The sequence below is a fragment of the Aethalodelphis obliquidens genome, unplaced genomic scaffold (genome assembly GCF_003676395.1).
Source record: "Aethalodelphis obliquidens isolate GAN/ISIS:26980383/991018 unplaced genomic scaffold, ASM367639v1 scaffold5, whole genome shotgun sequence".
NCBI classification, from domain to species: domain Eukaryota; kingdom Metazoa; phylum Chordata; class Mammalia; order Artiodactyla; family Delphinidae; genus Aethalodelphis; species Aethalodelphis obliquidens.
The window spans coordinates 27,982,566-28,054,654 of record NW_020837949.1 but is presented as its reverse complement, the minus strand read 5'-3'; the positions used below and the strand labels follow the sequence as shown (position 1 = coordinate 28,054,654).

At 41.2% G+C, this 72,089-nt stretch overlaps 2 protein-coding genes across 6 annotated transcripts in view; both read right to left on the bottom strand.

The window, feature by feature from the left end:
* Positions 1-31,863: 31,863 nt before the first annotated feature.
* FEZF1 (FEZ family zinc finger 1) lies at positions 31,864-35,078 on the bottom strand. Of its 2 annotated transcripts, XM_027101311.1 has the most exons (5): positions 34,460-34,955; positions 34,088-34,309; positions 33,731-33,865; positions 33,345-33,477; positions 31,867-32,906 (listed from the first exon to the last, which is right to left on the bottom strand). In XM_027101311.1, exons 1-5 carry the CDS (start codon positions 34,886-34,888, stop codon positions 32,569-32,571), a joined length of 1,257 nt encoding a protein of 418 aa, XP_026957112.1. In that variant the 5' UTR covers positions 34,889-34,955; the 3' UTR covers positions 31,867-32,568. The 2 variants fall into 2 exon arrangements, with proteins under 2 accessions (XP_026957111.1, XP_026957112.1); XM_027101310.1 differs by having other exon boundaries at positions 31,864-32,906; positions 34,088-35,078.
* Positions 35,079-50,454: 15,376 nt separating this feature from the next.
* The window catches only part of CADPS2 (calcium dependent secretion activator 2), a 483,666-nt gene continuing 462,031 nt past the window's right edge, over positions 50,455-72,089 (bottom strand). For 2 of the 4 annotated variants that reach the window (XM_027102072.1, XM_027102073.1), the window contains 2 exons: positions 56,924-57,028; positions 51,139-51,418 (listed from right to left, as the gene is read on the bottom strand). In XM_027102072.1, coding sequence (XP_026957873.1) covers positions 51,245-51,418; positions 56,924-57,028 — 279 coding nt within the window. In that variant the 3' untranslated portion in view covers positions 51,139-51,244. Of the gene's footprint in view, positions 51,419-56,923; positions 57,029-72,089 lie in introns of all 4 variants that reach the window. The other 2 variants (XM_027102071.1, XM_027102070.1) reach the window with 2 other exon arrangements.

Genomic DNA, 72,089 nt, shown 5'->3' with positions numbered 1-72,089 from the left:
GCCCTAGGTGTAGTTCGGCGTCTGCACTCTTCAGATTGTATCCTCGAAACATTTGCTTTATTTGTTTGCACTTTGCCCCCAGCCCCACCCCATGTTGTCAGCTTCTTGGAAGCAGGAAATCCAGTGTGTATTCCTCTGTGATCCCTAGGGAACCGGTGATCTTCTCTGAACAGTGGGTAATCAATAAGGACTCGTTAGCCTAATTTGTTTGCCACTCCTGTTTGCCAACAGCTCACAGCTACACCGCATTGCTTGATACAGTGCTTCAGTGAATCCCTTAGGAGTCCTTATAACAGTGTCACATAATGGAAAAAGGAGGGAACAGAGGATTCTAATACCTGGATTTTGGTCCCAGTTTGCTGCTGACTTAGGTGTTGTGGAAAATGCTCAGAAAACTTCCCTTCTTTGGGCTTTCAGATTCTTTGATATCCTCCCACAGAGAACCTTTAATGTCACCTTTTTAAAGAGGCCTCTCCTAACTTAGTTAAAATTATAGCCACTACCAACTCCAACCCAGAAACCCTCTCCCTCGTCCTTCCTTTATTTTTCTCCATAAGACTTAACACCATTTCACATATTAACTTATTTTTTTACTATCTCTTCTCACTAGAATGTAATCTCCATGAAATCAGGGACTTTTGCCTCTTTTAACAAAAGTATTTCCAACGTTTGGAACAATGCATGGTGATGTAGGCACTCAATGAATATTTGTTAGCAAGCAATATATAACTACATTCTACTCATGGAATGAGGAGATGGAATTAATAGATTGGGACTGGACTAGGGTCCATTGCTCTTTGTGGGCTCTTTTCCCAGAAGATAGGACATATATTGCAACAAGGGAAGAGAACATATAATATTTGCAAATTTCTTATTACAAGTCCCTCTTTGTTTAGAAATTATGCAAACCCAGTCTTTGTGTTTCTTCTGGACAATAGGGAGAAACTTTCCCTCTAGCATTCCGTTTAATAGAAACTATCAAGAAAAAATGAGTGATGACTAGATTCCAGGTTATGTAAAGCATTTGCTGGAATTTGGCATCCCAGAGAAAGTTAACAAAAGGGGGTCATAATCACTCCTTCAGGAGATAGCACTTCAACACATCAGAGACTAAGTTGGAAGTTTCAAGAACCTCTTGTAGTCTATCCCCAATCCTGAGAAGATAATGTCATCTCATGGCCCAGAATCTTTCAATAATTGCAGAATCCCACCTTTAGGCAAAAAACCGGAAGTAGGAGTGAAACATCTCAGTATTGCTTAGTATTCTATTTGACAGGAAATAAATGGATTGAAAAGCTCTTTAGTATGTTCTGTCTCTTGGTGTCCTGCAATTTTCCATTTTATTGTCATTTTAAAGAGTTAGAGAATAATGTAGCCCAGAGAGAGAAGTGCTGTGAGAAAGAGGCTTGCAAATTCTGGCAAGTATACTTCATAATAATTCTTCCAATCCTTCCCCAAAGGGTCCTATAGTTAGTTACTTGGGTAATTGCTTACTGGGGAGAGGGAATGCACAGTTTGGTTTGTTGTCGTTTTGCTTTTTTCTAGGACTCTTGGACAAATGGTCTGGGTTGAAATTGATATTCAGGAACTTGAAGTACCATTAGAGCCCAATTGCTAGAGTGGAAAAATATGGGAACCAAGTAATAAATGGTGTTCTGGCCTAGATTTGACTCATGGTAGGTCCACTGAACCCACTTCGATCATGGACTTACCCAGTGCCTCAATGTACATATTGAGTACTTAGTATTTGGGCAGAATTAATACAATAATCCCTTGACATGTGGGATAAGAGCCCCTGCAGTGAAGAAGACCAGGTGGAAACTTCTGAATCTTCCCTTACTCTCGCTGAGATAGTGAACAAAAAGCAAGAGACTTCCACTTGCAGTTAGAATACAGAAAGTAACAAGAGATTGTTCCAACCCTACTGCCAACAAGTTGAAAAAGCTAACCTCCCCACAAAAAAAATAAACATTAAATCACAGCTTTATTTAACAACCAGAGAGCTGAGGACACAAAGAAACCAAAGTAAACTGAAAAACATGAAGTGATGAGAGGCTTCCATCTCTTGCAAGGCAGTGGGAAGAGGAGGAATGCACCCTTGGTAGTGGTAAGGGGAAACCAACTGACCTTTAACAAGCTTCTGGAAGCAGCACCTGGGGATTGGAACCCTGAGAAGCCCAAGCCAAGAGAGAGCGCCTACTCGAACTTTCCTACAGGTTTTCATGGAGTGCAGAGGGAAGATACACAAAAGACTGGTTACAGGGCAGGAGAGCCAAGAGAAATACCCCCTGAAGTGCTCTCCAACCGGAAAAGCTGGTAACTAGGCTTTGGAGCACAAAGATCTCAGATCTTTGGCAAATTTCAGCACAGCTCAAAAACCAAGCACTGCTGAAGAAAAGTCCTGATGTTTCCCCCAAAATATTTAAACCAGAGGTGAATCGAATTTAACTAAAGCTGCAACAAAGTTGAGATTCAGTTCAATTATAGATTAGATTACCTTAGTGTCCCATACCAGTAGCCTGCCAGAAAAAAAAAAGGCTTATAGTATTATTTACTTCAATCTCTATTATTCTCTTACATGTAATGTCTGGCCATACAATTAAACTGTGTAAGACACAGAAAGAAGCAAGAAAAAGACATCTGCAGCCAAGAAAGGAAAACCATGAATAGAAGCAGATTAAGAGATATTGCAGAAAATACCCCATCATTAGAAGATAGTGATTTTAAAGTAATTATGAAGAATGTTAAAAAGAGGTAGTATAAAAGATGGACAACATGTATACATGAATTAATAGATGGAGAATTTTAGAAGAGAGATAGAAACTAAAAAGAAGTTAAATAAAATTGCTAGAAATGAAAAATATGAAATCAAAAATTCAAGAAATGTTCAACTATGCTTCAATAAAAATAAATTGAATTAAAATTTTTTAAAAATAATTCAAGTGATAGCCTTAACAGTACACTGGGTACTGCAGAGGAAAAATAAGTAAACTTGAAGATAAATCAATAAAAATTATTCACATTGAAATGAAAGAAAGGTGAAAAATGAAACAGAAACCTTAAATGTCTGGAACAAAACACATCATATACAGAGGAAAACCGGTATGGATTATGGCTCACTTCTCATCAGAAACAGCAAAAAAGCTAGTGGAATAGGCAAAAAAAAAAATGAAAAAGAAACTTTAAAATGCTGTAAGAAAAAAATTCCTAACCTAGAATCCCTTTTCCAGCAAAATTGTCCTTCAAAAATGAAGATGGGGACTTCCCTGGTGGCACAGTGGTTGGGAGCCTGTCTGCCAATTCAGGGGACACGGGTTCGGGCCCTGGTCTGGGAGGATCCCGCATGCCGCGGAGCATCTAGGCCCGTGCGTCACACTGCTGAGCCTGCGCTCTAGAGCCTGCGAGCCACAACTGCTGAGCCCGTGCTCCTTGAAGAGAGAAGCCACCGCAATAAGTCCACGTACTGCAACGAAGAGTATCCCCGGCTCGCTGCAGCTGGAGAAAGCCTACCCTGTACACAGCAATGAATACTCAATGCAGCCAAAAATAAATAAATAAATAAATTTTTTTTTTTTAAAAAAATGAAGATGAAATAAGGATATTCTCATTAGTGACAACCTGAGAGATTTTGTCTCCAGAAGACCATTAGAAACACTAAAAGAAGTTTCTCAGGCTGAAGAAAAAGACTGTCAAATGGAACATTGGATATGAGGAAGTGAAAAAACCCATATATATATATATATATATATATATATATATATATATATATATAATTTATTTAAAAGACTATTGATTATGAAAAACAATCACATTGATAATGTAGGGGTTATAGAATATACAGAAGTAAAATATAAAAGAATAAGAGAACAGGTGTCAGGAGAAGGAATAAAAACACTTGTTTTAAGATTATTACACTTTTTCATGAGATAATAGAATATTATTTGAAGGCACATTGTGATGAGATAAAACAAACAGAGATATAGCTTAAAACATAATCTAGGAGATAAAATAGGATACTTAAAACATACTCACTTCATCAACAATAAGGCAGCAACGCAGGTGGGAATAAAATACACATAGTAAAATGAAGGGGGAAAAGTAGACAAATCCACTTGTTAGAGATTTTAACGGGTTTTTCTCAATATTTGGTAGAAAAGGTAACCCCACCCAATCACTAAAGATATAGAACTTTTGAATGACATTATCAACCAACTTTAATTAACATTGAGAGAAAACCACAAAGTTTCATAACTTGGTGTATAAGAACAATTGCCAAAATAAATGACATACTGGACCATAAAACAAGTCAATAATTTAAAATGATAAAAATAAAGCAAAGTATGTTCTCCAACCATGATGGTTTTGATTAAAACATGCCTAGTAAAAACAAGGCATCTAGAAAATCCCTAATATTTGGAAATATAGCAACACACTTCTAAATAACCCATGAGTCCAATGAGGAAAAGTTACTAAAAAAATTGGAAAATATTTGTACTGAAAGATCATGAAAAGATAATGAAATGTTAGCATTCAAAATTTGTGAGATAGAGCAAAAAAAAGTAGTGTTTTGAGAAAAATGTACTGGTCTAAATGCCTATATTAGAAAAGAAAGTGTAAAATAAATTATTTAAGCTTCCACCATAAGAAGTTATTTTTTAAGTAGAGCAAATAAAATCCAAAAGAATGGAAGAAACAATAAAAAGAATGGAAATCAATATAACAGCAAATAGGCAAACAATAGAGAAAAATCAACAAAATTTTTCAAAAGTTGAAAAGTTCAATTGAATTTATAATCCTCTAGCAAGACTAATCAAAAAAACAGAAGAGACAAATTACTAATATCAATGTAGAAGGGGACCACACTACAGATGCTACAAATATTAAAACAATAATAAATGAATGTTATGAACAACTTCAATGCCAACAAATTTGGCAAATAAAGGAAAAGAACAAATTCCTTGAAAAATACAACTTTCCAAAATGGACAGAAGAGAAATCAAAAAGTCAAGTAGCCTTCTATCTATTAAGGAAAGTGTAATTGTAACCAAAATATTGTAACAAACAACTGCAGGTCCAGATAGCTTCACCAGTGAATTCTATTAAACATTTAAGGAAAAAATAATTCTAATCTCACACAAACTGTTGATATTTCAGAAAATAGAAGAGAAGGGAACACTTCCTAAATCAGTTTAACAGGTTAGATTTGAAAGGACATTAACAAGGTATAAAAGCTACAGGATAATATCCTTTGGGAACATGGGCAAAAAATAATCTTAACAAATTTTTAGCAAATCAAATTCAGCAGTGCATATATAGGATAATACCACATGATCATGTGGGATTTAACTCAAAAATTTAAGATTGGCTTAACATTTTTCTATCAATCTATGTAATTCACCTTATTAACAACATAAAGGAGAAAATCATATTATCATCTTAATAGATGGAGAGAAACTATTTGACATCATAGTAGATGGAAAAAATGTATTAATGATAAAAACTATTAAGCACACTATAAAAAGAAGGAAATTTCCTTTTGATAAAGGACATCCATGAAATACTATATCTAACATTATACATAATGTGAAACACTAAACTCTTTTTCACTTATATTTGGAACATTGCAAGGAAGTCTGATCTCACTTCTTCCAGTCAACTTTGTAATATAAGTCCTAGCCAATGTTACAAAGCAAGAAAAAGAAATATAAAAGACTTATTAGAAAGGAAGAAGCATAATCAACACTACTCTCAAACAACATGCAAATACACATAGAAAACCTAATTAAATCTCTCCCAAAGTACTAATAAAACCACTAATAAAATAAAATACTAATAAATAATACTACTAATAAAAATACCAGTACTAATGAATTTATTAATTTGGTTGAATACAAAGTCAGTATGCAAAAATCAGTTGTAATCCAAAACACTGTAAAATTACATTTAAAAAAATATAACTTGTAAGTCCATCATAAACACCGTATAACTAGGAATAAATCCAACAAATGATACATAATACATCAACATTGGAAACTACAAAGCATTGCTGAAAGAAACTAAAGAAGACATATACAAATGAAAAGACATACCCCATTCATGGATTAAAAGACTCAATATCATAAATATTTCCCATCTCTCCAAATGCAGTGCAATCCCAGTCAAAATTCCAGGAAGGATTTTTACAAAAATGTACAAGTTGATTCTAAAATGTATATGAAAATACAAAGGACCTAGAACATCCAAAGCAATATCGAAAAAGAAGGACAAAGTAAAGGACTTTCTCTGCCTGACTTAAAGTCTTCATAGCTACAAAAATAAGACAGTTATTAAACATTGAATTGGCCTAAGCATCAATGAATAGATCAGTGAAGCAGAATAGAGAGTCCAGAAATAGATCAACACACATATGGTCAATTCAATGGGAAAAGGAAAGTCTTCTTAACAAATGACTCCAGAACTGGAAAAACATATGGAAAAAAACAGACCTCTACGCTTGTGCAACCATACACAAAAATTAATTCCAGCTAGATCATAGACCTAAATGTGAAACTAGATCCATAATGTTTTAGCAGAAAATATAGGCATATATCTTCATGACTTTGTGGTAGTAAGTTTTTTTATATCACAAAAAACATTAATCATGTAAGAAAAAAAGATAATTTAGATTTTATTAAAAGAAAAAGTTCTGCTCATCAAAGGCACCTTTAGAAATGAATAGTCAGCCCACAGATTGGGGAAAATATTCACAGTATATGCTTAAAAAAGAACTCATGGGGCTTCCCTGGTGGCGCAGTGGTTGAGAATCTGCCTGCTAATGCAAGGGACACGGGTTCGAGCCCTGGTCTGGGAGGATCCCACATGCTGCAGAGCAACTAGGCCTGTGAGCCACAACTACTGAGCCTGCACGTCTGGAGCCTGTGCTCCACAACAGGAAAGGCCGCGATAGTGAGAGGCCCGTGCACCGCGATGAAGAGTGGCCCCTGCTTGCCACAACTAGAGAAAGCCCTCGCACAGAAACGAAGACCCAACACAGCAAAAATAAATTAATTAATTAATAAACTCCTACCCCCAACATCTTCTTAAAAAAAAAAAAAAAGAACTCATGGCTGCAATATCTTTTTAATAACTACTACAAAACAACAATAAAAAGAAAAACAACCCTGTTTTTTAATGGGCAAAAGACTTGAACAGACACTTAATAAGAGAAAATGTAGGTATAGCTGATATCATATGTAAAGATGCTCAAAATCATTAATCATCAGGAAAATGCAAATTAAAACCACAATGGGGTGCCATTTCACACCTGTTAAGAGTGGCTAAAAGTCAAAAAGTATGCCAGTACCAAATAAGGTCGTGGAGCAATTGATCCTCCCATATAGTCCCAGTGGGAGTGAAAAATTAGTATAACCTCCTTGGAGAATTGTTTGCAAAGTTTCCTAAAAGAGGTATAGACCATCTGGACATCCCTTGTGACATAACATTGGCCGTGATACCAATGTTATCGTGCTAATTGAAACAGATGAGCAAAAGAAGCTAATATGTTGAAGGCTTTGGTAAAGTACCTGTGTTCCAGAGGGTTTAAAATAAACCTGATGAAGACTCAGAAGTCAAACACATCAGTAAAAAACTTTTTAGGATTTTAACGGTCTGAGGTATGCCAGGATTATCCCATATTAGGTTCTGGAGACAGCACAGTTCACACTTGCAAATACTGCTCCAACCCATTTACTGAGTGACATGGAAGGCTGATTTTAATGAGATCCAGAGAAGTAAAGGGCTCTGGGGCAGGATTAGGCTGTGGGACAAGCAGCCCTGTCACTTGGGCTGTGTAACCCAGCAGACCCTATGATATTAAAGGAATCTGTGATGAAAAAGACGTTGCGTGGATTTATGGCAAGTTCCTGTAGGAGAATCATAACGTTAGACAAGTAAGGTTCTGGAGTGAGACCATGGCATCTGCAGCAGAGAATTAGCCATAATAAGATGGACGTGGTACATTGGAGATCGGTCCTGAGCAGGACAAAGAGGCACAGTAAGCTGCATGAGCCCAGACTCCAGTGACATACATTAGTATTGCAATGATGCCTCCTGCTGAGCTCACACCCGAAGGGAGTGCTGCCTGAGGCCCAGAGGACAGAGGTGAAAAAAGGCCAAGCTGCATTCACAGGTGAGTTGGCTCAGTATATATATATGTGCAAGACAAAAACTGGCTGCAGTTTCACTATCTCCTCACTCAGAGGGAGAGGAGGTGTCTGAAAGAAAATAGTGACAGGAAAATCCTCCCCAAAGGCAGTCTTGGATGTGGGCTGCCCCTGGGGAAGCGGTATTCAAAGGCTTAGCCCCTCGCCTCGGTTCAGGACATGTCTGAAGTATTATCCCAGCTTCATAGCACAGTGTGGGGTCCGGTCAGGCTTCTCTGAGGCTGCACTACAGTCCAACTTCTCCCTCTGCCCAGCCCTGCTTCCCTCAACTCTTTATAGAGGTTATGCCCAAAAACACATCTCAATTATCTCCAGTTCAGCCTGTTTCCCAGGAAACCCAACTTGCAAACAATGAATAAAAAGAACCAGTGAAATAAATCAGGATTAACATTTCTACATTTAGAAAGTTTGTGGGAGGCATGGAGGGATGTTATTTCTGCTTGGAAATTCAAGTTATCAATTTTGATACTTGTTTTTTTAGTTCTCTTATTTCTGATGGTGGAGACATACACCTTGGCTAGAGCTATACCAGAATATAGACTTGGACTGCCACACCGCTACCCGAAAGCAGAGGGCGCTTTTGCCTGGAACATGTGAGAACAAATTATTTTCTCGTTACTTTTCTGCAGCAAGGGGAGTGTAGCTCCCAAAAGGCTAATGCTTGCTGGTGGAATTGAGAGTTCTCTAGAGCTCTATCTATCTATACATAAATATATATAAAGGCAAGGTGGGTAATTAATGTCCAGTACTGGGGGAAAAGACACATACTACAGTATAGGAACAGCCATGCTTAGAGTATGTTACTCAAAGGGCAAAATATGTATTTCTTTCCTCTTTTCCTTTGTCACATTTTTTTGATTGGGCATCGGGTGCACAGAACTGCACTAACCATAATCCTAAATTCAGAACAGGCTTCCATCATCTATATATAAAAGGCTCTCTTTTATTTGTTTGTTGTTCATTTGTTGGTTTGAATAACGTAATAAACAATTGTGAAATCACCACCCAAGAGAAAATTTAAACGATGACAATATGATCCTCCTTGGGATCCAAACAATTCTCCTTGGGTGAGGATCTCATGGGACAATAACATTCACATGAGAGCCTCACCCATCCTCTCCCCCTGCGTCTCACCTTGAAACTTGAGTTCACGTTGTCTTGCTTTCCTTTTGATATAATTATATTACACTTAACTCTGTTTCTTAATAGCATATACTTTTGTTTGGTCGTTTTTAAATTTATAAAAAAGGGTCTCAAACCAATTTTACTGTATTATATTTCACAATGAAAAGGATTATTTAAAGGTATCGTGCAAGATGTAATCTCTGGAGACTTTTCATTTAAAATTATATTCCTAAAATTCACCCATAGTGTCATATGTAGCTATGTTCATTCGTCGTGTTTACTGAATCTTTTCTATCTTCAAGATCCATTTCTGGAAATTCATCTATAGACATCACCTTTTTTTCTTATCTTTTCCTTAAAAAACATTAAAACCTTTTTTTCTTTATTTCCTCTCTCCTCTTCCACAACATTCTCGTTTACTTTACTGTGTATCTCATACATGCCTTGCTTCTTCCTTTTCCAACATAGTTTCAAGGAACCCTGGCATCTCTTGTTTAGTTTCAGGAAGAGGGGTGTTTGTTTTCCTAGAAAACCAGAACAGAGAAATTCAAAATGCCTTTAATATAATGCCACATTTGAATACCCCCTGTGCCTACACATCCACCTTGTTCTTGTGGGTCCCTTAAGCCTACCTGAGGCCTTACAACAGTTGAGCTGTTTGTCAAGATTCATTTGGTTGGGCATAAAGAAATCTCCTGCGGTACTGAAAAAACATCCCTCAAAGAATAAAGGACCAAGCTGTTGGGCATAATGAAAATCAAGTATTAAACCTAAGCCATACAGGCACTTCACACACCTGGAACAACAGCCTGATGGTTTGGAGAGACAATGGCAGAAAATGAATCTCATGTGTATTCCAGATGGTTCTGAAGGCTCACAGACAAAAAGCATTCATTCTACCCGCTTTTCAGAGCAACTCCAATGAAAATGTCCTCCTACTCTCAGCTAAATTCGAAAAGTTAAGTGGTTAAATAAATGCCTGAGATGGGACAGGTTATCCTTATCCTTCCAACTTGCATATGAATGTGAAGTCGTCTTGCAAGAAGAAATGACAAACACCCAAACGACTGTGATCACACTGACTTCTTCCTAGTGGACATGATGACCGACAGAACGTACAGATCACCACACTGAGATGAATACAGATGAGAGTTTAACACATGCTGAGACCCACAGCGCTGGACAGGCCAGGGTGGGGACAGAGATCCCTCGCTCTGAGGAGTAGCAACAGTGGATGGTGCAGCCACATTTCTGCAGAGACAGAAAGAACGCAGTTCCGCCATTCACAACAGCTTTTAAAAGAGCAAATATTTTCTATTCGGTCTAAAGAAAATTATGTTTGTGAGAATAGAAAATTGTGTGGATGCAAATTCTCCAACCTGGTAATTATCTCCGATCCATTTCAATAAGCAAAGGTTTGGGGGAATTATTCACATCTGAATCATTTTCACTGCTTTTTATTTGCAGAATAGATTGGAACTCTATGAATAAGAGACCCTCAACTCCTATTAACATTTTTGCGTACAACTGAGGCTCTCCGGAAATGAAAAGACAAACATCAGTAAATCAATAAAAGAAAACATTATTTTATTTCACCTTGGGCTCAGCCACCCACTGCCTAGCTTCTCTCCATCCTTGGAAATTTTTCTTTTGAGCTGACCCAGCTGGAATGCAGACAGGCGGTGAGGAGGAGGGAGTGGGCATTGCAGCTGAAGGGAGCTGCTTGAGCAAAGGTGAGACTTCACCCAAAGGGAAAAGATGAAGTGACTCCTTTGGTTGGATTGAAGGGTTCACGTGGGAAAGTGGTTGTAGAGGAGGCACTTTGTGGAGGAATTTTAATGTCTGGATAATTGGAAGCCGCAGAGGCCACTGGGGTGAGTGTGTGTGTGTGTGTGTGTGTGTGTGTGTGTGTGTGTAGGGAAGGAGTGCTGTCCAAGGAGTTCGGCTAATAAGGGATAGCCATAAGTGGCAATAGACCATTAGAGCACCGTAATGAAGACGGAAGGACTTGTGTCAGACCTACCACAGCTGAAATATTGGCTTGGCTACCTCCTAACTCTGCCACCTTGGGCAAGTTACTTATCTAAGGCCAAGGTACCGCCTCTCCAAAATGGGGGTGATATTAACAATTCCTAATCCATGGGTTGTTTGAGAGGGTTAAACAGAATCATCTCTATAAAGTACTGGACACATTGTAAGACGAAGTATAAATATTAGACATTATCATTTTTATCATCTTCATTATTATTTCAGGAAAATTAATTCTCTATATGAGATGAGTAGAGATATCCATCCACTACTGCGCATGGCTCTGATGGAAAGAACCCCATTCTCAGCAATACTATAAAGTAACTAAGATAGAGGCTGTTTTCATTTTGAACAGCCTTTAAAAATCTACATTTCTTGGAACAAGCCGTTATAAATTCCTTATTTAAAATATCCTTAGGGCAAAGCGAATTTTACCTCTTTAAATTGCAAAGAATAAACACAGGTGGACTTCAACTTAAGTTTCTCCGTAAACTATTTGTGGGAAAAACTTGGCCCAAGTCTAGAAAAAATAAATAACTTACATGTTAAAGGCAAGTCCGTGCAGAGGACATACAGGAATGGCTGCATCAGCCAGGGAATCACCTCCCTCAGGGAGGAGCAGGGAGCTACAGATTGTAGCAGATGGGGATTATGTTTTCTTTGTTTGGCTTTAAGGGTTTGAGGCACAAGAACACGATGGAGTTACTCAATTGCAGAGTTAGGCAATTCCATACCCACCTACTGCCTCCAGTTTTCTTTTTATTAAAGGAATGAGGAAATTCAAAGGAACAGCCATGATTATTTTCTAAACAGGCGACTTAAAAGTCAAGACTTTTGTTACCTATTTAAGTGGGTGGCTGTGTGAGGTACAGGAAAGCTTACTGACATAAGGATGGGGTAAGTGAGATCAGATTCCACCTCCTAATTTAGGGACACTATGCACTACCTCATTTACAAGAAAAGGAAAGGGTTTGAATTAGATGGTCCAAAGGTTTCTCCCAGTTCTCAAATTCTGATTCTACATTAGCCACATTTTACATAGCAGTGTCTCCTAACTCCTCCAAATCAGATATGACCTTTCCCTGCATTAAAAACCTGTAAGATTTCCCCCTCTTTTAGAATACTTGCTGTGCTCCACCTTGGATTATAGGTAAGGGTGTACCTGTTTATGTCCCCCTAATTGACTATAACATCCGTTAAGGCAGGAGACATTTTTTTTTTTTTTTTTGCTGTACACAGGTCTCTCCCGCTGCAGAGCACAGGCTCCGGACGCGCAGGCTCAGCGGCCATGGCTCACGGGCCCAGCCGCTCTGCGGCATGCGGGATCCTCCCAGACCGGGGCACGAACCCGTGTCCCCTGCATCGGCAGGCGGACTCTCAACCACTGCGCCACCAGGGAAGCCCCAGGAGACATTTTTATTCATATCTGCATAATCCAAAAATGGATAGAAAGAATTATACACCACAGCCAAGAGGGACTTATTCCAAGTATCTAAGGCTAATTCAACATTTAAAAATCAATTAATCGGGCTTCCTTGGTGGTGCGGTGGTTAAGAATTCACCTGCCAATGCAGGGGACATGGGTTCGAGCCCTGGTCCAGGAAGATCCCACATGCCGTGGAGCAACTAAGCCCGTGCGCCACAACTACTGAGCCTGGGCTCTAGAGCCTGTGCACCACAACAAAGAGCAGCCCCTGCTCGCCGCAACTAAAGAAAGCCTGCGTGCAGCAACGAAGACCCAACAGTCAAAACTAAAATAAATTTTAAAATAAATAAATAAATTTTAAAAAATCAATTATTGTAATCCACCATATCAATAGCCTAAAAGAGAAAAATCATATGATCATAACAATTAATGCAGAAGGAGCTTTTGACAGTATCCAACTCTCATCAGTGACAAAAGCTCTCAGCAAACTAGGAACAAAGGAGAACTTCCTGAACTTGACAAGTACTATCTTCAATAAATCTATAGCTAACATCAAGCTTACCGATGAGCAACTGCATGCTTTACCCCCTAAAATTGGAATCAAGGCAAGGATGTTCTGTTTTACCACATTGTTCTTCAACATTGTTCTAGAAGTTCTAGCTAATGCACGAAGACAAGAAAAAGAAATAAAAAGGCATACAGATTGGGACTTCCCTAGTGGCACAGTGGGTAAGAATCTGCCTGCCGATGCAGGGAACACAGGTTCCAGCCCTGGTCCAGGAAGATCCCACATTCCACGGAGCAACTAAGCCTGTGTGCCACAACTACTGAAGCCTGCGTGCCTAGAACCCATGCTCCGCAACAAGAGAAGCCACCACAATGAGAAGCCTGTGCACCACAACGAAGAGTAGCCCCTGCTCACCACAACTAGAGAAAGCCTGTGCACAGCAATGAAGACCCAACCAAAAATAAATAAAATAAAATAAAATAATTTTTAAGGCATACAGATCAGAAAAGAAGACATAAAACTACCTTTAGTGAGAGATGGCATGATTTTTATATAGAATTCGCCCGAAAATCTATGAAGAACTTCTGGAACTAAAAGGCTGATATAGCAAGGTGGCAGGATACAAGGTCAATGAGCAAAAGGAAAAAAATTTTTATATACCAGTAATGAACAATTGCAACCTGAATTTTTTTCTTTTTCTTTTTTTTTTTGTGGCTGCACCACGCAACCTGCATGGTCTTAGTCTCCTGACCAGGGATCGAACCTACAGTGGAAGTGTGGAGTCTTAACCACTGGAAGTCCAGTGAAGTCCCAGGGAAGTCCCCTGTAATCTTAATTTTTTTAATCTTATTTACAATAACACTAAAATATATACTTTGGTATATATCTAGCATAATTTATACAGAATATATGTGGAAAACTATAAAACACTGATGAAAGAAATCTAAATAAATGGAGAGATAGTTTGCCTGAAAACCAATAAATGTTTGCCAGGGGCTCAAGGGAAAAGTGGGTTGAATATGTGAGGCACAGGAGATTTGGGGGGATGGCGAAATAATTCTGCATGGTACGATAATGGTGGATATATGATACCATGCATTTGTCAAAACCATGAAAGTTTATAGCACAAAGAGTAAACCTTAATGTGTGCAAATTTTAAAATTTCACTCAGAAGATCTTGGAATCCCAGGAAGGAAAGCAGACTGTCAAGAGGATCTAACTGTATTACAAATGTATGATACAACATCAACCTCACTGAGTGGGATGGGATGGGATACAAAATGCTAACTTAAGTAATGTTGGAAATAAGTGGACATGGTATGACACAAGAACTGTACACAGGCACTGTACTCCAGCTGATGAAACCTTTTCCCATGAGTGTACAGGTTACCAATGCAGAAACCACTATACATGAACAAATAAATAAATGGATAGTGGATGGTGGGAACAAGATTTCTCATTATTGGAGTGAGAAATTACAGATAAGAAAGAAGGGAGGGCTAGAAAGATCCATGTTGATTTTGACTCAAGTTAGAGACATCAATATGAACTCATGTTTAGCTTAATATAAATACATATAGAAATATTTATAAGTACATATATATACACCAGTTAGTATACACACACCTATCCCTGCTCTGACAGCTTAGAGGGCCGAGAAGCAATGACAGCTTAGTAGCAAAGAGCACATCTAGTGCCTAGATCTTGATTTCTTTTTTTTTTTTTTAATTTCTTTTGATGTGGACCATTTTTAAAGTCTTCACTGAATTTGTTACAATATTGCTTCTGGTTTATGTTTTGGTTTTTTGGCCGCGAGGCATGTGGGGTCTTAACTCCCTGACCAGGGATCAAACCCACACCCCCTGCATTGGAAGGCAAAACCTTAACCACTGGACCACCAGGGAAGTCCCCTAGATCTTGATTTCTTATATCATTCTCCAAAAAAAGGAATGAGAGATCCTTAGGAAAATGGTTGATTCCAGGACTAGGGCAAGAAATGTATAGGATGAGCTTGAACATCTTGCAGTGCCAGCATGTAAGGAAGTACTCAAACACTCACATATACACGCACACACACATACACACACACACACACACACTGACAATGCTGGGATTATGTGTCAAAGGGACACACGAGCCAACTGAAAGAGCTCTCAATGGCCAAAGCTGGAAAACTTTGAGCAAAACAATAAAGTAGTATTTTATTATAACTCAAAGTATAAAATAAACATCCATCAGTCCATACTGATGTACATAAATGATTAAATAAATAAATGGATGGGGAAAAAAATCTCTCGTGCAGAAAAATTCGAAATAATTTATGTAGACACTTTGCCTTAAGGGGGGTAGAACTCCCCTACTGAGATTGAAACCAGGTGTATATAGTGGCATAAATCCACTCAGTTTTGTGGTTTTCTCCAACAGCACTTTAGCAAACTGTGTAATAAGAGAGAAAACAGGTATATGAATTGATTCAAGATTGAGGCTTGAAGCTGGGGTGCAGTAAAAATAGAAGGAGACTAGTATGCTGAAAATGCTTGCAAGCGGGTGGCTGACGTCATGCACTGTAAAGTGTAGTCTAACCGGGGAAGGAGGCGAGGCTGTGAGAATGGCAATGACCTGGATGAAACAGAAGGAGGTCTCCGAGAAGGGTATTGAAGAGCAGCTGGCGATGGAATTGATGAATGGCTTGAAAGATGACGATGACTTTGTGTAAGTGCAAAATTGACCAGGGAGACTTGCATTTTGACTATGGCAAGGGGTGAGGCGTGACAGGACGGCAGGATTGAATGGTCTTAAGGCTAAGTTTTTAAGCAGGCCTGAAGGAAGCCTTGAGGGGTGTCAGCCTCTGTACTCCCCTTATCCTGGAACCCCACAAAGCACGTTGTGTCTGTTTAGTGTCACAAATAAAAGGATGGTGAGAGACTACTTGGCTGCTTTTGAAAAGCTGAAAAAGAAAAAAAAAAAAAAAAAAAAAAAAAAAAGCTGAAATTGGAAACTTCCTATTGTTCATCCACCTCTGAGGAACTGGTTCTTTCTCAAAAGCATTGTCGATGTCCTTCATTGACTATGAGTCTGAGCTTCTTTTTCCCCCAGCTTTGTTGAGGTATGATTGACAAATAAAATTATATGCATTTAGGTTGTACAACGTGATGTTTTGATAAACGTATACATCGTGAAATGATCTCCACAATCAAGCTAATTCACATATCCATCACCTTATGTAGTTACTGTTTTTGTGTGTGGCGAGAACACTTGAGATCTACTCAGCAAATTTCAAGCATGTGATACATTATTATTAGCTATAATCATCATGCTATACGTTATGTCTGCAGAACTTATTCATCCCATAACTGAAAGTTTGTACCCTTTGACCAACATTTCTCTTTTCCACCCACTTTATAGCCCTTGGTAACCAACATTCTCCTCTCTGTTACTATGAGTTCAACTTTTTTTTTTAGATTCCACATATAAATGATACTATACAGTATTTGTCGTTTCTTGGCTGGCTTATTTCACTTAGCATGTTGTCCTCCAGTTTCATCCATGCTGTTGCAAATGACAGAATTTCCTGCTTTTAGGGCTGAGTAATATTCCATTCTGTGATATAAATATATATATATATATAATCTTCTTTACCCATTCATTCATTGATGCACACTTAAGTTGTTTCCATATCTTGGCTATTGTGAATAATGTGGCAATGAACATAGGAGTGCAAATATTTTTTTGAGATAGTAATTGCATTTCCTTTACATATATACCCAGAAGTGGGATTGCTGGATCATATGGTAGTTCTGTTTTTAATTTTTTGAGGAACCCCTGTACTGGTGTGTTATCTTGTTTGTCTTCGTGTTGAAGAGGCTTAGAGAACACCAGCGTGGAGATTATAGAGCAAATGAGAGAGGATGCGGCGGACGTTTTAGGTGTAATTATTTCACCTTTGACCTGTTGGAGAAAGGTCTTAAGAATGACAAAAAAAAATTGTCTGAATCTTCCAGAATGTGGGAATAGAGAGTTCAGAAGTCCCGCTCCACAGCAAAACGATAGCTTAACTGGTAAAATAAGGATTTGTTTTCCCTCCCTCATATGGTAATAATTGTTACAATTTGCAGATGAAGAGCCTCTCCACCACCCCGCCGCCCAAACTAACAGTATCATCAATTTTCTGTCCTACTTGGCTATACATTTACAACCAGTTTATCTTGGAAATTTCATCAGTGAGTAAAGTTACATGGCTCAATGTTATATGTTACAAGATAGCTTGAGATTTTTTTTTTTTTTTTTGAGATGAGTATTTGGTTACAACTGCCTTAAAATTTCTGCAGGCTAAATTCATTGCAGCCCTGTCCTATAACATAGAAAATTCGATTTGATGACTCATTGTAAGTAAGAGCAGAGTCAATATTAATGTCTTACAGGACTCTTGGCCCTGTATAAAGGTATCCCTTGGGCCTCATCTATGGTATTGTGGTGTAGCAATCTATTCCAGCACATTACCTAGCCTAATTCCTCAATTTTCATAATAGGATTTTTAAATTTTTATTTATTTTTATTTTTGACTGTGTTGGGTCTTCGCTGCTGCGCACAAGAATTTCTCCAGTTCTGGCGAGCGCGGACCACTCCTCGCTGCAGTGCGCGGGCCTCTCATTGCAGTGGCCTCTCCTGTTGTGGAGCACGGACTCTAGGTGCGCGGGCTTCAGCAGTTGTGGCACGCGGGCCCAGTAGCTATGGCCCACAGGCTCTAGAGCGCAGGCTCAGCAGCTGTGGCGCACGGGCCTAGTCGCTCCATGGCATGTGGGATCTTCCCCGACCAGGGCTCGAACCCGCGTCCCCTGCATTGACAGGCAGACTCCCAACCACTGCGCCACCAGGGAAGCCCCATAATAGGATTTTAATCCTATCTTCCATCTCTATTGATTTTTAAAACATTGTTCATTGATTTAGTTAGCAATGTACATTACGGGTTCTATTACCTTAATTCACTGATGCTCAAAATTTTTTAAATCTCCATTAGGGGAAACACAATATTCATGAAAAAGTACCTGAAATACAGTCTAGCTATACCTGCAGAATCTCCATGTTTAGGAAGAACTGGAGAATTACATTTCTGAGTCAAACTGCTAGGCCCCTCAGTTGTACTTGGACATTTTGCCAGTAGCCCAGGCTGAGCAAAGCTACACAAAACAATTTTGAAGAGTTTAGTGCTTACTATGAAGACATTTTTGAGGATGAAATTCTCTGCATCCTCTCAGTGTCTTCTCTCTAGGAAGACCTACCTGTGGAAATTGCTACCGTGTCTCACTACCAGCATAGTTATAATTCTTCCCAGCAAATCTTTTTATAGGTACAGTCAATCACACCACTGATGATTTCTCCCTTTTCATGTTTGCTTTTTGAAAGCGTAAAACAAAATTGGTGTCTCGGTGACAGGAAACCAACAAGATCCGGCAGCACTGTTCCATGCACTAAACCTAATCCAGGCTTGATTTTTTTTTTTTGTTTGTTTGTTTTTTTGCGGTACGCGGGCCTCTCACTGTCGAGGCCTCTCCCGTTGCGGAGCACAGGCTCCGGACGCGCAGGCCCAGCGGCCATGGCTCACGGGCCCAGCCGCTCCGCGGCACGTGGGATCCTCCCGGACCGGGGCACGAACCCGCGTCCCCCGCATCGGCAGGCGGACTCTCAACCACCGCGCCACCAGGGAAGCCCTCCAGGCTTGATTTTATCTTTCCTGCCTTCTCATCTGTTAATTTAAACTTTATTTTCTTATTATATGTATGTATTTCAGTAATCTGTTTTAAATTCTTCCTGGAACAAAGAGAGTAATTTCTAATGTCCCTAAAGAAACCTTTCTTGGAATGTGCTTCCTGCTAAATTAAATGAAAATTCTGAGGGCATTTCAGGTAGCCAAGTAGAAAAAAACATTGTGTTTCATCACAAGGGTCCTCCTTTAAATGCTACTCTTCAACCTACTTTACCAGCCTATATAGAATGTCGCTGTGAGGGAAGAAAGAAAAGATCTTTTGTAACTCATTTTTTTTTTTTTTTTGCAGCACGCGGGCCTCTCACTGTTGTGGCCTCTCCCGTTGTGGAGCACAGGCTCCGGATGCGCAGGCTCAGCGGCCATGGCTCACAGGCCCAGCCGCTCCGCGGCGTCTTCCCGGACCGGAGCACGAACCCGTGTTCCCTGCATCGGCAGGCGGACTCTCAAGCACTGCGCTACCAGGGAAGCCCTGTAACTCATTTTTGAAGGCTTTTTTTTTGATGAGCCTTGAACCTCTAATCTGGGGAAGCTCAGGCGGATGAGTGGAGTAAACATCCAAACACCATTCTCTGAGAGGCCAACGTGGTATTTCTGGCCAGGACTCATTGTTCTGAGCTATCAGCACTAGGACCCATGGCTGTGATGGAGTCCTGTGTCCAGTGCAGTGGTGCTTGTGGCAGCATCCTAGGCAGGACCTTGGCTATGCCTTGCCTCCCTTTGCTTCTGTCTGAGTTCATTTCAAATCTCTGTAATCCAAACTGTGAGCAGTTGGGTCTGTGAGCCAAATAATTCCCACTCAAGAAATTCCTTTTCTTTTCAGATCGACAGATCCAGTTTTGTGGGTTGTTTTTACAAATCTTGAATAGTACGTAGGACCACTCTCATTTTCTTTTTCTTTTTAAAATTTTTTTTTTGGAGTATAGTTGATTTACAATGTTGTGTTAGTTTCAGGTATACAGCAAAGTGAATCAGTTATACATATACATATTTATATCGACTCTTTTTTAGATTCTTTTCCATATAGGCCATTATATTGAGTAGAGTTCCCTGTGCTTTACACATATACCATAGATCCTTATTAGTTATCTATTTTATATATAGTAGTGTGTATACACTCAATACACCCAATCTCTCAATTTATCCCTCCCCCACCTTACCTCCTGGTAACCATTAAGTTTGTTTTCTACATCTGTGACTCCTGTTTTGTAATTAAGTTCACCTGTACCCTTTTTTAGATTCCACATATAAGCAATATCATACAATATTTGTCTTTCTATGTCTGACTTACTTCACTCAGTATGACAATCTCTAGGTCTTTATAAACTAGAAGCAAACGATTAGAAAATTAAATTTAAAAATAATTCAATATACAGTAGGATCAAAAAATATTTAGGAATAAATTCAACAAAATATGTGTTAGACCTCTACACAGAAAACTATAAAACATGTCTCAGAGAAATTAAAGAATGTCTAAATAAATGAAGAGATAAGTCATATTCATGGAGTGGAAGACGATATTGCTACTATGTCAATTCTCACTGTTTATTCAGCACAATTATAATCATAATTCCAGGAGGATTTTGCATCAAACATGACAAGCTGATTCTCAAATGTGTATAGAAATCCAAACTGTCTAAAATATTGAAAGGAATCTTTGAAAAGTAATAATAAAGATGTACTTTAAAGATATAGTAATCAAGATACTATTAGAATAAAGATAGACATATAAACTAATGAAACAGCATACCAACTCCAGAAATAGATCCTCAGTTACATGGCTATTATATTCTCAACAAAGGCACCAAAGAAATCCTATGAGAAAAAGAATAGTATTTTGACAAATAGTTATGGGAAAACTGGATATGTATATGGAAAAGAGATGATTCTCAACCCTTACTTCATATCATAGTCCAAAATTAAATCAAGATAGATTATGGACCTAAACACAAAAGCTAAAGCAATAATAATTTTAAAGGAAAACAGGAGAAATTCTTAATGACTTTGGAGTAATAGTAAGTTTCCTACAGAGAATGAATAAAAGAAAAAGATTAATAAATTAAATTTCATCAAAATTAAAACTGCTTATCCAAAGTCACTATTAAGAAAAGGTGTATGGAAGCTGCAGACTGGGAGAAAATATTTGCAAAATATATTTCTGATAAAGAACTGGTATGTAGGTTGTGTAAATAATTCCTACAAATTAATAATATAAAGAAGAGCACCTCAATTAAATAGGTAAAATATTTCAATAAATACTTCACAAAAAAGAATGTATGAAATGCTGATAAACACATGAAAAAGTGCTCAACATTATTAGTCACCAAGGAAATGAAGTACCACTGTATACCCACCACAATGCCAAATTTGGACTAACAGAGACTTGCATATATTTTTTTGTAGAGTGTAATATATTACAACCACCCAGGAAAACTTTCTTATAAAATTAAACATACACTTTCCCTATAACCCAACAATCCTACCTCTAGGTGGTTACTCAAGAGAAATAAAGACAAGTTTCCACAAAAAGACTTGCATAAAATGTTTATAGCAGCTTTACTAAAAATAGTCGAAAACTGGAAAAATCTCAGATGTCCATTCATAGATGAATGCACAGCTCTGATATATTCATATAATGAAATACTACCACGTAATTAAAAAGGAAGAAACTACAATGCATGCAAGGACATGAATGAATCTCAAAAACCCTACGCTGAATGTAAAGAGTCTTACACGAAGGAGTACACAGATGTATGATTCTATTTATATAAAAGTCTAGAATAGGTAAAATTAATCTATGATAGAAAAAAAAAAACAGAACAGTTGTAGCCTCTTGGGGGAAGAGGTAGGGTTGACTTAGACGGGGAATGAGGGAAACTTCTGGAGTGACAGCAATGTACGTTGATAGGGATTTGGGTTACACGATTGTATGCACTTATCACTTAAGATTTTTACATCTCATTTGAAAATTTTACTTCAAAAGAAAAAATTATAAACATATAATGACCTCTAGTTAATATTACATGTCTGAATTATCTAGTGAGAAGGGTAGGCATGTCTATAATTTACTTTGAAGTGCATTAAGAAATAAGATGGATTGATGGAATTATAGATGGATAGATATGTGATAAACCAAATACAGCAAAATATTAGTAGTAGAATCTTGGTGATACACATATGTGTTTACTGCAAAAATCCTTTATCTTTGCTAAACATTGTTTCATAATAAAATGCTGGGGAAAGAGGCCCAGAAAAAAAGTTGTTTTATTCTTCTGAGTCTCTCTTTATGAGCAATGAAGCCTTTCCCCAAATGATAGAAGAATTTCCCTCATTTCTCATTTGCAGGAAGAGTGGCATCTTAGAGCTGGCTCATTGTGGCTTGCAAGAGTCAATTGTTAAATTTTCAGGAATTTTGTGAACCAGTTGATGTCACGTTGGAGTTTGAATTCACTACAGAGGGAGTATTCACACCAGAGAAATTGTTGAATGCTCCAAATCAGGACTTTTTTTTAAAAAGAGCCAGTTGTTAAATATTTACCAATACACCACTGCCCACTCTCAACAAACCTCTGACATAGAAAACAAAACACAATGATAGGCATAAATTAAGGAAAATACATCTGAGTTACAAGTCAGAATGCGAACACCTGAACCAAATTAGGTCTCTTCCAGCATGGAGAAAGGAAAATGACTAATGGATAGGCTAGTAACAGTCTGACACACACTTACACAGACTCACAATTCAAAAGAGTATATAGCACTGTTTTGGTTCAAAAGGATACACAGTAAAATCTCTCCTCCCACCTCTCTCCATTTTCCCGCCCTTCCAGTCAGCCAGTTCTCTGACTGGGTAACCAAAATTACCTGTTCCTTGCACATCCTGCCAGTAAGATTACATGCATATACAAGCAGATGGCATTTTTCTTCTCACAGTGATAGTATACTGCTACTCTGCTTTAAAACCTTGTTGTGTGTGTGTGTGTGTGTTTTAACCTAACTTTGTAAAATTCTACCCACATTCTCATTTTTTGGTGATTGCATGGTTTCTATTATATGAATATAATGCAATGAATTTAACCTAGCCCTAGACGTGGATATACAGGTTGTTTCCAGTCTTTATTATTACAAATTATGCTGAAATAAATTATAGAGTATTTCCCACATATGAGATCAATTCCTAGGAGTAGAATCATGGTGTCAAAGGGGATTTGCAACCTGTGATTTGAATGATATTGCCAAATTGCCCTCCACTGATATTGTATCAATTTAAAACACCACCAGCAATGACTGAGTGCCTGTTCCCACAAAACCTCACCATCAAAGTGTGCTAAATCTTTGCTTATCAGATAGGTGAAAATTGCTTTATTGAAGTTTTGATCTACAATTCTCTTAACATAAGTGAGGTTGAACATCTTCTGATGGCTAACAAACATTTGTACTTTCTTTTTTAAGAACTATTTCTATAAACATTTGTAAGGTGCATCCTTTTCATAACAAATGTGTAAGGAACTCTTCTCATACAGTAAGGATATCTGCACTATGTTTGTTTTTTAAGTTGCAAATATTTTCCCCAGTTTGTCATTTTTCTTTTGACTTTGCTTAGTTTTTTTTAGATACGCATGACTTTTTTCATTTTTATGAGGTTGGTTTATCGACATCTATTTAATGTATTCTAGTTTTGTTGCCATACTTAGAAGGTTATACTTATTATGTGAGTATTAAAAAATATGCCATAATTTCTTCTATGACTTTTATGGTTACACACTTTTCATCTAAATTTTTGTCCTTTTGCAATTTACCTTGGTTAAGGTAGGCAGTATGAACCGTATTTGTTCTTCTCAATGACTGCTCAGCTGCCCCAGTACTGTTTTATACTATGATTTATGATTTTTCTGAAAACACAGCATGGTCTAATTTATTAGTTATCTTGTTTTTCTGTTACTTACTTTTTTAATGATCAATTTTATCATTTCTATATTTCCTTCTGCTTCCCTAAACATTTTTTGTTCTTTTTCTAACTTCATGAGTTAAGTGCTTAATACATTTCTCTTCATTCTTTCCAGATTATTACTATAAATATTTAAGGACATGAATTTTCCTCTGATTTAGATGTATCCTAAAGGTTCTAAAATGTAGTGGTTTAATTTTTTTTTATTAAATTTAATCAGATAAAAATAATAGCTATAAATTCTATTAGGAATCATCACACAACAAACACCTGTATACACACAGGCTAGTTTACTAAAAAGACTACAACTATTAATATCAAAGCCTCCTGTGTACCCTTCAATCTCATTGGCTTATTTCCTGCTTATACGTAACCACTATTCTAAAAATTTTTCTTCATTTATTGACCTTATTGATATATTTTTAACTTTTTAATGGATTCACATAGTGTGCATTCTTCAATGACCTGTGTTTTTACTCAAATTGTGTTCCTGAGATTTATCTATGATTTTGCACATAACAGTAATCCATTTATTTTCACTGCTATATACTATTACATTGTATAAGTATACCACAATTTATTATTTTCCTGTTAATAGACATTTGAGTTTTTCCCAGTTTTTTATAATTATAACAGTGTTATTATGAAATCTTGTACCCCGGTACCTATATGTCTCTGGTAACTGTGTGTGAGAGACTCTCTAAGTTATGTAGCTAATAGAGGGATTTCTAGCTGATAGAAATAGTGTATGTATAGACAAATTACTAGCTAATGCCAACATGTTTTCTCTTTTTTTTTTTTTTTTTTTTTGCGATACGCGGGCCTCTCATTGTTGTGGCCTCTCCCGTTGCGGAGCACAGGCTCCGGACGCGCAGGCTCAGCGTCCATGGCTCACGGGCCCAGCCGCTCCGCGGCATGTGGGATTTTCCCAGACCGGGGCACGAACCCGCGTCCCCTGCATCGGCAGGCGGACCCTCCACCACTGCGCCACCAGGGAAGCCCCCAACATGTTTTCTAAAGTGATTTCTAAAATTATTACAGATTCCTTTGCTATCAAGAGGGTATAGACGTCTTGGATGCTTTATGTATTCACCACCTTTGCTACTGTAAGAATTTTAATTTGTCCAATTGGTTGGGTATGAAATTGGATCTCACTGTGGTGATATTTTCATGATGATTAAGAAGGCTAAGCATCTTTTTACATGTATATGGGCAGTTTGATTTCCTTCTCTGTAATTCCTTATCAAGTTTTTGCCTGTTTTTCGATTAGGTTTTTTTTGCCATTTCTTTTTGTTTTATAGATTTCTTTATATATGTTGGATATATGTGGGATAACACAAATCATATGTGTTGAATGTTTTAGCTATTCTAGGCATTGCAAATACCTTCTGTATACTCGCTGTATACTTAGTAGCTCCATTTTCTTACTGTAAAATTTCTTAGTCTGAAAAATTCATGTGGTATGAAAGTAAATGAGGAATTTAGAGAATCCATAGACGCAAGTGCTGGCAAAAACACTACGTACAAGAAAGACAAATCTATACAGAGTAAGTGCCTTACATACGAACGAGTTCCGATCCGAGAGCGTGTTTGTAAGTCCAATTTGTTCATAAATCCAACAAAGTTAGCCTAGGTACCCAACTAACACAATCAGCTGTATACCGCTGCTTTTACGCTTGCTTCCGGACAGCCTGGGCTTGAAATAAAGACACTGTACTACTGTACCCTATACAGTACTGTACAGTGAAGTACACAAAAGCACAACCACTTGTAGAGGATGCACACACGTGACAATGTATGTGACAATGTACGGCCAGACACGTGAACTAACTTACGTGATTGGACATGCAAACGCACGTTTGCAACTTTGAAAGGTGAAGGTTCGTATGTAGGGGACTTACTGTACAGAATATGTATCTCTTCCAGCAAAGACAGCATGATGTCCTCCATGCGGAAGGAGTCCAACGTAATCAGAGTATCACCAGCTGGTCACCTGGTCCCATAGTACCATGCCAGAGGTTCTGCATTAGATTCTAGTATTGGCTAGAAGGTCATTCATCCATGAAAACCACATCAATCTTAGTGAAAGGGAAATCTATTGATCCCATGCAAAACACTCTGTTTTCCATGATAGAATGTGAATTCCAGCAAGATAAAAAACATATGGGTGTTAATTCCTATTGCATACCCTCCACCTAAGCTGGCGCCTTGCACTTTGAATGAATCAATGAAATAATGAATGAATATTGAGTTTTAGTTCTGGTTTTCTTGGGACTTGGAGTGACTATACAATGCTGAGGTAGTCTCCATTTTATGTATTGCCTTCCGATTAACCCGTGCACATATATGTTTCTTCTCACTATCTGAAATATCCTAGCCAATATAAATTTTCAATTGTCCTTTACCCTCAACATTTTGCTTCTCAAGAGAGTAACAGGTTCACTGATTCTCTTCCTTTACATTCTTTTATGTAAACTGACAATTATTTAATTGTTTTATTGTAGAATTATTTAATTCTACAAAAGGTTTAAAGCTCTATATTGTAATGGGATTAGTCCTGGAATCAGACTAAAAAGAACAGTATAAACAATGCAATTAATGCTTTATGGTGATAGGATTATGAATGTTTAGGGGGGAAATGTTTTCTGATATGATACAACTTACTGTAAAATATTTTTAAGTGAAAATTTAAATTTAATCCAAGTATTCAGAATGTATAATACAATCTTGTTTACCATCACCCAGCTTCAACAATGATTAATTCATGGCCAATTTTATTGATCTGTACTTACACCCCTTCCCTTCTTCTGTATTATTTTTAAGCAAATTCTAGGTATCTTATCACTTCACCCTAAAACAGTTGAATACATAGCTCTAAAAGAACTATTTTTTAACAAAATCACAATGCTTTTTTCATATCTTAAAAAGTAAACATAATTCCTTAATTTTATTAAACACCCAGTCAGTGTTCAAATTTCCAGTAGTCTCGGATGTCATAAATGACTTTCATTTTTATAGTTTATTTTATTGACTTGGGATTGAAATAAGATTTACATGTAGCAATTGATTATTAATGGCAACTGTTTTTAGCAACTGTTAAAATAAATAGCTGTGTTAAAAACATAGCAACTGTCTTTAAAATCTCTTTTAACTGGTAAATTTTCTTGTTCTGCCATCCTGGTCCCCTTCCTCCTCTCTTTCCCTCCCCCTGCCCACTCCCCCTCCACTCTCTTCTCTTTTTCTAGCTCTCCCTCTGCCACTCTCCCTTACTACTGTTTGTTGAAGAAACTGGGTTGTTTGTTCCACAGAGGTTTGTTCCAAACTTTGGTTTTAGCTGACATTTTAAAAAATGCAAATCTTATTCGGAAATTTGTGTAAACAATTTACAGGTGTAGAATGTTTCACCAACTCCAGATCTGGTTCACATTTAACTGAAAAATTACCTTTCTATGGTGAGCTATCAAAAGACATCACTATATTTGTTACTATGATTCAAGGGCTCTGCATTTCTCACACATAAAAAGTGTATATTATTGTTATCAAGAAGAATAGAGTTAAATCAACCTGAAGATCTGTTCTTCATGTGAGTATAGATTTCTAGCTCCAGTTAGGAACTGGTACGTGATGCTTTCTCTCCCCACTCCCACACCTTTGTACCCATGAGCAACATTTGTTTGACAGCAAAATATTAGCCCTGGAGACTTGTACTGACAGAATTTTACTTCATCTTTATTTAGTAACTTGATCTCCATACGACCAATAGCAACATGATTTCATTTGACACCAATATCACTTCGAACTTGAACAGAAAATGTACACAGTTATTTGTGATAACTTTGTACCCATTCAAGTGCATGATGGATTTTGACTTTTCTTCAAAGTTCATTATGGGCAGCATGTCACAATACAAGCAGAAATAATATAATAGCAGAGGTAGATTTTCCTATCAGGGTCATTTAAACACCAAGCTTCCTCTTCTCTATTGCCTGGAGTGAGTAACCTATCCTGGTTTGAACTGCCCATTGCTTCAACACCAAGAGAATACAAATGACCAGTGTGTAGATTAATATAGCTTTGTTTTTAGTTAGTCTGCCTGGAGCTGGAATGGACATATGCACTGACTTCTAGAAACAATGAAATTTATAATAAGGTATCTGCTTACACTTATAAATATGATTTATTTTTTGGTGTTTAATTAACCTAATAGAAACATATAATTTCTTGTGTGAAATAATATGTGTTTTTGGCAAAAACATAGCAAAAAGGCAATGTTTTTCAGGGCCAGGCAACACCTTCATATTCTTACCCACTGAGATTTAGGTTGGTCTTTAATTTTTATGCTTTTAAAAATGTACTGTTTGGTAACAGAGTAAGTCATGATCATGATCCCTTAAAATCATAAACTTTATGTGTAATAAAGGTTCTACCCATTGAAAGTGTTTATAAAGTGACCCAAAAAATTTCTGTAAGAAATAAACCCTAATTTTGAATTTGAGATCATTTGTATTTTATATCGTATATTTGGGGGTGAATATTTTGCAAAGACAAAACATCCCATTACAGTTATAATTTAGTCACTGCTTTGAGCTGTCACCAAATCTGACAAAACTATGATGTCTGACATTGTTACCTGCCACTAACGTAAGGGACATCTATCTATCAAACAGTGTGCACAGTTCTGGAACTCATGAGTCCATTGCGCCTTGTGGGTTCATTTCTTCCATATTTGGAAAGGAGCAAAGTTCTATGATAGGCTCACTAAGCTTCAGACTTCATGAACAAGTAACTGCTTTGATGAGGCCCCTAAAAATGCTTTCATTTACTATTGAAAAATTGACACTTCACTCCTAATCTTGCATGATAATAACTTGTTCTCAAACTAAATTTTTTTTAAAGTCGAACATATTATATCTTTTGGGAAGAGATTATTAGAAATCAGAATTTGGGATCTGGGTTAAAATAAAATCGGTAGGAATTAACTACTTAATGTTATTAATTCCATTCTATATTCTGATTTCCAAAACTGAACAAAACACAAGGCTCCAGGTCAGGAACTTTCTAAAACTGGTTCCTGCAGTCCAATAGGCCACCTTCCTCTGTACCAAAAGTTAACTCCAACAGACAGCTGGACATAAAACATTTCCCTCTGCAGATGATCTGAACACTGGCCACTCTTCCTAAACATGAGAGAATTTGCTGGCTAACTTCAAGTAAAGAGAAGGTGTATGGGGATGAGCCAATTTGCTATTCATACCATTGGGGTGCCTATTTCATGAATGAACATAAACATTTATATAAGCACACACAAATACAAACATACAGGTTAGAGAGTGAAGGGGCACCTTTTCACATTTGTTGGAGGTGCGAGAATTGTAAGGTCTTCCACTGACTATTAGCTAAGTATCCCTCTTCATCAATTTTTAACACCCCCCTCCCAGTCACCGCCACTCCAACTAATCTCTAAGCTCATCCTATCTTTAAGGAGATTCTCCTTGATGTTTAGTGAGCTCTAACAGCTTTGTAATAAATCAAAGTTCATCGATAATTCACCTCCTGACAAGTAGTCCTCCTGAGTGCTTATTTTAGAGGATTTCCTTTTGGCTTCTCCTACTTAATCACCACTACTTCAGACTACTCAAACCTGTGACCAGACAGACTACTGTTTCCGTTGCCTGCCTTCTCTGGAACTGTTGCCCCATCCCAAATCAGACCTGCGCAAAGTCTCTCCAGATTACAATAACAGATCCCCTATATGCTCCCACCTCCCCAAACAGACCAATTCTATCCTTCCATAGAAGACTTCTTTTTCAATATGTCAAAGCACACTGGCAGGGGCTAAAAGGTGGGAGTACCACATATAAGTAAGTACTTCCTAACTGTAAGTATTTTATGGCTTAGTAATTTTCCTCAACAATGTTCATTTTCTTTTCCACCAGTGAAATTGTGTCACCTTGAAAGTCTGGGAGAATTACATCCTGGGGTTCTGAGAATAAGTTCAAATACTGATTGAGAATAAATTCAAGAGACAAAAGCCATTTTCTGCCCTTTATAATTACCCCTGACCTCATTCTGTTTACTCAAAGAGAACAAACGCTTTCAAGGTTCGACTAAGTTACCTCGAAAAGGTGGCTACCCATAAGCTACCAGACATTTCCCCCAAGCTCCCTGGGGCACAGGCAGCTGTGAGGGAATGTGACAAGCACCTGGAAAAAGATTTTTCCACTTGGCTGTGATATTCAGGAGAAATGGCTCTTCTGCCAGCCTCTAAGATTCAGAATTTACCCAACTATGGAATTTCAAAACTATCTCTTTCTGAAGTCAAATCTAACACGGATCTAGCCTCAGCAAAGGATAAGGTGGGGTATGGGGACGTCAGGAAAAGAGAAAGGTAGGGATTCGATCTACTGATTGCTGGATTGGGACTTAAAAGTCCCAGTGCCCGAGGGCTTGCGTCCTGGGGCAAGAGCTGGGAAGTCTGGACCCGACGCCTGCACGTGGAATCAGGAATCCCCTGTTCTCGGGATCCCTCCCGTCCAGCTCCGTGCCCAGGATATTGGGGTCCCCTAACCTGAGAGCGGCCGCGGTGGAACTTGGCTCGGATGTCCCGTGGGGCCCGCTCACCCGCTTGTCCGCGGTCACCTCACCCAGGGTGTCTATCACCTCTCTGACTTGGGCCGCCGAGGAGGGCCTCGGGTCGTCGGCTCTCGGCGCCCGGAGCGGTCAATCCTTCCCCCACCTGGAAATGCGGGCTCTGGTTGCCAAGGAAATCGCCGCCTCGCCCCGGCGGTGCCCCCTACCCATCTCCCTTTCGTCCTGCCTGTCGCCTCCTGGCTCCGCATTTCCTTGAGCGCCCCCCAAGACGTACAAAAGCGGGGCAGGAGAGCAAATTTAAACTCGTTCCCTACGCCTCTCTTGCGACCGTCGAGGCGCTCGAAGAGCCGGCGAGGCCGCCCCGGGTGGGAGGGGATCCTGTGCCCGCCGTGCGGATCCGCGGTGGATTCTCCGCAGCGGCCAGGCCCGGCGGGAGCTCGCGGCCGAGGGAGGGGCCGAGACGCACCCCCGAGGCAGGCGGGGCTGCGGGGACCCCTGCGGCCCACTCCCCCCAGCCTCTCTCCCTGGATGTGGCCCCGCTGCAGCAGGGTGGCTGGGCTGGGAGCTTGTCTGGCAGCTTCTACTGAGCAGCTAATAGTATAACAACCCGGCTTTGATAAATCTGAACTAATTACCCCTCTTAATTAAAGTCTTTAGCAGTTGTTTCACTGTTTTGGCAAGAAAACAGGAGAGACTTGCAGTTAGAAAACACCAGAGCCCGAGCTCACAGCGGAGATGCTGATTAACACTTGAAGCATTTCAAGGACCTGGCACCCGCCACAGTTTGGTTTTCATCCATTTTTCCTCCTTGAACGGAAGTATATTCGTCTATAAACATATACACACACATAAAAACATGCAGGCTCCCTTTGCCAGCTATGTACAAGTCAGTATGTGCGTTCAGAAGGCAAACAATAGATCCCCGTCCACATGATATCATTGTAACGCCTGTGTGGGGACGTATATTACACACAGCTCCTATAGATATGTTGTTCCCACTTAACTTTGCACTACAAATATACCAGATGGTCCAGGACAAAGACGTGCTTCTGTTAGAAAGCTCCACATCTTCTGTCTCTGAACTTATCGAATTTCATTACTTTACCAAAGTTGTAAATATTTGGAGAGACTATTATTTGCTCCTGGTGAATTTTTCAGATGAAACATTGGGTGATACTAACCCAGGGTTGAACTTTTTAAAAAGGAAGAAAGAAGGCTGAGGGGGTCAGAATCAGGGATCCCTAGCTGAATAATATGAACAGAGCCCTGAAGGGTGTTGATTAAATAAGCATGTTCCAAGGATTTATTTCCAACAGTCAATGAATCAGTTTTCACGTGCAAGAATCAAAACCAAAATTCAAATTCATCCAAAGTGAACCGTCCTTATCTAATGTGTGTGTGTTTGTATGTGTGTGTGTGCTGATGAATGTGGACTGTGCCTTTACAGGCTCACACATCTATGCGTGTATATATAACATACACACAGAATTGGTTTTTTTTTTTTAACCTCAGGGAAAGAGGAACTGGTAATAAACAATCGGCAGGCATCTCGAGACCACAGAATCCACACAATGGAAGTATATACAATAATAAAATTAAAATGGTGCAGCATTCCCGGGTAGGATAATACAGATCTCAATAAATACAGCAGAAATTTGTGTTTAAAAAGCAAAACAAACACGATCTCTCCACCCGAGATGAAAATTCTTTGCAAATTAAAAAAAAAATCAGAAAACAAACCCCCAAATTTTCTCATAATTGTTAGTGCCTATATAGGATATAATACACAAAACCATTTAGCAGGTGCATGCAAGAGGCGAAAGGCCGGGGAATTCAGAGGCTTCTGGTTGGCGCTAACGTGTAAGGCCCAACATGCCCTGGGTTCTACAGGTGAGCTTGGGTAGAGAGGTCCAGCTCTATTCCGCCGCTGTCTCAGTAGTGGGGACCCCGGCTGGGGCTGGGAAGGGACTTCGGCCTTGATCACTGGTGGCCCGGGGGGAGTCCAGGCTGCAGGGGCCCAGGGGGCGGCAGCGGCGCGGGCAGCGGCTGCTGTAGAGGGGGGGACGGGTCCGCTCCCGGCTCCCCGGCAGAGGTGCAGGGCAGCCCCAGGCCGCTGTCGTGCAGCTTGCGGACGTGCTTCTTGAGGTCAAAGTTCCTGCAGAAGCCCTTGCCGCACGTGGGGCAGGTGAAGGGCTTCTTGTCGTTGTGGGTGTGCATGTGGAACGTGAGGTTGTAAATCTGGTGGAAAGCCTTGTTGCAGATATTGCACTTGAACTGCTTCTCCCCGCTGTGGGTCAGCTTGTGGTTTTTGTAATTCCCTGAAACAGACAAATGACAGGGACGTGGATCTGAAAAGAAAGCTTGGAACGGGAGGAGCAGACGATTGAAGGACAACGAGTCTAGAGAAGAGGGGCCACAGCGCGGAGGGCCGGTGCAGTTCTATGCTGCCCGCCTGCACTTCGCTCCCCAAATTTATTTTTAAACATCAGCAGTGAGGTCGTTCCCTCCACGTTTTAATACAACAGTTATTAATCCAATTCTATAAAACGAGGACAAGCGGTTAAAAAGAAATGCCCCCTCTGTATACGAGCCATGCCTTTCTCTAGCACTCATCACACTTGAGGGTACGACGTTGGAATGGCAACACATGCGCTGGTAACTAGCTGCACTTAACAGATCGTTTTCTGAAATACCCCCCAAAGTTGAGGGCTTTTGGTAAGACTACTGCGAAAGACAACGCCTCCTGGGTTCGATACCTTTTTGATGAAATCCTTTGCCACAGAATTCACACACAAATGGTTTGTAGCCTGCGTGTATTCGGGTATGCGTGTTTAAAGTAGAACTTCTATTAAATGCTTTGCCACACTGGTTACATTTATGAGGTTTTTCCTAAGCGGAAAGGAGAAAAAGCAGAGAAGTTAAGGTATTTTGCTATTCAGTGGAGTCTGAAAAACTCACAAACACTGTAATGCTCTTACACATGATTTTAAGCAAAACAAAGGCAAACAATACTTGGCATTTCTCTCTCTCACAGCCGGCACATTTTAAACAAACCTTACGCTAAAGAGTAAGAGTTTATCGGCCATTAAAAAAAAAAATCGTTCGGAAATAAACCAGGTGAAATTGAGACAGCCGAACACACCTGGGTGTGAATGATCTTGTGCCTGCACAGGGTGCTGGCTTGCCGGAAGCCCTTTCCACAAACTTTGCAAACGAAGGGTCTGGCTCCTGTGTGCACCGGCATGTGACGGGTTAAGTTATAGTGCGCGTTAAAGACCTTAAACACAAGTACAACAGGTTAGCTCAACAAGCCCTTGGAGATCAAACCAGGCAGAGGGAGGGGAGGGAGGTGATAACGTTATAACAAGTGTATACAAATAATTACAAAATAAAATTAAATGTGGAAAGAAAGAAGGGAGGGAGGAAGGGAGGAAGGAAGGAAGGAAGGAAGGAAGGAAGGAAGGAAGCCCACCCCCCACACTCCTTACACAGTACTTGCCTTTCCACACACTTCGCAAGTGAAAACTTTGGGCTTGGTATGAGGAGAGCCGCGGCTGAAGTCAGAGGTTTTGAACGCTATTTTTTCCGACAGGAGCTGGGCGCTTTCTTTCATGTAATGCTGCAGCTGAGCCTGGGACAAGTCTTTGAAAGCTACTCCCGAGGGGTACTTCTCCACCGCCGGGACCACCAGTTTATTCCTTTCGGCTAAATACGTTTTTGGCTGCGGGTGCAAAGGGGAACTGAGGAAGTAGGAGGCCACCGGGTGGATGTTAACGCCGGCCGCCGGGTGGCACGGGCCGTCACCTCGATTCAGGTAGCACAGGGCTCCCATGGCGTGGAAGGAAGAATGGTTGACCACCCGCGGCCTTACCAGCTTGTACTGCTGCAGCGGGAGCGCGTCGCGGGCCAGGTCGCCCTTGAGAGTCAGCGCGCAGTTGAGCAGGTCGCTGCAGCTGAACGCGGGCGCCGCGGGCGCTTCTGCAGGTGCAGCCGGAGCCTCCAGACTCGCCTTCCGCGGCTCCGAGCCCGTCATTCCCGCCTTAGGGCTCGTGTCGTACGCCACGGGCACGAAGGGGATCATGCAGGGGATCGACGAGTTAAGATGCAGAGAGTGCTTGGGGTCCCCCTTGGGCACGGCTCCCTGCAGGAAGTGGGGGACGGGCAGGGCTTTGGGCTCGGGGGTGCGTGCCATGATTCTTTCGATGGAGAAAGCCAAGGGTTTGGAGGTGTTCATCATGTTGCCCCGGGCCGGAGCGGTCGCTAACATTTTGGCAGTCGCGTTGTGGCAGCTACTGTCCATGTCTGAGTCTCCAGCGTCCCTCAGCCGGGGCCGGGCTGCGCCGTCGTTGCCTTGTTCCCTGCTTGTCACAGACCTGCGGAGAGGGGGACGGGCACCATCACCACCAACAGCCTCCTCCTCCTCCCCAGCATCACCAGCCGAACCTGCCTGCCCAGCCCAATGGACTCCTGCCAGCCCATCGCAGAGTTCTTGGCGCACCAATGACTCGGGGACAATCACTACTTATTTCTATCAATAGAAAGTGTTGTGTCAATAACGCAGCCAAGATCTCGCCAATCGTTAACTTCCAAGAGGAGAAGGTAAACTAGATAATTGCTCAATTCGCTTCCAACACTCAACAGGAAAACTTTTTTTTTTTTCCTCTGCAGTCAGTGACTACTTTTCATTGGTGAGCGAGGTTCCCCCGCCCAGAAGAGGCGGGGGCGCTCTCCGAGGCGCGGCGGACCGTAGCCTCCGCGCACACACTCGCCGGCGGACACTTCGCTACCCTCCGCGTCGGCCCCCCCCCCTTTGCTTTTTCCTGTCTTTTTAACTCTCAATCTGCTTAACCGGGCTTTAGAGGCCAAGCAAATCTGAGATCAATTTTCTCGTTTAGCTCTAAATGACATCATCTAAAATCATTGTACAAGGGCTAAATAAGGAAACAGACTCGAATTCAGGGGCAAACACCAGGCTATATTTATCAAACGCCAGGCTCTAGAAAGCCGCGGCCAGAAAGCCTCCGGCAAGAGAAATCCGAGCCTTCCAGGCATGGTTCCGCCGGGCCCGAGGTGGGCCCGGGTCGGAGCCCCGCTGCCTCCTCCGCAGTCCTCTTTCTTCCTCTAGGGCCTGGGGCTGAGGGCTCCTGGAATCCCGAAGTCTCCGTGGCCTGAACCGAGTCTGGACCATTTGGAAGACGCCAGCAGGTAACTGGCCTCCCCACAAAGCCCCTGAGAACTAAAGGCCTTGGGAGCCTTGTTTTATGTTTGTGGTTTTGTAAGCGCGATGCCGTGACCTAAGCTTGGGAAAGACACGCTCCATCCACAAAGTTGAGGAGGAATTGCAAGGAATATGCGGGTGTCACACCAAAAGAAACCTCGGCTAGGACTAGACACCCTCCCCCCACACCCACCAAACACACACGCGCGCTTTTTGGCGTTTCCATTGAGAGCCCGGAAAGAGAGTCTTTTAGTACTTGCGCTCAGCTAGAGCTCTCTCGGAGCATTTAAAATCCTGAATGTTGGGCAGAGAAGGGAAGCAACCTATTGATTCCCTCCCCCAACCTCCCGACTGCTGGTGTCCGCGCGCCTCCTTAAAGCAGCGCGGGCGGCAGCCAGGGTGTGTGTGCGCTCGGGGGCGACGAGCACCGCGAGCTGGCTGCATGCCTGTCGCGGCCTCAGCCGCGCTTTCGCCTCCCAGAGAGCGTGCGGAGACTAGGACCCGCAACGCCCCCCATCAAGGCGCCCTCCGGGTCCGGTGCCTGGGCCAAAACTCCCGGGGAGGAGCTGTAGAGAGTAAGGAATGTTCCCGGCAGCGACTCCGGCAGCGCGGGTTCTCATAGCTTAGGCGGGCGCCGCCCGGAGCGCGCCGGGAGCAGCAGCGCGCACCGTCCTCGTCGCTCCCCTCGGCAAGCCTGCAATCGTGCGGAGCTTAGCCCTGGGGCCAGGTGTGCTAGTGCCGGGCGTGCCCTAGCCGCTACACCGGGAGGACGCGGTAGCCGGGAGACCGCGCCAGGAGGCAGAGGAAGAGCACAGAGATGCCAGCTCCGGGCCTTGCGGCCTGCCCGCCCCTGTGAGTGGCCGCCCGCAGCAGTCCAGGGTGCCATCTACCTGGTGAGTTACCCCGAGTGGGTGCTTGTAGAACGGGTGGTGACGGGCGCCAGACATCGGGCCAAGCGGGTGTGGGCGTCCTCTTCCAGCAGGAGCGGTGGAAACGGTCGGCAGTGGGAGGCTGGATGCAAGCGAACTAGAAACCCTGGGATTGTTGAGCCGCTGACCAAATTACACACCAAATGCAAAGCCTGGACCCCAAACGGAGGAAATCGACCTCAAAACAGTCCCTCTTCCCTAACCCATTGCCCAGCACAGGCCAGGGACCACTCTCTCTGGCTTTGCTTGGGGGGTCTGCCCCGCCCCCGCCCGGCGGGCCAAGAGGAGTGGAAACCGAGAGAGTCTGGGCTGGGAGCGCGCCCGATGCCCAACCGCGAAGCAGAGCAGCTGGATGGGTGGCGAGGAAACCCAGTTGCTGGGGCAATGGGGGAGGAGACGCGAGTCCGCCTGGAAGTTGAAGGCAGCCAAAGGGCCAGGTGGGGGAAAGGTCCGGTTGCGACCGGCCTTAGCAACCAAGCCTGCAAGTGCCTGGTTTCAGGTCTCGAGGTGGCGTCGGGCTTGGAGGACAGATGCGGCGGTAGAGAAGTGCAGAATGAGGCGAGCGCAGAGCGCGGGGCCCGGGTCCAGGAAGAGGTGTCACACCCCCAGCGGCACTTTGGGGCGGTTTGAGGCCCAGGCGCAGTCGCCCAGGGTGATCCCAGGCTGGAAATTTTCTTTCCGTTTGCTGCTGGGGCCGCAGAACCTGTCTCCTCTTCTCCCCTGCTCAGACAAAGAGCGCCGGACAGCTTTGCTAGGGGAAAGTGGGGGCGGGTCCCGCCACAGATGGGTCGCGATTAAGACTTTAATTGCTGCCTTTTGGGGGGCGGATCAGGTTTCCTTTCCTACCTGCCGCTTCCCAGCATCGAAGAATCCCCCTCCTGCTGCCCTCCTCCGAGGCAGGGCCAGATTTAAAGGAAAAAGCAAAGAAGCACGAAACTGCCCGACTCTGGAAAGCTTTGCAGCGCCCAGCTGACATATACAACTCACCCGCTTCCGGAGCGTTACCTGCCTTATTGACTGAATGCCACCAGTTTGTTTTATGTTCGTCGCGTGTCCCTCCCTCTCTTCCCCTCCCCCACTTCCTCCTCCTTAACGGCAAAAGAGCCTTGGTTTGACCTCGGTAAATTTCCCCTTCGTTGGACAGTGAACTAAAAAGGAAAATTATTGGCTAAGGGGTATACGTGTTTTGTATGGCTAATACTTCAGTAGTTTGCTTTCCACTGGTCTTTTTGGGATTTGCCTTTTTGACAAGTGTTGTTTGAAAGTATAGTGTCATTTGAGTAACACAAATAGCGCAAAGTAGCAATTATACCCTTCCTTTACTAGTGCCGAGCTTCCTAATCCTAAAGACCGAGGAGGTTCTTTATAAATCCAGGTCTTGTTATTCCAACATTTGTTGATGAGTGTTTTCCATTTAAAACCTAACCTATATATATATATATATATATATAAAATATATATTAAGTAAGGATTGTCTTAAACAAAATGCACAATGTATTCAGCAAAGTCTTCCATTTTATTAACTAATCTAGCCAGTACTTTGGGTTTTTTCCAAATACATTTGAAAAATAACAACAACAAAAATACCACCAATGAAAGCAGAGCTTATCTGACAAATTTAGAAGCTTCTAAATCAGTTCAACACTTTAAAATTATTTATTAAAAGAATGCAAAGAAGACTTGTTTGTTTTGTTAATGGCAAAATAGAAACTCGGTTATCGTTTCTTTGGATTTTCTTGGAGAATCCTATAATCCCCCCTTTTTCTCATCAGAGCTGATGATTAAGTTCCCTCCCCTTCCCAGCCTTGGAAAGCCAGTATTCATTTGCTCTACTACTTTAAATCCTTGGGGAAGGTGAGTTTTAATGTTTGGTTTATCCTGCATGAGATGTCCTAAGGGAAGCAGAAAAAACCTTTGGTACAAAGAGACTAGGTAACAAGCTCTGAGTTAAGACTTTCCGAGAAAATAAGAAAGAAGTTCTACTCCGCTAAAGTAATTCAAAGTTCTCTTTTTCCTGGGGAATCTGATTTTGATCTCAATGCTTCCTAAACTATGTTCTTGATATTTTTCAAGAACTTGCATAATTTTCACATGCTTTTGATTTACATCCCTGTCATAAGGAAATGAAGTTTCTGGTCATGATTACTGCAATAAAAGACAATATAACAGAACCATCAATTGCCAAATAATCCACAATTTTTAATCTCTTCTCTTTAATGTCATCAAATACTGTTGACTATTTTAAAAATAAAAAATGGACTGGGAATTATTCAGCCTTCTGCCAAGTGCACTAATTCATCCCTGGTCACGCTTTTAAGGTTTTCAGGCCTTTCCAACAACATCTACCACCCCGGCCTCTTTTTCAAAAGCAACAAACCAGCTTTCTTTTTGCTTCTTATTAACTACTGCAAGCTAAAAAAAAAAAGGAGAGAAGATTATTATTATGATGACCCCCCTCTCCCAGGCATTCAGATTCATCCACACTTTTTCCTATTTAATAAATAGCACCAAGGGCAACGTACCTTCCTTCTAGAGGAGGAAAAACATTCCTAAATTCTTCTACAGTTTTGCTCAGTCTTTATCTCCGACTGGTCTTTTGTTATTTCTTGTGTGTGATGGAGGCGGGTGATGGACTAGGACACAAATAGGAAGGGTCTGCAAGGTTCAAGGAAAGAGTCTTGTTGAGTTCCTCTGATTAATTACTGAATACACAGTGGGAACTAACTTTCCAGTACATTAACAAATACATGGGCCACAAGTTCATACTGAAGGCTACTGCTTTTGCTTTTAGTTAGTTTAGTAGCAAATAAAGAATTCTTGCTAATTTCATATAGCACGTGAAAGGCAGTAAGTATCACAGGTTAGGAGTATAGGAGGCATCAGTTAACTCGCAGAGCCCTCTTTTCTTTGGGGGTCGGAGAGGCGGGAATATGGCTTGTTGTTTATCTCTAGGTCTTTGTTGTTAGTATTTCTTTCATACTAGGATTTCCCTTAAACCTAGTGAAATTATTCTCCTCAAAACAGCATTTGCATATTAAATCGGTTTGTGAAAGTAAATGAAGAGCCCCAAAGGTGAGAGCTGGTAATGAGCTGGCAGGCATTACAGACTCCGATCACCTGCCCTGGGTTTGTTGCTGCCCCTCCACTAATGCTGGGCTTTTTCTCACCCGTTCCCACAGGCCTGTGAGGTGTTTTCCCTCCAGACTGCCAGGCTCCGACTCAGGGCTGGACTTGATGGAAAAAGAAGTCTATAAGCAAGCAACCCAATTTCTCCAGCATATTCGAGGAGCTGCCCCGAAGTCAAGCAACAAAACCCAGCAAAGTTTTACTTGCAATTTACAACGGTGTTATTGAAACCCGGGAAGTGGACAATTAGAAGAGGATGCCCCAAGTATGCGCTCTTGCCCTACACTGATAGCTCGTTATGCGATTGGCCGATTAGCATTTTGCCGCAGTCCCCAGTTTTTTCAAAGTCATTTCGTGGTCAAAATAAAAACTATATTTAACACAGCGCTGCTCTTTCCTTGATACCACCCACGAGATTTAGAGCGGTTTTCATGTTGTTTTCAAACTTTCTTATCTCTCACACGAAATAAAAGTCGACAGTGGCCATTCAAATAACACAGAGCAAAGAATGAGCTTAGAGAAATGGAGAAGCAATCGAGGTAAATCAAAATCTTTGGGCGAGAAATCTCTGACAGCCGTTTATAAATTCAGTTTCCTCCCGGACCTCGGCCGTCCGCGCCGACCCTCTGCCTCGGCCGCCTGGGCCTCCATCACAGCGGCGGCCTCGGCGCCCCCTGCCGTGGCCTCCAAGGGAGACTGCGCCCGGCTGTCGACGTGGGAGCTGGGGCGCCCTCCTCACTCCCGAAGCGCTGGCCCGCGCTGAGCGAGGTGATAGAAGCCCGAAGTGAAACAGAAAAGCGGACCCAGTCTCCCCGGCCCGGCCGGGCTCTCTACTCATTGGCCCTTGCTCCCGAGTCCCAAACAGTAAAACTGATGTTGGCAAGGCCTAGGGCGACCTGGCTCCGTGCTGTGGCCTTGGAGGGGCCCGGGGGCGATGGCGCCTGGCGCCTGGAGGGGACTGGGACCTGGGGCGCCACTCGTTTAGCCCGACCTTCCCTTCCCGGCCGCCGCGCGGTGCGGTGCGCGTCCAGCTGGGCTCCGGGCCCCGGCGGGGCCTCCGGGATGCCGGGTCCGCCAGCATCGTGCGGTCGCCGACCCGGTCCCTCTGACCTCGGGCCTCGGGGCCCGCCACCGACCCGGCGGGCTCCGCGGCCCCTTCGGGGCTCGATCGCGCTCCTCCCCCTCCCCGCGCACCCCGCGGCTCCTGCCGCGGCTCCCTCTCGGTCCTCCCCTAGGCTGCGAGAATGGGGGCAGTCTCCAAAACCTCCAAAGAGTTTCGGGAGGGGGAGGGGCTGCCGGATCGTGTTTAAAGACCCAGTAACAGATGGCAGAGAACTTCTGTTTGAAAAGTTTTTGAACAGAAGATTCGCTAATAGACTTGCTTTGACGACTCCGAGTGTAACTGAAGGGTCATTTGATCTAGATGTCAGGTGAAAGAAAACAGGCCTGACGCTGTGGCACGCCCAAGAAGGAACTAGAGCATCTTTTTTACTAGTTTTGCCTGTCATTTTGAGTTTCCCAGAAACTTTCTTTCTTAAGCCAATTTTAAATGGGGGCGAAGGGGGGGCACCACTGTGTTCTCCCCAAACCTGTCACGTCCATTCCCGTACCGTATTTTCGTGCCCACTCCTCGCCCCCCCAACCCCGCGAATCCTCCTTTCAGAGCCGTTTCGCTTGTCCTTACAATTAGTTGGAGTCTTCTGAAAGTCCTGGGGATGAGAGAGAGTTTTCTAACTAGATTCTCCTGTTTTAAGACATTTTCCTTCTACCTTCGCCTCTCGGCCCATCCTCCAATTTGTCCTTTTATTCGGGTTCCTGAGCTCTCCCTGTCAATCCCTTTTTTCCCCCCTTCAAAGGAGGAGATGGGACGGCTGTCCCCAGAGCACAATGCCCCCGCGGTCACCTCCAGCAGGCCGCCCCAGTCCCGAAGGGGAGGAATCGCTCAGCCACTGGCCGGGCCCTTTTTCTCAGGGGCGCTGGACGCTCTTCTGTGATTCCCCCCGCCTCCCTCCCTAAGGCCTCTCTCGGACCAGATCCTACAGGCGTTGACCCTGTTTCAAGAGTTGAGCTGTAACATCCACGCCGAGGAGATCCCAAGATGAGGCTTGATCCGTCGTTAAGGAATCTGACTTTTACAATGTTAGGTTAAATCATTGCCTTTGTTTTGGGAAGTCATTTTTCTTTTTCTCTTCCCACCGTCTCCTCTTTAAGTTCAGTTGATTCTTTGAATTTCACCAGCAGTGGGTCTGCTGCCCTCAAAGTTTCCCATCAGTCTCACAGAGGAAGAGGGTGCTGGAAACACCGCGAAGCTAAGCGGCCCGAGTCCGTGTGAACGCCGACTACAGGGGAACGGCGTCCGGCGGCCCGCGGTGACCTCGAGGGCCGGCCGCCTGATGTCACGAACGCTGCCCCGCCGCGGCTCCCAGGGCCCGGGTTGGCGGCTCTGTTTCCCTGCCGACCCGCGGGGTGGAGGGTGGGAAGGAAAGCTGGGTCCGGGAAAAAAGCGCGAGGAAGAAACGAGGCTGTGAATCATTCAAAGACTGAATGGGGTCGGTTCCAGTTGCAAGTGGAGGTGGGGGGACCCTCCTCGATCTAACCCTGTGATTCACAGCTTTTCAGAAATTTACATAATACCAGGGCGTGGATGTAAACCAAAAGGACAAAAATATGAATTCGACAGCACATGTTCCATTATTCGCACCATGGGCCTGGATATGTTCCCGGCGTTGGCATAGTAGCTGATTCCCCGAGCTTTGTACTCATGACGGAGAGTAACTGAACTTTCACAACAGCGTTGAAAGGAGAGGCAGAGAGGGAGGAAAAAAAGGGAGAGAGAGAGAAAATGGCTTTAGTGACTCTGATTTAGATTTCTTACTGACGGCAAAAGAGTTTTAAAAATTGAGAGCATATGCTGTGTTCAAAAGGCAGTGGGCATGATGGTAATTGGGGTCCCTCACTTTCCAAAGGATCTGTTCCCCTTTGATTTGGCTAACATGGACCTTTTATTTGAAAAGCAAATTCATTACCCTTTAATATTAATAGGACATTCCAATTCATTATTTCCCTAGATAAGTGAAGGCCACAACATCTACTGAGAGGCCCCGCTGTCAACTGGGCTCCAGCTGGCCAGCTCCAACGTAAGATCAAAAAGTAAGACGTGGCAGCTACAAAATACACGTGATTGGCTGTCTTGCCTTTTGGACTAGTATTTTTGTTTTGTTTTGTTCCTTCTGCATTTGAACTCAGACACCACTAATAAATTCAAATTCTGGAGCCCTGCTGGAGGCATTTTCTCAATGATTCCCTGTGGAACACCGGGCATGGGGAAATCCAAGGGCAAGGTTTGTGGGATCCCAGCGTCCCCTTATTTTAGCGGGAAGGCTGCAGGAGTGCAGGTACCCTTGGTCTCGTGCTGTGCCTCGGCCAAGTGCATCTGGCATCCAGTCCACCCGCGGGTGAGCAGTGGAGCCCTCCCCTCTTGTTTAGTGGCGGACGTGGTGGTCACTGGAAATCGGAAAGAGGAAAGGCCTTTCTTCTCCCATCTCTGCCTTTCTGCATCTTACTGCTATTCCAGCCTCCCTCTTCTCTCCAAAACCTATGTGCAAAATTGGCCATATTCTCTCTCATTCAGTCCAACCCATCAGTAGTTTGCAGTTATTTTAAATCAATTTCTAGAGCTTTTAGTTAAACCTGTATGGGCAGGAACTTAAGAGGAGAAATCATCTACTTTTTCAAGTATGCAGTGAATTCTGCCTTCACTAACCACCCCCCCCGCAATTGCTGCCCCATAAAGGGTAAATAGTAATCCTCTTTTCTCCTCTTTGTCCCCTTCTATACTTTTAAAACTTGATTCTTCAATTATCCATTGAAATTGAGAACGTTTCCTCCCTTCTAAGAAACTTCTTTTTCATTAAGTACTCCTACCACCGATGTGTCCCAGGAGTTTTGAGGGCTGAAATAAATGATGCCAGTTTCCTGTCCTGCTTTAGCCTTCTAGCCAGGGAGTGCCAGGTTGGGGAGGGCCACCCAGCCAGTGGACTCCTTGTTAACCTGAACGGATAGTGGCAGTTCCCCTTTGCCTTGTTTTTCTGTAAAATGGGACTAAATCAAAGCCCACTTCATTCTTGGGAGGCTTTGAGATTGAAAAGAGATTTAAAAATAAAACTACTTTACATGTGAAAAGCTATCCATCACCTTGTTAAAAAATTAAGCTATAAAATTTTCCCAAATATTTTTCAGACAACTGTTTTTAAAAACAACGCTTCTGCTCAGTGATTTGCTTTCTGGTTATATACATGGAAATGTTAAAATACACATAAAAAAATCACATTTGCTAAATTATTTTTCACAACCTTGAGGACTTCCCTTATCCTTGGGGGCCTGCTCTCCCACGTCCAGTTTTGAGTTCCCCAGGGGACAATTTCTTCTGTAGATTTGTGAATTAACCTTTCACAAAAGCTTTTCAAAAATCCCAATTTGATTAAAGCTTCTCTTTCGAAGCTGTTATTTCTAAAATTAATCAACTTCCTGATAGACCATCATGATTATATGAAAGAACACACCAAGCTATCACCCAATGTAACAAAAAACTGGGCAGCTTGAATGAGTGACAGTGAACGAGCTTCTTCAATACAGCAACTTTGTAGTGTGTTTAAAAAAATTATTACCCAGCTTTGGGGTATGTGTGTAGGTCAGGGACACCTAACAAAAGCCCTCCCCTGACACAGTCTGCTGCTATCCTGGCATTTCCATATTTCACTTTCCACGTTTTGAAATCCAGTCCTATTGGGTTCTGACCTTTTACTAATGTAACCCCTCTTTAATGAAACTTTTTCTACCTCCCTAGCAAAATCTCCTTCCAAGGTTACAATTAGTTTTGCTTCCTTGGCATTTTAAGGAAGCACCCTAAACAACAAACTTCAGCATTTTAAGTTTTCTTTCTGTCAATCACACCCAAGAGAGGTGTTACCAGTTGGGTGTCAGGAAGGAGGCAGTGTTAAAAGGCAAACCAGAAGTGACTTAAAGTAGAAAAAGAAATAATTTGACATACCACTTTCAATTTGGCAAAGGTACATATTATGTGTAGGGGCTCCATAAACAAGCCTGTGCCAGGGGCCAGGAAAGAGTATCTACTCTGCCTGATGGTTCTTGTTTGAAATCAACTCTTCACTTCCTCTCAGACCAGAGAACCACTGATCCTAGGGATGGACCACGTGAAAGGAGATTTCAGACAACTCTAGACTATGTTTATTGTCTGATTTATTTATTTATTAAAAATAAATTCCTTTATTTATTTTGGCTGCCTTGGGTCTTCGTTGCTGTGCGCCGGCTTTCTCTAGTTGCGGCGAGCGGGGGCTACTCTTCGTTGCGGTGCGGGGGCTTCTCATTGCAGTGGCTTCTCTTGCTGCGGAACACGGGCTCTAGGCGCGCGGGCTTCAGTAGTTGTGGCACGCGGGCTTCAGTAGTTGTGGCTCGCGGGCTCTAGAGCGCAGGCTCAGTAGTTGTGGCGCACGGGCTTTGTTGCTCCCCGTGTTCCCTGCATTGGCAGGCGAATTCTTTTTTTTTTTTTTTTGCGGTACGCGGGCCTCTCCCTGTTGTGGTCTCTCCCGTTGCGGAGCACAGGCTCCGGACGCGCAGGCTCAGCGGCCATGGCTCACGGGCCTAGCAGCTCCGCGGCATGTGGGATCTTCCCGGACCGGGGCACGAACCCGTGTCCCCTGCATTGGCAGGTGGACTCTCAACCACTGCGCCACCAGGGAAGCCCTGATTTATTTTTTTTAATCGCACTGCAAATAAGCACACAAATACAGCGGCCCGCAGTGTAAAGTTGCAAAGTAGGGGAGATTAAAGGCAACGTGGCATTCCGGAGTGGGAGGATGGGCGTGGGGCACGAATCCTGTTTCCTAGGTCTGGAACTCAGGAAGCTGCAAGTAGGCTATCTTAAAGGAATGATGGGGATGGGGAACATCTCTCCAGTTAAAAAAGCAGCTCTACGTCTGGGCCTGTGAGCCATGGCCGCTGAGCCTGCGCGTCCGGAGCCTGTGCTCCGCAACGGGAGAGGCCACAACAATGAGAGGCCCGCGTACCATAAAAAAAAAAAAAAAAAAAAAAAAGCAGCTCTAGTCCTGGCACAAAGCAGGGTGCGATCTCTTTCCCCTTGGTGAGTGATCAGTTTCTCCCTCCTCAAGGCCACCGCGTTCTTGGCCCCGGCACCACCTTGGGCTCGCACCTCCCTCGCCACGGACATCCTGGCTTGTGACCCTGGGCGCGCCCTCGGCCCCGCGCTGGGTCTCTACGCTATTGGCGTTTCCCTGACGGCTTCGAAGGGCGGTCAGTTCAACACTCCGGGGCAGGACTCCGTGCTGGCTGTCGTCCTCAGAGCCTGCTGTTTTTTACTCTGTTGCCACGGCGGAGGTCACCTTGGGGCGCGCCGGGGCGGCCTTCGGTCTCCTCTGCCTCACTCCCGGTGCTGCTTCGCATTTTCCCGTGCCGTGTGCGCATCCCTGGGCTGAGACGCAGGACGCCATTAAAGGCCTCCTTAAATCTGGGAAAACACTAATGAACACCAATTTGCCCTTGAAATTCTCTTGAACTCAACCTACTGGTCACAGGCAGAGGCCTGAGATTCCTCGCTTGTGGTCCGACACCCCCCCCCCCCCATCATAACCGTCCGGTTTCGGAGGCCCTGACCAACAAACAATATCCTCACGTGGACCCAAAGACACGTCTCCAGCCGCCTCCCCTCCTAACTGCAGCTCCAAGGGCTGCTCTCGGAATACTGGCCCTTTTGGGAGACAGTCGACTGGCCCCTCCCGGTCTCCTCTCCTCCCACTAGGCTGGCTGTATAAATAAACTTGAAACTGGACAGTTCTAGCCAGTCCACTGACACGCTAGGGACGGAGCCAAAGGTCCGCCGAGATGACTGTGATCTACACCTTGTGCCAACCCGGCGAGAACTGGGCGGTGCGAGTGGTGGTGTATGTTGGCAGGGGCAGGCCTCCCACAATTTCTTTCGAATCCACCCCCACATGAAGAGTCAACAACGGCCACAACTTATACGCATCACCTTCGTAACTGAGCGCCCACTTCACAGAGAGGTTACATAACTTGCCCAAGTACACAGAGCTCGGACGCGGGTAAGTGTAGTCGTTGGCACTCAAACCCAGGCTTTCCTGGCTCTAAGGCCCTGGCCCCTTACGGTTCCCCAAGCTGTGTCACGTTCACACGTTTCTGGGTAGATCTTTAAATCGAGGTCTTTTTCAACTTGGGAAACACATCGAATTCTTGTCTTACTTCCTGTCTCTCGGCTGTACACACTCACAGTCTAGTGCCTCCTTCTCCCTTAAAACGATCACGTATTGCACCTGGATAGAGGCTGTGGCTGACCGTCACCGTGGCTTCTAGAACCCAGGCTCAGAGCTTTGCGCTCACAGCCTGCACTCGCCTCGGGCCCCTTAAAGTATCATGCTTCAACGTTACAGAGAAGGGCAGTTGAAGGCACATCTGCCCTTCATCTACCAGCCCACGCGGCGGAAGGCGGGGAGGGTGGGGGAGGAAGCCTCGCCCTGGGCTCCCGAGGTTGGGGTGAAGCGCTCTGGAGCCGTCGCTGCTGCGGGGTCGCAACTGCTCTTTGCCTCTGGCCTGCTGCCCAGGCCCCTGGGCTTGACTCCATCTGCAGTTAAATACCGGGGCCAAACGAGCCGCCAGCTTTTCCCTAAGGTTCCTGCGGGTCCAGCGATCTGGACTTGAAGGGAAAAGGAGACCCAGGCCCACGGCGTCTCGCTACACAGTACCGGGGAGGGATGGGGACTCAGTGTAAAGGCGGGATGAGCCCCATCCTCCCGAACCCCCCCGAAACCAGGCCCGAATTCCGCACAAACCCCGCGGGGCTGGGAAGGGTCAAGGGCTGTGGGCGGGGCCGGGGTTGCGGTGAAGCGCGAGCGCGCGGGGGCCGACTCGGTGGCTCTTCGGCCGCGTAGCTACCCCGCCAGCGGCGCGTGAACAACTCTCGGGAACATCGATTTGTCACCTCCCTTTAGGGACCCGGACCGGGAAATTTCCATTTTCTGTGCTGGGAGTAAGAAATGAAAGCGATCGAGCTCTTGCTCTAATTTCTTCCATCGGTCCTTCTACCAAAGGCGTGGCGGGAGGGGCTCGGAAGACCGGGTCTGCGCGGGGCGCCGGGCCTGGGGTTCCCCCGGGCTTTCGCGGGGTGGCTCGGGGCGCGCCCCTCTCGGGAGGGGTTTCGCGGTCCAGGAATGGCGACAGCTGAGTGGCCGCTTTCCCACCAAGGGCACCTTCCCGGAGCTCACGGACCCCCTCACCCACGATCGCCGCGGGACCAGGCCGACTGTGACCCTGGGGGCGCGGGGGGAGCCCCGAGACACTTTGCATGGGCGCTTACTGCAAAAGTAGCAGGAAATCCTTTCTCCAGAGCGAGGGACAATGAACAAGAACTAAGGGGAATTCAAGTGGAAAAATCCGTGAATACAAGAACGACCCCCAGCTGGAGCTGGGAGGTTTGCGTTAAGCTCTATGTGGTTCTTTCCCTTTCCGGGAAAAAGGCCTTATTATTATTTTTCTCCAACAAGAGCTTGGAGAAACTTTCCCTCTAGGTGTGTTCTTTAACAAACTCATTCCGGCTGGACATTAGACGGTATTAGTTATTTTCTCCTGCAACATTCACCGAACTGGCCGAAGAATGCACTTTTTTTCCCCCCCTTCCCCAAGACCGTTTAGGAGAGTACAACTATTTCTTTGAAGTTAAAAATGATTTTCCTTTCAAAAATTGTACTACATTTGTTAGGTTTCCAATTAAATTCTTTTTAAAAAGATTTTTGTTTTGTTTTGTTTTTAAAGAACACTTGGTATCCTTTAATAGACAGATGCTTGGGCATCCACTCTCACAGCTATACATACGGATGAATTATGAAGTCATTTCAAGCAATTTGCAGTTATGTTGAAGAGCATTTCTGGGCAAAAGCCCCAAACTAACTTTTCATTCTTTTTCAGGGTGACTTTATAAATTTCTCTCCATACATCCCTCTGTGGCTCAAAGGTTAGTCCACACAGTCCTCAGAAAACTGTGAGCATCTCCACTACCTGCCCTTGATTGCTATTGTCCTCTCCCTGCAAGCCAGTGGAGGCTGGAGTGGGGGTGGCAGGTTTAGAAATCTCCTGGGTGTCTAAGGGAAGGAGCAGAGAATACCCAAATCTGGAGAGAAGCTACAAGAGGCTGACCAGCAAAGAGGGCCAGTGGGCAGGTTAAATAGGTCAGGTCAGCAGGGAGACCCTGCTGGCCCCAAGTACTTTCCCCTGTAACACATGCTTTCCCCTTTATTTCCGAATTCTATCAGCTAGATATTTCCTTTAAAAAAAATGTATATATATATATGTATATATATATACATATATATATGTATATATATATGGCTAAGGGCGTGGGTTCATCAGTTATTCATACTTTAGGACAAGATGGGCCAATTACTCTGAGATAAGCTGCACCAAAGAAATAGACATTCGATATAAAGGAAAAGAAGGGTGGGTAAGTTCCAAGTAGAGAGCAATTTGAGCTGTGCAGAGCCAGCTTGGGGAGGGTACCGTTGGGGATTTGAGGGTAGCCTGACTAGACACCTGAGGGCTTGAGAAAGGATAGTATCGGCATGAGGGTGGAGAAGAAAGGGAAGGACAAGCATTCCAAGACAAACTGCCTTTCAACAATACTGAGCTCGTAGAGTGGGTCTCTAATCCAGAAAAGGAGAAGAAATTTCCATTCATGTTTATCTTGTAGCACAGGGTCTCTTACCCCTAGGACCCAGAATTGAGCCCAAACAATATTATATAATAACTGTGGATTAAACAGGTTTTTGTGGGCTAGTCTAGGTCAGGCACCAGAATAAATTTGGAGGGCCAAGAAGTTGTTTCACTTCCAAAGCTTCAGAACTTATGTTTACACAAATTCAGGGGTACCTTCACTTATTCTGCATTAACTCACTTCATTTAAGAACTACTTACCAGGGCTTCCCTGGTGGCACAATGGTTGAGAGTCTGCCTGCCAATGCAGAGGACATGGGTTCGTGCCCCGGTCCAGGAAGATCCTACATGCCGCGGAGCGGCTGGGCCCGTGAGCCATGGCCACTGGGCCTGCGCATCCGGAGCCTGTACTCCGAAACGGGAGAGGCCACAACAGTGAGGGGACTGCGTACCGCAAACAAAACAAAACAAAACAAACTACTTATGAATGAGTGCCAGCATATTTTTGAAAAAAATACAAAAATTAAAATTCAAAGATAAATTACAATTTAAAATTGTAGCCAGAAAATACTTTGGGGGAAGAAAAAGTGTTAATATGTCAATTGCTAGTTAACATTACTAGCATTTCTAGCATTACTCATTATTAACTAATTGCTAATGTTAACTAGTAATACACAATCTATGAGTATGTAGTCAACATCAGCTTTGCTATGGAAATATGCTCTCATATTTAACCAGTTCTTTTAACAAGTGTGAGTGCCTACTAGATGGAAAGCAGTGTTAATACCTTTTACTCATTTGATTGTAAACAAACACAATAAAAACACAGAGCCAAATTGCTGAGATGGTTATAATACTGCAAACATATTTTACTGTATTTAATTTATACAAGTCTAATAAATACATAAGTGGTTAGGACCAAGTGGACTTTTATTGCCTGCAAGCTGTTACACTTAGTAGTAGGAGAATATGGTATGCTGACGACAGCACACTTACTACCCCACACTTTGGGATTTTTATACTTGAAGGAAAAAATGTTCAGAATGGAACAAGACACAAGCCCATTGGATAATCTAGCTTATATTTGGGTTTGGCGATCCTTTAAGCCCAGGAAGACCAATTCAGAGTACTAAGAACCAAGGTTAAAGTTTTAACACACATCACAACAATGATAAATTAACTAGGAAACAAACCTTGCACGTAAATGATGAACTATCAAGTACACGCCATTTTAACAAGGGTACGTACAATAGAGCTGGCGCAATGATGAGAAGTGGCTTATTCTCGCAATGTCGTATCATGAGAAATACATATTTCACTTCATACAAGCGACATGACTCTGATGTAACTACAGGAAAAAAAGTCGAATCTTCTTTTAAAAAAAAAAAGGTTCATGTTCCAATCACAGAGCCAAAGGTCATCATTTTAGATCAAGCTGCACAAAAAAGGCTGATCTTCTTCAAAAAAATACTTGGCGTTTTCTCTTTTAACTCTGCTTCAGGTTAACTTTTTAAAATGTAGAGTGAAATATAAGCATTTATATTTGGTCCAAACTATCAATGTAATTACAAGGACAGGTACAAAATAAACAATGTCAAGGCCCTCCTTCCTTCTGCAGAGCTGCATTTTATTAGCCTTCTTCTTCTTCGTCACTGTCTTTCATCGTGATGCCCTGAAGTCCACCTCCTTCCGAAACAGAAGCTGTAGCCTCCTCTACTGTTAAACGTCTGTGCAGGGTGTCATAGGTCTTACTGTTCAGGGTGCCTTCCAACACACCCTGCAATCGGAAGTCCCTATAGGTTTTCTGGAGGAAGGAGAGAGAATTTGCTTAGATCCCTTATGGATTATATGTCTGGATGGATGTATATGTGTATGTCTGAATGTATATATACTCAGTTGGCATTTCAGAAATGATCTTGGACAATTCACTAATGGACTCGGATTGTAGCTGCCCAGGCCAGTCATCCTGTTGGTGTAGGTTCTGGGGAGCAAATGAAATGAGAGACTTTTGATAGTGCTATTCAAACTAGAATCACTCTGAGTAGATCAAAATGTTGTGACTGTCAGATGACAAATGAGCTTTTTCCCCCCAAAATATTACTAATTGCACAGAATTTACTATTTGAATAACCTGTAACAAAGGTAAAATTATATGTACTTATGTACATTTTCAATATGAAGGAATTCTTAGTTTTTCAATTGAGGAGGCTTTATTTTAATACGTTACATTTTATAAAATGCATTAGGTTTTTGGGGAATTTGTGTGGAGGGAAGAGGATTAATCCTATTATCAGTAAAAGAAGTTTGCATTTTCAGCATTTGTGAATTATAAAGTTTATTTATATGCACACTGGTTAAACTCTGTGTACACCTAAATGTCTGTATGAATTTTGCCCTTCTGAAATTGTCTTGGAATGTGAAGTGTTAAATTCTGGCATTAAACTTCCATTGATGGGCTAATAAAACATATTTACTTTTTTTGGTGTGAAACAGTAAATTATTATTTGGTGTATTATCTGTCAAAAATAGTGCAAATATCATGTTACTGTTTATACAGTGATTCTTAAAAACAAGAATAACAACGAAACTCTCATTTCTGTGGCTCTTAAGATATGTAACCTATAAAACTTTCCTTATTTTACTTTTCTCCTAAGTGAGACTTTCTTCACACATGAGTTTTTGATGACAAACAAGGCTGGTATTTTATTATTGATTTTTAAAGTTGTAGAAAAAGTCTAGAGTTAGTTCAATGGGGAAACAAAGCACAAATGAAGATAGCTCATTCTGTAGGGGCACTTCTAAGGCCATTAAAATGCTAAATATCTTTAAAGATTTTTTTTTTAACTGTCCTATGTTAAGATTTAGAACACTAAACAGCCAGATGTCAATTGACTGGACCAAAGTATCAATACATATCAATGTGCCACTTTTTTGTTCTAAATGATTGCTAACAGTCACTTTTTTGGGGGTTTGCACTTAACAGATGGAAAAAGTCAAATAAAAAAAGGAATGTTGTACTTCCTGGCCCCAAATTACAACTCCAATAGCTGAAAATTAACATTAAGGGATGCCTGATTTCACTCAACACAATTAGAAGGAAAATATAATATTCAAACAGCTCAGCTGAAGGTGCTTATTCACTTGAGGTAGGAAGTGCTGATGGATGGCATCTTAATCCCCTGGATATACACACCTGGTCTACAAACAGACTTCTGGGAAGGAACAGAACCATTACAAGGTAGTGGTGTCACTGGTGTTTTCACATTTTATCTTCCTGTCTTATATCATCTGCCTTATGCCCCATGGTACCATTCAAGTTTCAGAAGTGATAGTCACTTGTTATAAATAAAATGCATAAATAAAGTCCACCTGATGTCCAAAAAATAAACTGAATGGTGAGGAACACTGTACTGTATCTGAGGTCAGTATCTCAACAGCAAGAAAAATTCAGTGTTTTTTTCCTTAAATGACCCAAACTATTTAAATTTGATTATTTATTTATTTATCTATCTATTTATAGATAATGTGTTGGGTCTTGGTGCTACGTGTGGGCTTTCCCTAGTTATGGTGAACGGGGGCTACTCTTTGTTGCAGTGCACGGGCTTCTCGTTGCGGTGGCTTCTCTCGTTGTGGAGCACGGGCTCTAGGCACGCAGGCTTCTGTAGTCGTGGCACGTAGGCTCGGTAGTTGTGGCGCACGGGCTTAGTGGCTCCGCGGCACGTGGGATCTTCCCGGACCAGGGCTCGAACCCGTGTCCCCTGCACTGGCAGGCGGATTCTTAACCACTGTGTCACCAGGGTAGTCCTTTTAATTTGATTTTAATATTTTGTGTTAAGACACATAAATCCCACCATCCTCATATTCTCTTTCTAAACCATTAAAGCTTATTATTACTAAGGTGATACTTTCACACCAAAACATATGGTAATTTGCATCAGAACCCATGAAGTAACTCTGTAAGGTAAATTTTGTCTGGAAAAATCTGGTAACTAGTATGCATGGTATTACTACCACAGAGATTTCTGTTCAAGCCTCTAACACTCTGATAGTTAGATTAAAAATATATCAAGCACAAAAAACATTCATCTACAGATAATACATCTGAAATAAAGTATTAGTGTTCCACTGAGAATTATATGCCAAGTTTGTGAGTCCCACTTTCTTATTTTATTGGAATGACTTTCCTTAGACTTAGCTTAATTATCAGTAAGTTGGCCAGGACAGAGTTGTATTGTGGATTTGCAGCCCTAAAGGCTTTCTAATTTGTATAAAATTAAGACTCTGCTTCCTTACTTTACTAGTTAAGCAATAAGCAGTTAGGGGCACTGCAGGGCAGGTACCCTTTCAATCTCTCTCTTTCTCTTTTTTTAGAATTCATAACATGTTATTGACACTTAGAGATCCTCTGTGGCTGCCAAGAAGGTCTGCTTGGCTCTTACTTAAGACAAGTGCCTGCCGCAGGGTGCTGCCCACTTGTCGTCTTTTCTCCTAGTAAAAGAGGCAGCTCGTTTATGTTAACCGCTTTTAAATGTCAAATGGCCTCTAGGGAGAACAGAAATCCATCAGCCATTTTGATTATTTGAGGATTCTATTTTTCCCTTCCCCAAATACACCATTCTGATGTTTAAACTTTGTTAATTTCTTAGTCCTAAATCTTCTGTGAATACCTTACTGCAATTTGTCTCTTCTTAGCAACGTCAATGAACCAACTGGCATCTAAGTGTCTTTGTGGGGCAAAGTTGGCTATCGTATACATCTTGATGGCATCTGGGTCTCCGTGGGCACAGAAGAATGACAATGCTTCTAAGGACTAGGCTGCCAGAGTCCAGTAGCTCTCGGCTCAGCTCCTGAGTAGAATGCACTACCCTGCTGTAACATGCAGGTCCAGTCTAAGTGATGTGGATGGAAGGAAAGCCTACTCGGGGCCTGCACAATTCTATACATGTGCTGTTTAATAGCCGCTTAAATTCACTGGAAAATGAACATAGCCATATAGGCTCTGAAGAGTGATGAATCTATGTATGAAATTGGTTGAAGTCTGTTTATATTCAAAGTAGAAAAAAAACCAATTAGAACACTGAATTAATTCATCCTAATTTTCATTGTGAGAATAATCACTTTTAGTTATTAAATAAAGCCCTATGAGTTGATTAAACGTATCAGCCCAAGAAAGTAACGGCTGAGTTTGGGGACCTGCTTGCAAAAAACAAAACATGGAAAGTCAAACATATACATGAAATTTAATTTCATATTTATCAGTCTTGACTGTTGGTAGCCATAATGAAGACTATATTAAAATAAGATAAACTGACTGGCTTAGAATACAATGGAAATGTCACCCTATAATTAACAAAATTATTAATCATTTTTTCTGCTAAAATATTCACTGGTGCTTGAACTGTTATGACTGTCAATATGAGAAGAGGAATAACTTTGAAATAAACAGATGATGGGCTAATAAAAAATGGAGATTATTATTATAAAAACAAAGAAAGAGCTTACCAATCTATCAACTAATACCAATCAGCTGAGTATGTAATTTCTGACATCCTGAACACAGTAGACATTAGCCTGAAAATATGGCTGATCCTAAGGGGAACAAGCTAATCCCAATATTAGTCACAGTATAGACTGCAATCTTAACATATACACATATTTAGAAGGTAAACACAGATTATTCTGATTCTCTTTTATGAAAAACAAACTTCAGTTGAAAGCTCTCCAAGTGACATTTGTAGAAACAAGGAAGAAACCATGGAGGAACTAAAGCAAACATGAACGTTATCATAATGTGTTTTCAGTTTCTTTGTAAAATAAATAACACCTGGTAAAAAGTGTTCTCGATCAAAGGTAGTCTGTCAATTGAAATGTAATGTTTTAGTGTATTAAAATTAGTGGGTGACCAATTTTCCTTGTTATTTATGGCTAATCATGATTGCTATTACTGTGACATTATAGGTCTGGTTCTATGTTCCAGTAGATTTGCTGATTTCTGACTTTAGAATAGAACTTTCCTCTTGGTGGCTCTTTCTATAACCTATATGTCTGTGGCACAAAAGAATTCATATTCTAATGAGACTGCAGGAACCAAGAGAATGGTGGAAAATATTTTAATGTGGATAAAACTTTTAATGATGTGATACAGTGGTTCTTCTCAAACTTTATCTCTATCAGAATCCTCTGGAGGGCTTGTTCATGTACAGATGGCCAGGTCCCACTCTCAGACACTCTGACTTAGTGAGTCTGGTGTGGAGCCGAAGAATTTGCATGTCTAACAAGTTCCCAGGTGATGCTGATAATGTTATATCAGGAATGACATTGTGAGAACCACTGTGTGTGTGTGTGTACATATACACACATACACACAAATATACACATATACATATATATGTACGTGCAAATATAGATATACACATATATAGGCACACACACATATATATAAATACATCAATGGCATATGTATACCATTTGATAAATGGTACTAGAATGGAAGTAAAAGCTACTTATTTAAAGGAACAGCTGATTCACAAGAGCTTAGAGTTATGTTTTTTGCCATAATGTAGAATTTGTCTCAATTTTAAGAAAAAGTTATACCTGTGGTAAATTTTGTATTTCCACTGGAATTTATAAGGTGTGAGAAATCATGCTGAATAATGTATTACTTTAAAGCCCCTACTCACTCAATATAACATGCACGTGATTACATTTCCTCTTGAAAAGCAGACGTCAAAATGGCCTCATTGAACTGATATAACATCTGTTAGTGGTTATGGATGGTCCCGGACACTCATACTGATCATCTCTCACATATAAGAAGGGGCATGCTTCCAAAAGAATTCAGGCAGTGACAATGTTTTACTTTCATATCAGGATATAACAAAATAAAGGAGACTCTCCTTATCCTAGGGGCAAATATAATTCAAAAGCCCTCCTAATAATATATTAATAAATATGAAGGAAATATATTAGGAGAAAACATTTCTATACCTAAGACAATTAATACAAAATTATTGTGGACCTACTAGATTCAGGTAAATGTGCTAGGGGCTTTATGTATATATTATCTTCAAATATAATTACTTGATAACAAAATACTTTTAATTTATTAATACAAAAACAATAAATTTATGTTTATTTAGTAATCTAACTGAAAATGGAATAAACAGCAGCACATCATTGCTGAAAGTGATGTTTTTAAAGTACTTACATCCACTCAGGTATATTAAATACGATTTTCTTATATGTCAATATCTTGCCATTATTCTTTATAGCTTGCTGGGCAATACACATCTAAACACATTTTGTTTACCTTCACAATCTTGATTAGTGTCTTCAGTTGGTAAATATGAAGCTGCAGGTCTAATCTATCAGCCAACCACACACAAATGACTTTCATGGAACTGCTGTACCATTGCTGGAAAGAAGGATGGGGGTGGGGGGGAAGAAAACAGAAAAGAAAACAACCTCTGCAGTATTCATTTAACAGATTCGGTAATGAGGGGGTAATGAAACACTCTGAAATGACCATAGATCAGCACTTGAAGTCAATAATGCTATAATTTCCTGTTAACAGAATTGTATGTTTTGCTAGAAAATCTGCTAAGTTGACCTAGGCTGTTCTTTACATGAATTAACATTACAGTCTTTTAGCTGTAACATATTCATGGGAAACAGTGTTTTTGCACTTGCAGCCTAGCGGCCTGCTTTGTAATTTGTAGGTAACAATGGGTACTAAATACATGTTATGGGACTGAATGGACTGCCAAGCAGCAGGAAAAAAACAGGTAAATTATTTTCAAAGGGAAATTTCCCATTAGCCTGCATGTTATGTAAAAATCAGAGTAATTACCATCATGCATGTAGGCAATACCTAGAAATAGCATTTTAAAGGAGGGATGGTGAAAAACATCCACAGCTTACTAACCTCTAATCCCCAGTCACAACTTTATCTACTATCGGTTGTTAAGTATTTGCCAAGATGGTCTAAAACCACCTAAAATAAAGATTTCAGATCTTAGGAAGGAACATTATCAGGATGGAATTCTTGTGTCTTATAAGAATCACAAAAACAGATGTCAGTTGACCAAATTATAAAAGAAAACAATCTGTTTCATTTTGCAAGTGTTTTTGGAGGGTTCATATTTTCTCTCTGTTTATTATAACTCTCTTGGTGGGAAAATGGAAATTCTTCTCTAATGTACTTTCCTGCTCCTATATAATGCCTGTGAGTATAGTAAAAGAAGAAATTTTGTTCCTATTTTCAAAAAAGGGCAATCTGCCATTAGTGATGGCATTTTAAGGGATTCAGTACTTACACGCCAGAGCCAGGTTTAGGTAATACTGTAAGAAAATAATGCTAGTCATTCAGATAACTGTGAGAAATATCAATGTCCACGCAGCATTTAGGAAATGACAAAAGAGTTTTTGAAAGAGAAGGTATTTTGTGCCTTGCTTGTGTACACACAGTGACACTACAGATCACATATGTACGTGCATATGTTCTTAGGTATTCAAACACAGAAAAAAATCTTAAAAGATATTTTTCTTCCATAATAAAGCAGTAAATACGAATTTCTAAAAGAAATCTCAAGTGATACAAGTAAGTCTGAACTTCACCTGGACTTGTATTTACTAACATTGTTCTAATAAAATTTAGTATAAAGAATGGTAGTTTAAGCATAATATAAAAATGAATTAGTTTAACATTTCATCAGACTTATTTCTATTAGTTTGTTGGCATACTGGACACACATGCATAAAATGAGATAAGCTAATGAAAATGAATAACTGATTTACTGAATACTGTGATATTAAATGGATGAATGAACATTCAAGTTTTTAAAATGTGAGATGGGCTATGGTTGTTTAAAAAAAATATTATTCACGTACCCAGTTTTTCTTTTTCCTAATGATTACTTTCCTAATTTTCAGGACATGTAAAAGTATCAGAAATAAGTTTTATAAAATGAGATACTCCTAAATTCTTAAAAAATAAACTGCTAAAAAATTCAGTACTTCAGCTGACATATTAAATCTTAATAGATTAGTATCTGGTATTTAAATTCTATACTTCCTTATTTCAAGTTATAGCCTCAACTACTTGAGTTCTATTTTAATGCAGGTAAACACTCATAGGTATTGGTGATATTGAACATGAGTATACTGAATTAAAACCCTCGCCCCCAGCCCACCCTCCAAGTAACTTGAAAACTAAAATGTAGTCATAATGGTTATGACTCTTAAATTATAGTGCTTCTTCAAGGAATAATTTTTTTTTTTTAGTTGGGGGGACAAAATACGATACATTGTACAAAATTTATAACATACAAGTTAACTGGGCTGTTAGACTGTAAAGTTACTATATATATGGTAAGTTGCATGAATCTGAAGTAAATGAAAATGCTTTCTTAAAATTACTCCATATGCATCTTATGTTCTTAAAAAATCCTTAGGTAATTTAAAATTAATCTAACTTCATTTTTCCATTACATATGAGTGGTACTTATGATTAAGCGATAACTGAAAGGACATCTAACATAACACAGAAATTTATTTTTAACATAACTTCTTTAACACAATGCCAAAATTATAATTTTAAAGAAGAATAATTTGGGGATAAAATGATCTAAAGTTAACTATAAAAACAGAGAAAAAGAACTAATGTTAATAAAGTGCTTAAGCTACTTCATCATCATCTTACTTTAAAGGCAAACAAATTATTCTACAAGGAACATTCTATAAGAAAAATTATTCCATCTGCTAATCATGCATATTTCTTGGTTCCAAAGTCAAAGCATTTCGAAGAATTTCAGCTAAATCAAGCAAATGATGAAGAAGAATCAATAGCTTAGCGTAGAGTTTACGGTGCTATGAAGAATAAGCTAACAAACAAACAAAAAACCTTATTAGGACTGCTTCTTTCTTATATATGGTGAAACACACACACACACACACACACACACACACACACCAAACAGACAAAACCACAAAACAGAAATCACTAGCATTTTCCTATTTCTGGTGTTGGAATGGTTATGTCCTTCTTCTGGGTGGAGGACCATAGATTTCATTTTTTTCATCTTGAGAAAAATGTCAAAGGTAAGTTAGCATCATTCCCCCCACCCCACCAAACCAAACCAAACCACCCTCCAAAGCAAAGAAAAAAAAATTTGAAAGGGGTGAATGTGCACTGAAGTGTGACTGTTAGAAAATGTGCTTGCATTTTGGAAAAGTTAATTTTATAAAGCAACTTGTTTGACTATTCACTTTTCCTTTCAGGGGATGACAACGAAGGGGCACTGGAGCTTGCACTCAAGTCGTGGGTATGGCATTACTGCTTTATTCCCTGCTTGGTCTACTTAAGAATAAAGCAGTTAGTGTATATTCTACGCTTTTTTTCTCCATCAATCCATGCCAGCAGCCTACCACTTTAACAAAATATATGTGTTTTTTTTTTTTCTTTTTTGTGGTTCATTCAACTCCTGTAAGGGCATGCCTTACTCACTTCATTTTCTTGAGATATCTCTTTTAAAGCAAAAAGAAAAGCAAAGGAAAGGCTAGGGTTGACTCTGTGAGACCCCTGTATTTATTCACACTTATTGTGCATGACTGTAGACTGGTAAATCATATTAGCAGCCCGTCTCCCCATCAAGCTGCTACTTGCTTTCCAGCCCTGGGAAGGTTCAACAAATCAACAGGAGCACGGAAAACAGAACATCAGTCTAATCTAGTGTTTAAGGTGAAGTTTTCAAACCCAATCTAAGAAGATCTTTAGAGCAAGCAACAAGCTGAAGGGCTCAGAAGGTGGTATTGACAATGAAAGAGTGTTGAAATATTGAGAAGCGCAGCACTTGTGCATTTTTAATAACAAGAGGGTCAACAAGGACACAGCTCCCTCAGTGCCAGGAGTTGCCACTGACTATGGAAATTGCCACACCAGGGCTATAAACGCTTGCAGTTCATCAGCTTTTTTAAACAGTTCATCAGCTTTCTTAAACACCCTGAACCCCCTCAGTGGACCTTTAGTCTTGAATTAACAAACGAAAGCAATGAAAGAGGGTGCATTCTGAATGGCTGGCATTGATCCCCAACTGTGTCAGCACTGCTACAGGCCCTGAAAAACTCTCTCCATTGTCAATAGAAATTGACAAACCTCCTCTCCTAAATAGTGCAGCTGAGCCGGGCGGGATCCACGCAGCTGTAAAGGGCTCTGCTCTTGGGGCCGGGGAGCACTAACAATGGAACAAGCATGAGCTCTTTGTCAGTCCCAGACTCGGCAATTTTCTAACAAGGATTAAAGTTGTTTCTCGGCAGTGCTGGTGAAAAGAGATTTAGCAACATACCGTGCTTTCTTCATGCAAGTTAAAGAGAAGTAGTTAAGGAATTTCATTATGCTGTCGACTAGTGGAAATACAAAACAAATATATTAAATATGCACGGCTCCCTTTGCTGCCTAATTTATAACATTTTGAGGAGGATTCAATTAAATATAACACTTACTGCCTGGAAACAGGCGCTTCGCCTTTATTTTGGAAGTTTTATTTTTTAAAAAGTCCAGCTGCTTGCCACCTGGAATGAGGTCTCAATACATACTAATGCACAATGTCTTCAGACCTTCTGGGGCTAATATTCCTAAATCTGAGTCACAGGACCACATAGGGTTCACATATTGCGGCTGCTTCAAGCAAATGATTTCTGTGAGAATGTGGCTTCTGAGGATGATGGCAGGGTAAAAATAGTTGCTTTGCTGGGGAACAAATCTGTGATATATTTTCTGCTTAAGTGTTTAGCTTTTTATTGATTATGAACTTGGTACAACTAGCTGATGTATTTTCATTCTTCTCCAGCTAGGCTTGTCTCAATAGGTTAACAACAACAACAACAACAGCAACAAAACAAACCCAACACTTTTTAGCGCCCCCAGATATGAAATGGCTACATTTCCACAGTATGTGTGCATTTCTTCATTTATTTCAAGAGAAGCTGACAGTTTTACCAGAGTCAAGTCACCGTGTTGAAATGACATACCATCTAGAAAATCTCATCTTAGGAAATATGTGCCTTTCAAATGTTAAGTTGAATTGGATAAAAGAATAATGGTTTTGAAAAGCTTGAAAAATATAAAGCACCCTTTAGGATCACTTCGTGGCTTCAGAGGGCAACCAATTATTTAGAAATGTTAATGCCCTACAGTTTCACCAGTACATTAAAAAGTAAATATATAGAAATGTTTCTCTATACATGGAGTGTTCCTTTTGTCAATTGTACATCTGTTTAATATAACTAAATTCGTGGTCACTTCCCATTTCTAGGCACTAAAATGCAGATCTATATTAACGGTACATTTGATATAATAATACCAACATTTCCACCCTCTTTTCAAGCTAACCCACTCAAAATGATTATATTTGGTTCCACAAAACAGACCCTCAAAACACAAGCATTTAGGGCTTCCCTGGTGGCGCAGTGGTTGAGAGTCCGCCTGCAGATGCAGGAGACACAGGTTCGTGCCCCGGTCCGGGAAGATCCCACATGTTGTGGAGCGGCTGGGCCCGTGAGCCATGGCCGCTGAGCCTGCGCGTCCGGAGCCTGTGCTCCGCAGTGGGAGAGGCCACAATGGTGAGAGGCCCGCGTACCACACACACAAAAAAAAACCACAAGCATTTTGAAAGTTTTAAGTGTGAATTTTGTGTTGGCTTGGAATAGGATTAAAGGCTATATTTAAGGAAAACTGAAACCAGTCTATTAGGTTAAGAATACAGGAAGTGTTCAACCCAACCTACATCTATCAACCAGCTAGCCCCGGAGGTGCTCAGGAGGAGGGAAACAGAGACTCGCATCTGGACATGGAGGCTGAGGGCTGGCCTTGAACGCACCAGAGAAGAACATCAACACAGAAGCTGCAGGGGCCGCAGTGCCGGCCCCTGTGATGTGACTATTTGCTTGATTGAGTCTGTCGCTTGCTTTCTCTATGCCTCAGTTTTCTCATCTGTGATATGACGGACAGATTATATGAACTAGCTTTAAAATAAGATTTTTATGCTCTCCAGAAATACTATGAGATTAGATTTGACTGTGAAAGGAAGGGGCATGATTAGAAGCAATATAGCTTGTGATTCTCCTCAAAGAAGGGAAAAGCCAAATTGTTTTTTTTTAATGCTACTTAAATATAGCTTTGTTCATCCAAATATGCAAGTCTAAGATTCCAGAAGTTTCATTTGGCCTTTTAATGAAGTACAGACATATTATAAAAATGAAACAATAAAGTACAATGAGGAATAAATGAAATCTATTAAGAACTGTGAAGTATTCTTATTATGATTTTATAATAACAAATAATGTTATATACAATATATTATATAATAATAATACTCTGATTATAAAGGTATCTGATGTTTTTAAAAAATCTTCCATGGGAAGTTCAAGTGCATCAGTTTTCATTTGATTCTTAAAACAACCTTGGTGAAGTGGTTATTATTCCTATTTTGCAGGGAAACTGAGCTCACGTAGGTAGAAAACTGAGTTTAGATTAAGCAATTTACTTATGTAAGTTTATGTAAGTGGCAAGGTTAAGATTCATCTTATATCTGTGCTCCAGAGTCCGTGCTCATGACTACTAGGTTATTCCATTTCCTTCTATGAAACAGTCTGTTCCATCAGTGAAGTCTCTGATTTTTTAAGAGTAGTTTGATGCTTGCAGCAAACAACTAAGAAAACAACTCTACCATTCCTGGTGGTCCCTGATAGTTATCATAACCCAGGACTGTGAAGTAATACAGGAGATGCTTGTTGTTTCAAAGAAGTCCATCACATTTTCTTGCAAGTTACTGTAATCTGCATTTCCAAAGATATTTGTACACCTGATAATGTAATTACATAATGTAATAAATTTTTGGAAGAGCCACACTCTGTTAGGGTAACCAACCAAATGGTCCTTGTGCTATGCATTTCCCACGTGTTTACTTCTTAAGTTGTTTTACAGTGCCATATACCCTAATGCTTAGGAATCCTGGGAATAATTTTTTTTTCACTGCAACAAAACAAAGCAATGCGGAAAGAAGATCCTTAGTACATTCACGAGGGGACTCGATCTATATGTGCAGTTTTCTTCATCTTTTTTAAAAATACAGAACAGAGAAGAACTTGATTCATGCCTTTTTCCTTCCATATTCAATAAACTCACATTCAGGGCGATTTTCATTTCTTATCTCTATGAGGAAGTCTGCAAAGGAGAGCTCATGAGCACTATGATGTCTGTTAAGAAAGGGAAAATGTACAAAGTACTAACATGGGAGGGTTGGCATATAGTAGGTACCTAATAAATGCTTGTTGAATGCTGAAAAACCTTTCCTGCTCTTGAAGTTCAGTACTTCTTTTTTCCCATTCCTTTTTTTAAAAAAAATATGAATATAATAACCAAGACGCTTCCAAGATGCATTCAATCCTCTTCACTTATAAAATAGGATAAGTTACATAACAGGGTAAGTTCCACAAATTGGGGCTTGCAAAAGCTCTTTTCCACTCACTCCTATTTCATTAACCCCAAATTTCCTTTCTTCCAAAATATCCTGAAAGTAATATTATTAAACTAGCCTACCTATTCTCACGCTAGACAAAGAGCATTAAAATCAATACTATTCTTCACATTCATTATCATCAAGTAGGCAAGCTCATTTTGTAAATTTATTCTGTGGTTCTTTCCCTGGTGCTAAAAAGATTAATGATTACAAAGTGAAAATTTCAGATCATCAGTTGTTCCCCCTCTCGCCTACTTATTGACAAATGATGGAACGCATACTGGTTTGGCTAATCTTTTGACTTATCAGTGGTTTGGTTGAACTCAGTGGTCAACCCAGTTATAATGGTGTGTGCACCAGTTTGGGGTGCAGACATAGACTATGAATGATTTATTTGGGCATACGACCTGTTCATCTGGTTGAATGACTCATCTTAAGTACTATATATAAAAGTTTGGTCGATATTGCATTTAAATCAATAATGTAGGATCCGGATAAAAATAAATTAGACTATTAAACGGTACAAGTTTGAGATAAAACCTAGGTCTGAGAAGTAATGGTTAGCAAGTCTTTTCTTCAGTTTCCTTATAAAAAATAGGGAACAATTATTCCAAAGTCCCGTTTCCAGAGTGTTGTAGGGACTGGGATAAATAGCTGCCTTCCGGTCTCCGACTCATGGCGCACTCCCACAGGACCTGAATGACCTGCTGATCTGCTAGATGTTGGGTTTCTCTATATCTATGGTTTTTGGACATGCCAATCCCTCTGTCTGGACTTTTATTCCCATGTACGTTTCATTGGCCAGATTCACGTTGACCTTTAAGACTCAGTTCAACTATCATTTCTGCTACGAAGCCAACACTATCTCTTACCAGGTAGACTTAGATGCTCCTGTATTTCCTGCTCCTAGAACCCTGTACAGGTGTCTATAAAAATACTGCACAATGTGGGCTTCCCTGGTGGCGCAGTGATTGAGAGTCCACCTGCTGATGCAGGGACATGGGTTCGTGCCCCGGTCCAGGAAGATCCCACATGCTTGCGTACCGCAAAAAAAAAAAAACAAAAAAAAAAACAAAAAAACTGCACAATGTGCCCTATGTCTGCCTCACCAGGCTGTGAGTATCCATAAGGCAGAAACCAAGTCTTTTTATTGATATCTTGAGCCCTTAGCAGAATGTCTGGCACATGACATGCATTACATAATTGTTGAAGGACTGAATGCTTTTAAATATTTGGAAACATAAACTGTTACGTATATAATAGTGGCAGGGCAGCTTTTCAACAGAAAAAAGATAAAAGAATATCAGAGCCAGAGGAACTGTTGACTTGAATTACATGTTTCATTAATAGCAAAATAATTTAATGCATGCTAAAGTTGTAGATATCATCAAAAAGTAAACAACTGCATCTGGCTAAAGACATTTAACATAGAACTGAAAATGTGACAGTCTAATTTCGTTTTAAGTGATGAATTAAGTAAAGGAGAAAGTACTGTAAACTAACAAACCCCCATGTCTATGTACATATATGAGTGTCCGCATATATACTCTTATACACAAAGATATGATAACATTATGTGCTCAGCGGTTGATGTGCTCAGCTCCTGGACTGGCCCTCAAGAGTCTGTCACGCATGCAGTGAGCTGCCCCTCCAGCATATGCTCAGGGGTATTGGTAGCTATTCCTGGGGGGTATCTGAGGCTGTGGGGCATATCTGGTGTATGGCTGGCAGCACTGCCTGTGCATTTACACCAAGAAGTGACATGTCCTGGGTGCTTTCAGTGCTTGTTGGTTTTGTGAGAGGTGTTAAAAAAAAGTGAGAAACATCATTGGTGTGGCACTATTGACTTGAGTCTGAGGGGACATGAGAGCTCTCCTGGGAGCTGGTATAAGCCTGGCTTTTGAGCAAAGAATCCATGAAGGGTAGAGAGGGAGAGCGTGCCCTTGTTGTAACGTCACGGCATTGGATATTGCAGGCACTAGAGCTAGGTACAACCCTTGCATTGGCCCTAAGTTCTGGCAAGTTTCCAACCATCCACTTGCAACGGAGAGAAATAAATAAACGTCAGATTTAGATAATCACTATCATCTATTTTGAAAGGGTACTAAATTTTAATTCTCCATAGTACATCCATTTGGAAAAAATCTATGAAGGTCTATTCAATAGACAAAAATATGAAACATTTTAATGTAGAAATTAACAACTTTTTCAGAAGACCCACTTGGCCGTAAGAATGTAAGCTCCCTTAGGGCAGGAACTTGGTATATCTTATGTAACATTGCATTCTCAGCCTCTAGCAGTGTGTGGCCTCTAGAAAATAAATACTGGTTGTATGAATAAATAGTAAGAGGGGTTTTGATTTCCTATTTTAATTAGAATCCTACCGAGTCATTGTGACAGAGATACCCAACTATGTGGGAGGAAAAAATGCCTAACTTTTTTTTTCTTTTTTTGGCCGCACAGCATGTGGGATCTTAGTTTCCCAACCAGGGATTGAACCAGTGCCCCCTGCAGTGGAAGTGCAGAGTCTTAACCACTGGACCATCAGGGAAGTCCCAATGCCTAACCTTTTAATCCCAACATTCACCACCATCCCTTGCACTTCCTACTTGAAGGATGAATTGGATTTGTTTTCTAGATCTTATGCATCCAAAACGTCACATGAATGACCATCCTACATCTATAAACATATACATTTTTAACTGTATAACATAGGCAGTAAGAGGAAAGTCAACAAGAAATATGGGGAGTATATGGGACCAAATTTATAAGGATCAGTAGAGCAAAAGTATGGGAAAGTTATCCATGAGAATGCATAACTAGGAATATGCCTTGAAAAAAATATTGTTCAGCCACATTCAAATACTGCGTCCTATTCCTGACTCTAAACCCTAAGCATGACCGAGAACATTTTGAGAAGTTTCAAAGGACAGCCACAAAGATGATTAAAGGGCTAGAAAAGGGGCCTATGAAGAGAAGTTTAGCAAATAGGGATTATTTATCCTGGAGTAGACAAGTATGACAGGTGCCTTAATAATAGTCTTTATATATAGGAAGGATTATTCCCTAGAGATGCTGGCTACCTGCTTTTTGTTCTCCACTGAGAGGAAAAAAGGGAAATGGGTTTAAAAAACAGCATGAAGAATTTTGGTGATGTAGGGGTTAGAACCTGCTTTATTTCAAACAAAACATCTTGCCCATATTAAGAGAGCAAAATTTAGATGGTCTCTTAATTAGGACTGGGCTGCGATCAAGAAATTGAGAGCTCTCTGAAGTTTAGGTATTTATAAGTACCTGTGAAAATTGTTCTTTTATAGAGCTTCCTTTCAACGCATTCAATAAACACATGTTTTTGCCACAATGATGCTGATTTACTACAATAGCCGTTTCCTTACACGGATTTTTTTTTTTTTTGTAGTTGGACGTAGTCAATAGTGGCAATCTGGCTGCCACTGCTGTGCCCACTTGTGAATGGCACTGACCATGTAGATGGGGCTGCATGGAAAGCTTGCAGAGGGAGTGTCTGACGGAGGAGGAGTTCAAAAGGCTACCACAGAAAACGGCTTTAAAGCCATGTGTCATTTGCTTATGAAGTTAGGTTTGAAGAGAAGAACGGTAGCTGTCATTTCTATGAAAACATCACACTGGTCAACTGAAACAGATGCTGGTCTCAGGGGAGTCCTGGGTATTTTCTTTTTTTGTTTTTTCTGCGGTACGTGGGTCTCTCACTGTTGTGGCCTCTCTCGTTGCGGAGCACAGGCTCCGGATGCGCAGGCTCAGCGGCCGTGGCTCACGGGCCCAGCCGCTCCGCTCCGCTCCGTGCTTCCCAGAACGGGGCACGAACCCACGTCTCCTGCATCGGCAGGCGGACTCTCAACCACTGCGCCACCAGGGAAGCCCTGGGTATTTTCATTAATAAGTCAATGGTTGCCAGATGCAGTGCAAGCATGCAAACCACCGAGGAAAAGCCAGGCTCTGTGTGGAGAAGTCAGAGTTTTCAGACCATATTACATGTGAAGGCAGCATGAAATCAATACTAAATAACTTTTGAAATGCTCAACATGTTGCCTGTAATTATTTCAACTATCTTTGATAAAATCAGGAGGGAGAATATTCTAATTTCTTCCATGACTATTAAGTCACTGTTACCGGCTTGGGTGAATGAAAGCAAATGCGTACTTATGCGTTCGGTGTGAAGAAAAATTTCTCGATCGAAACGCAAGTTTTGACATTTTCCATTCATCAGAGGGAGTTTTACCATTGCTAAGGGATTTTAGGTGATCAACCACAATTTTTTTTTTTTCTATTCAAACAAAAACCTCAGATCAGTTCACATGTGAGTTTTTTTTTTTTTTAAATTCTGAGCACAATTAAAGGTGAGTTAAGGCTCTGGTGGAAATCTAAAGAGCATCAGCAAATCTGAGCACTGCTCAGCTTTTGAATTGCTTTTCTACTTCTCAGTTCTTTTAAATGGTTTTCTATGGCAGGAACATTTTTCTTAATTAGTCACAGCTAATTAGTGTTCGGGCATAGACAAGTAATCAGAAATGTCAGAGCTGCAAGGCTACATCTCCCTAATCCTTTGATAATAATTTAGCCTCCTGGGAGGGCCCCAAGCTGCGGTAAGTAGTGACTGACAATAAGGCAAAATTAGGTGGGCAGCAGACCATTAGGGTAGAAAAATAAAAAGCACTACCCGGTCCTGCTGAGCACCATCAGGCAACTAACTGCGCTGCCAGATGAGGTGCCTGTTTAAGCCTGTGTTGTTAATTAGCTGATTCTACCAGACCTGCCACATATGTCCAGGTGCCTCATGCAAAGATGTGTATTTCTGGGCAAGCGCCAAATGACAATTGTGTCCCGTGATCACATTTCAAGAATCTAAGGAAGAAGTCCACATATTTCTGGAAGATTCTTTTGAATTATTAAAGAAATAAGATCAACAAGCTACAATACATTTTCTTGTTGAGTTTCTTTTAGGCAATTAGGCACGCTTATCTCAAGTTTCTCAGGTCTTAATTCACCAACAGCTTAGGTTCAAATGAGGGCCTTTGGCCGCAGAGCCGCGTCTGGACTTGCCAAAGCTATTCTGGCACACACCGTACATCAAAAGTAGATCCTTTCACAAATCCTTACACTTACAAATGATAACATGAAAATAAGGATTATTAACTAAAATGAACGAGACGGCTGTAATTTGAGAGCAGAGGTTTTGAAGAGAAACAAACTTTGAGGGGAAAAAAGAAAACAGCTAAGGGGCAAGCTCTGTATGGCATTTACTGAGGCAGACATGACCATATACAGAACAAGTCTGACTACAACTGTCTTAAAAGACGTCCAACAACTTCAGTGGGAGTCTGAATACTGTGGGTAAAACAAAGCAGGAATATATATAATGAAAATAAAAACCACCACCTGGAAAACAATGTGTTAAAGCAGCGAAATCAGACATTGTTTAAATGTAGGAGATGTGAGATGCCGGTCCTATAACACAAGTAAGAAACAGACAGTTAAACTTCTTATCTACCTTTAGTGCACAGTGTGGCCCAGGGTACACGACCTAACAGTGGGTAGAAATAAATGATCTCAAAGAGTCTCAAGGACATCCCTGAGCTTCTATCATCCATCTTTTCTAGTGATGGAAAAGGAAAAGAATGGAATGACATGAGAGTGATGGTAACATTTGAGTGCTGATAGGGAAATCATGACTGGGCATAATGTGCCAAAGTAATGCTTTACATTTGACTTCTTTTTACACAGGGACAAAACCAAAAAGAAAATACGCTGTAACGGGAAGCTATACTGATTTAGGCAGGTGTATAACCACTTGCTCGTCATTTGAAAGTGAAAGATCATTGAAAAGAGGAAAAGTGCTATCTTTAAATCGACATTCACATATAAGAGAATATATCTATAATATCATGGAATGATAAGAAATGCAGGAAGGCAAAGAAGTCTTCTTAACGGGTCTTAACGGGTTCCAGCCTGCATTTCTAATAATGAGGTTGATTACATACACAAAGAAATTCATCCAAGGAATATGACTGAAAAAGTAGATGGTCAGTTCTAAATATATCCTACTATCTAGCAGCCATTCTTACCCATGTCCTGTTGATTTCATGTATTCTTGGGAAACCAACATGATAAATTTAATTTTTAAATAAGTTAAGAATAGTAGTGTCAGTCTTACTGAGGATGAATAAATTCTCAAATCAAAAATTTGGGCATTGGTGTGAAACAGTTAACTCAAAAATTCTGAGCATTTCCCCCCTTTTTCTTATTCGGGAGTCCAGAGACAAACAAGAGCATAGAAGTGCAAAATTAGTTTTATTTTGAAAAGCATATTCACTTGCAATAGTTTCATTTCTTTTTCTTACCATATCTTAAAATGACTACTGAACTCACTGACATAGTTTAGGTCGATTTTACTTAAAATGTTTAATTTAGAGTTTCTTTACTGAAAAGAATTCTTTTCAAGGAAAGTCCTAAGAAATTAATCCTTCATAAAACACTATTCGGATGAATATCACTGATTAATTATCATTTAAAGAATTACTTTTAATTTTAGAAGACATCACAACACGATTTAAAAAAAATCTCATTGAGATGAAACTCTTCAACAATTAGATATTTAATCAGTTTATAACACAAGAGAATGTTTAATCTGCATGATTTACCAATTAAATACTGCACCCTGATGTGTCTTCAGCAACACTAGAGCTAAATCGAAATTGTTTCAAAGGGACACAAGATGGGAAATGCCCTATAGATGCACAAAGGTTTAGAGAGGTAGGAAGGTTGAGTGTCTCTCCTGGACAGCAGGATGCACTTCAGTCGACCCCTACGGGCCTCAGCATTGTAATATTCTTGGACATTAGGAAGTGACCACAGAGGATGCTCTCGTGGTGATTACCGTGGTGTCAGTTTTGATTTCTGAAACATCACCACTTTCCGACCCAGAGATCCAAAGCTCTCAGGGAAGTTGCCCAGCCTCTCTCCTGACCCATGGGCACTTGGGGCTCTCACTGTGTTTGCTGAAACTTGAGAGCGTGGGAAGAAACATCATCGTAGGCGTTAAAAATGGAATATAAGAATTAGAAAAAAAAAAAAAAAAGAATTAGAAAATCATTGCCGTGCCTTTATATTGGAATCAGACAAGTTGTGGACGGTTTTGATTTGATAAAATTTTTAAACAGCTACTGACAATGATGTTTTATACACTGAGGTAAGGGAGATTGCCTGCAAAGCAGAACACCTTCTTTTGGTGAATCCATATTCTCTTCTGCTACAGAACTTCCTTTAGATTTCTCTTACCAAGACACATTTTTTTAAATTGAAAAAGTAGATTTAACAGGTATATTTTTTTCCTTTGGCTAAATTCAAAACATAATAAGTGAGTATAATTTTTTCTTTTTTTAAATTTAAGTATAGTTGCTATACAGTATTATATAAGTTACAGATATACAATATAGGGATTCACAACATTTAAAGGTTGTACTCCATTTATAGTTATAAAATATTGGCTATATTCCCCATGTTGTACAATATAAGCTACAAGAATATACTGCGCAACGCAGGGACCATTATATTAACATATAGATTTTAAACACAGCTTGTGTACCACCAATGACTACTTGACAGGCAAAGACAGCCTCTGTTTAAGATATTCTGGTCACTCAGAAAGACTTAACATGAATACAGAATATATGAGTTCCAACCATTTTTCTAAATGTAGGGTTCAGAACCATGGTGGTAGCTGTACAGAATGTCAAATGACAGTCTTTATATAGAATCTATTTTCTACTTACCTACTGTAATTGCTACTGCTTATTGCTTTCACCTGGCCATCACAAAAAAACTTAAGAATTGATTGCTACTCCGGGGTGCAAGACTCAGCATGCAACCAACCCAGTAACTTTTGGCGCCACTGCTAAAATTAAAACTAATTTAATTGGTTGG

What these genes read in the sequence shown, in the direction of transcription:
- FEZF1 (XM_027101310.1), bottom strand. Translation starts at nt 34,888, where the DNA reads ATGGACAGTAGCTGCCACAACGCGACTGCCAAAATGTTAGCGACCGCT. An exon ending in CTTGCGAAGTGTGTGGAAAG is followed by an intron (nt 33,866 to 34,087) that starts GCAAGTACTGTG and finishes CTTGTGTTTAAG; the next exon opens with GTCTTTAACGCGCACTATAA. An exon ending in ACAAGATCATTCACACCCAG is followed by an intron (nt 33,478 to 33,730) that starts GTGTGTTCGGCT and finishes CTTTCCGCTTAG; the next exon opens with GAAAAACCTCATAAATGTAA.